General features: G+C 40.5%; 1 long non-coding RNA gene and 1 pseudogene across 1 annotated transcript; one reads left to right on the top strand and one right to left on the bottom strand.

Moving 5' to 3' along the window:
- Nucleotides 1-41,115: 41,115 nt before the first annotated feature.
- LOC134219189 (uncharacterized) lies at nt 41,116-41,960 on the bottom strand (annotated as a pseudogene).
- A 6,446-nt stretch (nt 41,961-48,406) lies between these two features.
- LOC134225351 (uncharacterized) lies at nt 48,407-49,337 on the top strand. The gene is made up of 3 exons (XR_009983223.1): nt 48,407-48,541; nt 48,601-48,823; nt 49,008-49,337. It is a non-coding gene; the product is annotated as an uncharacterized LOC134225351 (long non-coding RNA).
- Nucleotides 49,338-72,089: the final 22,752 nt, after the last annotated feature.

Raw genomic sequence — 72,089 nt, 5'->3', positions numbered from 1 at the left:
AATGAGTTATTGACAAACTACTAAATGATCGAACGCGAATTATTAAATGATCGATAACATCCTTGCCCACGTGTTCCATTACTAGCCGAAAAATGTGTAGCATGCCGTCACTTGCTCTTGAATAGTGCGCAGTGTTTAGAACGTTTTGAACACGAACACACGTTATCGTGTTGAGATGCATCTCTGGCTCCATGGTTATAGGCTGCCACAGCAGCCCGCGATTTGGTTCACGGTCAATCGCACCTACCAGAATCTCGTCGATTATGATGAGGAACAGTGACAATATGGTCCAGACAGGATCTTCCGGCACGGAATCTGACCTGCTGCCACCGGAGAGTTGAAACTTGCTAGCTCACGGGAGGGTATTCTACCGGGTCGTTACGCTACTTCTTCAATCACCCTCTACGAAAGGTGAGGAGGGTTCGGTTCTGCGCAGGAGGGAACAAAAACCAGAGCCGTCAAAAAAAGCGCTAATGCAGTAGGATGGGCAAAGCTATTACTCAAAGGGGGGGGGGGGGGTTTATCTCTATATAGTGATCCAAGAAGGACGAGGCTTGATGGTCCCTTTGTAGACCCGGGAAAACGACACAAAAGAAAATGGTGAAAGACCTTTATAATTCAGGGCTGCTCTTTCTACTCAATGGCTACACCTGAGGTTTACAATTTTAACATTTTATTTGTGACGTCACATAAGGGGGTACTTGCGCTTTGTTGGATTCGGTGTTTTCTGGTGATGTGGCCGATCAGGGTTGATCTGGCCGGCTTGATGCTCTTTGCGGAGCCGCTTCAGTCCGGAAATCGTTCCACGGACGGGACGAGTGTTGCCGTGCGAGATTGATGACGTGGATTTTCCGTATCGGTGTTGGAAGATGGCGGCCACACTTCGGCCAGCGATGACGTTGCTTTATCCAAGCCAACGGGCACTCGCCAAATCTTCCCGGAAATCACCACTGTGGCACTCTCGAGACCTTGGAAAAAAGGTACAAAATAAAAAGGTCCCTTTGTCGTGGACCTGGACACACCGGATTAGTACCCTGCGACGTCACTTCCTAACCTCTAATTTTTCATCTGTTCACATTAACATTTACCTTTTTCTATTTGGTTTTTAATTCGTTTGTCACTGTTGTTATTTGTTCGTGTGGAGTCGAATGGGATTTTACTATAATTTTAAAGCATTACATTAATTTAGGCTAAGTTTGACCCATTAACACTACTAACCACACTAATCGATGTTTACTAACACTAATCCGTACTATTTAATTTAAAACAATAAGTATTTTAACGACTAACATTGAACAGATCCTTTTATAACTTAAACACGCGCGCACTACTACTTCTTTCTAGGATCACTATGCAAAAGAGAAAGATCTGTTCATTTTCCGCATCCTTTATACCCTTCATAGCATAAATTATGTTTTATGTTTTTAGTTTGCCCATCCTGTTGCATTGAGCACCCTCTATAGGCAAGCTCAAATGGAACAGGGCTGTGCGTATTTTGCCCGAACTCAAACTGCTCGAACGTCTATCGCATCTGGTCACACTTGGTATGACGTGAAAGTGGAACACGCACTCACTCGTGAGACGATCTTCGACCAGTGAGTGTGACAGTTCCGAGGTGTAATCTTTGGAAAGGTCGTAATGGGAGGGATTGGTGACGGAAATACACTTGTGGTGGAGCCAACAAGTCCATATTGGAACCGAACGGTTACAGAGTCGCATCTATCTTCTCCTGAATGCGGGCTAGGATAACCTTGCATAGAACCTTGAGAACGGTACACAGCAACAGAATGCCTCGCAAGTCAGGTCCCCTTTTTTGGGCACCTTCAGTAAGATACCTTGCATCCAGTCGACCGGGAAAGTTGCGGTGTCCCAGATATTACGAAATAAACGATGCAGTAATTGAGCGGATGCCGTGGGGTTAGCTTTGGGCGATCGATCTCAAAAGCTTTGCTCGATTTCATGATTTGGATGGCAGTTTGAATCTCTAGCAGTGATGGAGCATCGGTATTGACGCGTGTTATACGTCGGATCCTAGGCAGATCATGCCTAGGTGGTGGTGGCCTGGCTGGCACTTGAAAAAGTTGTTCGAAGTGCTCGAACCAGCGTTTTAACTGGCAGTTGGGTCGGTCAATAACTGATCATTCGCGACTCTCACATGCATCGTTGCATTCGTTATCGCCCGCTCGCTTGTCCCATCAACTTGAGAGTTTCACTTCCTACTCCAGAGCCGAGTATCGTTGACGGGCTAAGCCTTTGACTCTTCTGCTTTTTGATCGCTCTATCGCGGCTTTGGCTTCTTTTCGGTCCTCAATCTTTCTCCAGGTCTCATCGGTGATCCATTGTTTTCTCTGGGTGCGCAGTTCGCCCAGATTGTTCTCGCTGGTGGCGATGAAGGCATTCTTGATGGCGGTCCATTGGTCTTCCATGCTGCCACCTTCCGGAATATCTGCAGCACGAGTCTCCAGTTCCTCAGTGAAGGACCGTGGCATCTTCCAGTCGGCGTGTGTTGAACCATCGTCCAACTCTCTCTTCCTACCGACGAATTCGCGTAATGCGCAGGCGTATTTCGACGATGAGGAGGTGATGATCAGACGCGATATCGGCACTACGTTTATTCCGTACATCAATTTGATTTTCTGTAAAGCCGTGTTACGGTTTATTTTATTTTACTCCGAAGTGACAAATGTTTGAATTGTGTTGGTACCATTTCTTAATGTTCTGTGTTTAGGCCTTAAGCACAAATCATTCAGGGTGCTCAAATAGGATCTGAATCCTACACCAAATATAGCTATGTATACTTGGCTGTTGTAGACAAAATGCAAAACGCAATGAAAATACATTTGCGGGATTTAACTGATGAACCAAAAACTTATAGGGAAACCTCGTCATATCTGGCAATGGGTAAACACATTGAACGCTTCTCTCAGGGCACAGCAAGATCGTCAGTTATTTTAATTAGTTGATTGTTGTGTTAACTGTTTATTTTGCATGTAATTTTTTTTGTAATAGCCGTCGCCCAAAAAGATCTTGATATCACCCTTTGGAATTCTATCTACGACAGCATTGAGTTGTCTGTAGAAGTTCTCTTTGTCTTGCAGATCGGCAGCTTCGGTGGACGCATAACATTGGATTATAGTAAGGTTTCGGACCCGTGTTCTTTGTTCTTCAAAGTTTGGTCAACGAACTTCAGTCCTCAGTCCCAGGACCTCAAGCTTCATACAGGGTACCTCATTGACAAGTTGTGCCAATTTACCCTGCTGAGATAGGGTTAAAACGTTCCATGTTCCTAATCGTGTCTGTTGTTTCGCACTAAGAGTCGTTTTCGTAAAATCAGTCCGTATTCTTTCATTAAAGGATTCTCGAACAAATTGATGTTTCTATAACAGTAGGTAGTTGGCCCAAGGTTCCCTATCCGCCGGGAAGGGAATTCACTTAAAGTCCCAACCAACACTAGGCTAGTGCGCTTTGAGAGACACACGGTTGCTTTGATAGGGCCTGCTTGGGGACACATGCAACTTTTTATAGATGCTCAATAGAGCCCACAGTCAAACTCCATCACATCCTAGGCAGACCCCACAGGACGCACCCTCTCACTCTAGCTGATGTCAGAAGGACAACACTGCCCAAGCTTCACTACCAGCTAAGTACGCAACATTTAGCTGGCGGTCAATTGTCATCGGAAGACCCGTGAAAGCGGGAATGCTCCATCAGGTAATTAAAAATTTGAATGGTAAATTATAATTTATACAACCATCAGGTAATTGAAATATTGTAGGAGGGATTCCAAATATTGTGAAACAAAAACAGCAAAGACTCTTCACTGATTTTCAACGATTTACCTTCATCTTCAGACAAAGATCAACACAGAATATCAATGAACTGTGAAATTCAACCCACAAAATTCGTTTCCAAATTCCGAGAAAAACTTAGAGCCCCCCGTTGGACCAGTTGTTGCAGTCGGGATCGTGAAAAATGAAACTGGGCTGCCTTTTTCTATTGCCGACACTTCTTAGTATAGAGCATGATAAAATTTACTACCTTGGAGGTGTTTTCATGCACATAAAACATCGTAAACGTGCATCAAGGTACGGTGCGGAACATATATAAAAAAATCTTTTGTTAGATCCGCCATCCGCCAGTGACTGCGACCGAGTCTGGCCCGGCGTAAAGGCAATCGGGGCGTGAGGAGCAGTCTCATGGCGCGGTAGTGCATCGCTTCGAGATTCGGTGTTTCGGTTCGGATGGGATTTGAACGTTGAGCACGATGAACTTTAGCGCCACCAGGTAGGTACCTGCGGAAGATCCAGCCGAAGCACGCTGCACGGTGTTGGCATGTGTTGTCGAAATGGAACCGTTGCTGTTAGTTGCGGCCCGTTGGGCTTGGTTTTGGGCATTTTACCTCTTCATCAGCACAGGGCGCACCGACAAGAGAGTAAGAGAGACAGCTGATTTAATGCAGCTTTAGAAATTAAGACACCAGCCACTGTCTGTTCTTCAACACGGTCCAAAGAACATAATGGGTTTATATCTTTTATGAGGTTTACCAAAATTACAATATGGATCAATTAGCAGAGCAATTATCTTGTTAGCTCTATCTGGAGCTGTGAAACGCGTAAAAGCAGTTATGAACCCATAAAAAGGACCAATAATGGCATCATATTTATCTTATGTCATTGAGATTGAGGCTATTCACAAAAATAAGAACAATATTGTGGTGTGTTGTGTTTAGCATATTGCACACTCAGTAAAATTTGGATCTTTTTTTAGACTCACTCATCAGAGCGTTTTTAATAATTTATCTGCAAATAAATTGCCTTCTTCTTCTTCTTCTACTTCTTCTTTGTCTATGGCTCTACATTCTAACTGAAACTTGGCCGGGTTTTCAACTTATTATTCTATTAGCGTTTCCTCAGTTATTAATTAAAAGCTTTTCTATGCCATTGCATGAGTATGTGTATTGTGTGACAAGTACAATGGATACACTATGCACAAGAAGTCGGAAATGTTTCCCACCCGAAAACTTCCTATACCGAACCTAGAATCGAATTCGCCATCTCCGGATTGGCAATCCTACGCCTTTGCTCGCAAGGCCAACTTGAGACTCCAAAAAATTGCCTATGCCTGACGTATTATGGCGCTTCATAATCCTCAGAAAATGTGCAGGTATAGGATCAAAGGTCGGTTCTTCAACCTTAGCATAATCAACGTCTATAGCCCACATTCCGAAAGCACTGATGATGATAAGGGCGCATTATATACGCAGCTGGAACGTGAGTACGACAGCAGCCCAAGCCACGACGTAAACATCATCATAGGAGATTTGAACGCTCAGGTTGGCCAAGAGGAGGAGTAGACCGACTATTGGAAAGTTCAGCGCTCGACGGCTGACGAACGAAAACGGCCTACGACTAATTGATTTCGCCACTTCCAAAAATATGGCCATTCGTAGCACCTGCTTCCAACGCAGCCTTCCGTATTGGTACACCTGTAGATCACCAGTGCAGACAAAGTTACAAATCGACCACGTTCTGGTTGATGGACGGCGCTTCTCCGACATTATCGACGTCAGGCCAGATCGTGGCGCCAACATGGACTCTGACCACTATCTGGTGATGATTACACTGCGCCCAAAACCAACCGTCATCTACGGCAACCACGGTACGACTAGGAGCGACTAAAGGAACCTGATGTCGCCACTGCATACTCGTGCCGTTACCGTAAGAGGCGAGCTCGATGGGGCCCCTCTTCAAGACTGCTGGAGCACTGTTTAAGTAGACGACACATTAGATTAACGACACAGTGGAGTGCAACATCGGGTATGTGGGACGAAGTAAACGGAACCTTTGGTTCGATAGATTCTGGAATAGAAGGAGGCAGCGTTGGAAAACATAAGGGACTCGACAGAACATAGAAGGCTGTACACGGAAAAGGAGACCGCGGACCCGTCTCTTTTAGAAGAAGAAACGACGCCTGGAAAAAGCGGAGTGCAAGGAGATGGAACAGCTGTGCCGTTCTCAAGAAAAACGCAAGTTCTATCAGAAGCTCAACGTATCTTACAAATCATTCGTGTCACGGGCCGAAATGTGCAGGGATAAGGATGAGAGCATCTTGACTGACAAACGTCGCAACGCACCATCTGTATATCGTATTCAACGCGGCAACGAGTAATGGACTGCGTTGAGCTATAGAAAATTATGGTCGAGCACAGCTTCTCGGGAAACTTGCGAGAAAATTATTGATCTATATTAAGTGGAATGTCTTCACCTATCATAAGACGAGATATTTGAATAGTTAAATGATTTTAAAAAAATCGAAATTTCTTGGCGCAAGTACAAGTCAGACTCATTCATTTCATCTACGAATCGGAAGGAGAACAGAAGTTTACGTTCAGTTTTCGAAATTAGTGAGTGAGATGGTGGTTATAAGTGGTTATTAAGTTAAATGTTCTGTGATTTTCTTACTGTGATTAGTGTGAACGGCCTTGAGATCCTTCATCACTCCTCATATCAGATCACGGGATATATCGTAGGAATCTTTAAACCAAACATAGAAGAAAGCGTAAAACTTTGAGACAGACTCAGCTGACCCATTTACTTGCGATCAGCTGATCCAAAACAAATTAAAATAAACGATCGTGCATACGGAATAATATACATACAAGAGGGCAAAAACATTGCCACTGGTGAGGGACCAACGCCCGGCGATTCACATAGGGAGCATCATATTTCAATTTTATTAGTGGCAATTATTGTACGCAGGGAAAACGTTCATTACCTTTCCCAACGTAATGGAACGACAAGTACGTTATTAAGGGTCAATGTGGCATAAAATCACTATTGACAATAGAATTCATGTTACTTTTGACCGTTTGACCGATATATTTACTCGGATTTTCCGGCGCAAACAATTGAGCATAATCTACTATATATGCTCAACTCGATGGGATGGAAGGATATGCACAGCCTTATGTGCCGACACCTTCCTAAAACAATTTTAAATACTGATGGCAGTGAGATATTGTAAAAATAAGGCGGAATATATTCAATTACTCAACGCAAAATAATTTAGGCAATCAACATAAATTTAAAATGTTGCATGTAGGAATTTTTGGGTTAATTTACTTTTCATCAATTTAAAAGTTATGTGAAATATCGCATACCCTTATCACGGTTTGGCGAAACCGGCGAAAACAGCTTAGTCAGATTTACTTAACTGGAGCGCGGTGGATTGACATGTTCAAACGTGCTCACATATTGGACAGTGTGCGATATAGCGGTACATAGCCGCGATCGTCATTGATGATGATGCATTGGCGCAATGTATAGGACACTAAGGAAAGAATTTGTTTGGGTGAGGAGCGCGGAATAATAACTTAGCCAAAATGATAGAGACAATAAGAGTCTTCATTGAATCTACATACACGTATACAGGTGTATTGATCTAAAGGGGTTTGTTGCCCAGTGTGAAAAACAGAGAGAACATGATTTTGTTCTTACCAATATAAACTTGAAAGGAAATATTGATATTGGGGTCTGAGTGTTTCGGAAAAGGAAGAGCCGACCCGAAGGGGTAATGATTCTTTAGGGAAAGGGGATTTCAAAGCCCAGTTGAAAGAAAGAGAAAACAATTGATTGATTGATTTTTAAGAGTATACTTAAAATCAAAGAGTAATACAAGCGGTAGCTGTTAATAGCTCGGCGGTATGGTGCGCTGTTTTACAAAGAACCCATGCTGGGTTCGAATACAGATTTTTAAGTGAAGGTTTTCACAACTCCGTTGGTTTAGTAGTATCATGCATTATGAAACATTTGGGACTTGTTGAACATTACTCTGTGAGACAGCAATGGTCAAGTTTAGGTGTAAAGAAAGGGGTAGGACTTAGAGATACTCATTTTATACAAAAGATATACGAAATAATACATTAGTAAATTGAAGTAGCCACTTGAATGTGTGCTCGAAATAAGAGAGTTTTAGAGAGTGGAAAGAGAGCAGAATTTTTCCAAGAGAATTTCAGAGGGGACATCCAAAAAAGGGGGCAAAGTTTCGTAAAGTATGGAAGTCCAATATTAAGGCTGAATTAGCTAACTTATGACAAGAAATTAAATAACTATTGTAAAAATTTGGAATCAAAAGGAAGTTGTTTCGGAATTTATGGATTTTCAAATAAGCTGATGAAGCGTTTCGTGCAAAAGAGCTTTAGGGAGCATCCATAAAGATTGCAAAGTTGAGTAATGAATGGTACCTCAAAATCGAGGATATTTACGAAGTTAAAATTAAAACCACATAGTCTGAATAGATAAATGTGGGATGAGGAAAATGGTTACGTTACTTAAGGATTCTTGGACCTTTCGTGGGGTCCAAAGTCCAGTCTGATGCAATTCATGAAATCATTATGAAATTCAGAACTCGGATTGACTATAAATACCGTGCGCTTTTCCAAGCTCGGGGTCAGTCCCAAATATTCAGCAGCACCTTTATTGGAATTCGGCGCTTTCTAGGTTTCCCTAGCCGGCCTACCGAATACTCCAATTGAGTCAGGGTCAGTCCCAAATATTCAGCAGCACCTTTATTGGAATTCGGCGCTTTCTAGGATTCCCTAGCCGGCCTACCGAATACTCCAATTGACTCGGGGTCAGTCCCAAATATTCAGCAGCACCTTTATTGGAATTCGGCGCTTTCTAGGTTTCCCTAGCCGGCCTACCGAATACTCCAATTGAGCTCGGGGTCAGTCCCAAATATTCAGCAGCACCTTTATTGGAATTCGGCGCTTTCTAGGTTTCCCTAGCCGGCCTACCGAACACTCCAATTGAATCAGGGTTGTCCCTTAGACACCTCGACACTCGTGACTAGTGCACGAATCGAGATCTAAGTTTAAATTAATTAACTTCTTGAAAAAGATAAAAGTGAACAGTTAAATGTCCGTCGCGGTAAAATCGAGAATCGGTGTTAGAGTCTCAGAATAAGTATCGATGAACAAAAAGTGTTAGTATCTCTAGGAAAGATATTGTCATACGCGAAATAGTGCAAAAGTTTGTAAAAAGGAAAATATTCGAGTTTATAATTATACGAAAGGTGTTAATTAAAATAATTGTAATAAATAAGTGCTAAAATGTAAAAGAAGTTTATAATTGTACAAACAAGTGATACATAAATAATAAAGTTTTATTCTAACCGTGATTTAGTGTTTGAACTAAAAACCCGAAAAACCAGTGCCGCGCCGTCGGCATAGAACGCTTAACACATCGTGGAAAGGTGATTATTAACATTTGAGCGTGAACGTGACATCGAAAAAAAGAAGTTTCGCAAAGAAGGTCCTTATTTCGTTACAAGTGGACCGAGGTCCAATTGATTGCTTATTCTGCTCAGATATTTTTATTGAAGTGAATTCATACGAAAAAAGGTTATCTAATCTTACTTGTATGAGCGATACATTGATTAATGTGATTTCGTGTGGGACACACAACGCTCTACGCTTTTTTCGTACAGCTGGATTTTCTGTCGTCAATAGACGGAATTTATCGTCCTTTCGAGGCTCCATCCGTGGTATTCTGCCACGAGTTCGTCCATCGAACGCCCGACCCGTGTGTCAAGCGAAGGCCCGCCTCACAAACGAAGGTGAGTGAAGTTGCTAAACGACAGACATCGGGCCACCACCAAGGGCTGTCCAAAACGGGCCGAGTTCCTGGAAATCCGGAAGAGGGCTTCCACCAGGACCCTACCGAAGAAGAACCGTGTTCCTGAAGTCAACAAGGGGAAATTTCCAGCCATCGCGGCTCCCCGTCGAGCGATTCCAATTCTCCCACCGTTGCAACCGCACAAGCGACTCCCAGCAGCAGATACGTCGGTTCAAGCTCCAGGACCGCCGGCTCCATCCTCCAGCGAATGGTCTCCACTCCCTCCTCCTGGATTCTGGCAACAATAAGATGAGCATCCTCTACATCGGGATCAGAGATTTCCTTCATGAGAAGAAGATTGAAGGCCCACCCACCCGAGGTAAGTGAAGCCCAGGGTAAGTATTTACTACAATTCCGGGTTTTAGGCTGGTGAGGTTCGAACAAGCTCAAGAGGGGAGGAGTGGCAATCGCTTTGCGGTGCAACATCGCCTGCCACCTGCTGCTGCACTTCAACCTCAAAATAGTCGAAGCCGTTGGAGTGGAGGTCACCACCTCCATCGGAGTCGTCACGTTCATCGTGGCTTACTGTTCCACACAAGTCAAAGTCGACATCGGCACGTCGCACTAATTACGATGGGATATAGTCGAGCTCACTCGGCGGCAGGGGCAGTTCATCACCGCCGGAGACCTGAACACAAACCACCAATCGTGGGGCAACACCGTCTCAAACCGCAACGGAGTCGTCTGGTCCAACGACACCTCCCTGAGCTCTGACAGCCCTACACGGTTGACACGGTCCGGGCCCATGCAATGCTTGACATCTTCATTACGATGACATGAAAGATAACGTCTTCCAGCCGGTTGTCTTCCAGGAGCTCAACTCGGACTGCTATCCGGTGGTGACTGAAGTTGAAACTTCGGTGAATCGGCACAAGCTAACCCGGAGTTACTATCACCAAGTCGACTGGGGTCGGTTTCAACGATGCGTGACTACCAGCGACATCCGGTGTCATCCGAAGATCTCAACGAGCAGCTGCACGCCATCCAGGAGGTGCTAACCCTAGCCTGCAAGTAGCATGTACCAAAGCCCCGTCAGGTAAGCAATACAATCACCAAAAATTTGGTCTGTCTGCGAAATGTCACTCGCAGGCAGTACCAACATACTGGGCAGCCTGCGCTTAAGGCCCAGTGCAATTGCACGATCAAAATTTTAATAAGATCCGCGTTCTCCCAGACTGTGCTACGCCATTCTGAAAGCTAACCAAAATTCTAAAATCCAGGCATCATCGGCCCATTCCACCTTTGATCCCATCAGATAACAATAACTCTAAGAAGGATCGCTTGATAACTCCTGCAGAGAAGGCAACTGAAATAGGTCGCAATTTCGTCAGCTCACACAATCTTGGACAAAGCATCATCAGTCCACATGAAGCAGCCGCCAGCGATCTTGCAAACAACATCCATCTGACTCCAAACGACTCCATCTGGACATCACAGCTGACGAATTGACGACCTGTATCAAATCATCAAAAAACATAAAGGCCCCAGGTTTCGACAGCATCCTCAAACACATGAGTGCTCCATTCTTTAATCACCTTTCGCTGATCTTCAATCAGTGCCTGCGACTCAGCTCCTTCCCATCGTCCTTGAAGTCTGCGAAAGTCATTCCCATCCGGAACCCTGGAAAGGATCCTTCATCTCCGAAAAGTTATCGCCCCATCAGCCTTCTCTAAGGATTATCCAAACTGTTTAAAAAGGCGATTCACAGCCGGTTACTTGAGTTTGCCGAACACCATAACATCTTGCTCGAGGAACAGTTTGGTTTTCGACGCGGTCGATCAACCGTACACCCTCTGACCCGAGTTACCAACGTCCTTAGACAGAACAAGTTTGTCCGATAACTGCAGAACCGTTGCAGCTATCGCATTGCAGTTTAAAAGCTAAGCAGTTAATTGAGCATAGCATTCAACGATTGTATAATGTAGTTGATGCCTTGTTTGAGCCGGGAATAGAAGCCTTATAAATTACGACTCGTTTTTAGATCACTTCCTAAGAGGCGCTGTCGGGTTCCAAGACGTGGGTAGGACAAAATTTGCCCCCACGAACATCTAAGAAAACGCCAATTTTGAAACGAGGCATTGATAGAGTACGTTTCACACAAAGCTCTGAATGCTGATCGAATTTATCTGTGTTCAGTCAAATATCCTCCATTATCATATAATGATCAGAGTTAACCGACAAAATTCCGTAGAATTTACGAGAAAGTTTCAAAGCGTTTCTCTAGAAAATTTTGAAAAGTTTTCCAAATTAATTACGTAGATTTTCCCGAAGGATTTCTTAAGAGTGTTTCGTGAGAATTCCAACCAGCTCGTAGAGTTTTTCGAGGTAATTTCGAAAGCTTCCCGATGAAATTGTAAAGAGTTTATCCAAATTAAGTACGTAGATTTTTTCGATGACATTCCGAAGAGTTTCTCAAAGTAATTCTAAACATTTTCCCGAGGTACCTTCGAAGTATTTCCCAACGAAATTCCGAGGAGTTACCCGAGGATTTTTAGAAGAACTTCCTGAAAAATTCCGAAAAAAAAAATCCCTTGGGAAGTCCGAAGCGTTTCCTGAAGAAATTACGAAGAGTTTCTTCAGATAATTTGGAAGCATTTCCCGAGGTATTTCGGAAAAAGTTTCCCAAATAAATTCTAAAGAGTTTCTCGAGGAATCTCTGAACGCTTTTCAGAGAAACTTCCGAAAAGTTTGGCAAGGAAATTACACAGAGTTTCTTGAGAAAATCTCTACGAGTTTCCTGAGGACATTTCGTAGAGTTTTTTTAAAGGAAATTCGGAATCGTTTCTCGAGGAAACTCCGAAAAGATTTTCAAAGAAAACTGAATAGTTATCTGATCCAAAGAGTTTCCTGAAGAATTTTCAAACAATTTTCCGTGGGATTTCCACCAATTTCCCGTGGAAATTTTGAAAAGTGTCTCAAATCAATTACATGGGTTTTCCCGAGGAAATTCAAAATATTTTCCGAGGAAAGGAATGGTTTCGCAAAGCAATTCCGTAGAATTTTTCGTAAAAATTTCGAAGTGTTTCCCAAGTAAATTCTTAATTTTAAAATAAATTCTAAGAGCTTCCCGAATAATGTTCGTATGGTTTTCCATGGAACAAATTGCTCACGGTTTACACGACTGTTGTCGTCCTTTTAGAAGACAAGGAACACAACAGTCGTTTAAACCGTGTAACATTTTCCCCTAAGCTCGCAAATAATTATTCAACAAATTTCTACTTGGAATTTGGAAGAGTTTCCCAAGAAAATTTCGAAAAGTTTTCAAAAAAAATGGAAAGGTTTCCCGATAAAGTTTTTATAGAACATTCCGACGAGCACATTTCATAGAGTTCTTTGAGCAAATTTTGAGGAGTTTCCCGAAAACAGTTTGAAGAAACTCACAAAGTAATTCCAAAGTATTTCTCGAGGAAATTTTGAAGAGCTTCCCGATGATTTTTACCGGATGGACTCTTCCCTGGGAATCCGGAAGCGTTTCCAAAGGAAAATTTGGGAAGTTTCTCTGGAGAATTCGGAAGTGATTCCCGAGTGAATTCCGAAAAGTTTCCTAAAGAAATTTCGAATTAAATTCCGGACAATTTTTAGACGAAATTCCAAAGAATCTCCCGAGGAAATTTCGAGTTTCCAAAGAAAATTTTGAAAAAAATCAATGGAAATGCTGAACAAATTTTCGCGAGAATTCTGAATTTGTTTTATAGGAATTTTAAAAATGTTGTGCTGGAAGCTCGGAAAAAACCTCTTCATGGTAGTTTAAAACAATTTCCTAAGCACACCAGGCCAGCTCATTGGGCCATGAGTTTGGCCAAAAGTCGCTAACATGTTCTTCATGACAGATGATTGGTAAGATATACATAAACTGTAATAAGTAACGTTTAATCGCCCTTAATCTAAAATTTTCTCAGGGAAGATCAAGAGAATAAACTATTTCGAATTGCTTTGAAATAAATGATGACCATACGTTAGAAAGCCAGTATACAGAAAAAAATCCTTAAAATGGGAAGCAGCTATTAATGTAGCACATAGCGCAGATTGTTTTATTTATTGTTTGTTATCTCTTTAGAATCATGGGTAGGACAATGCTCAGGTTGTCCTACCCATGATTTTTCGTGCGTAGGACATGTCCTACCTGTCCCACCCACTCCCGGCGCCACTGCTTCCTTTGAATGTGACGATCATTTAAAAAATCAGAAAATCCTGGCGAAATACGTAACGAAGGGCGGGGTTACAAAATTGACATTTTTGCGTAATGGAACGTACACACGGTCAAGCAGTTTGACCAACATTGACTCCACCTCTCGTTTATTCAAACATCCATCAAGTTTTACCAACAGCGGCACGAACAATCAATTTATTCGACCAACAATATCACACACGACCGAAGCACCAACTCGAGCACCAACCATCAAAAAATATACGGGGGTTTGTGCAACTTCACTACAAATGCTCAAACATGTTCGGCGAACCTTGACTCCACCCCCGACAACTCAAACCAAAATCAAACCGTTTTGATTTTTTCCAACCGAGCCGCCAACTGTCAAATGGTTGTTCGAACAACTTCACACACGTTCAAACAAAGCAGCAACCGAAGCGTTTTCTTGGGGGCGGAGTCAATGTTCGTCAAACTGCTTGACTGGTGTGTACGTTGCATAATGCATTTCCTTATTTTTCTGTATTCTTCTACCCTTCTCCCCTATCCCAAGCTACTCATCGAGCTTTTATTACTAATCATCTAACAATGTTCAAAGGCAAATAGTATTGTATTATCGAAGGGCCCCCCTAAAATCGTGACGCACTTTAGATAGATGGATAGACCATAAAAGTAATAATAACATACGTTGAACCCATAGATCTACCCACTCACTGAACTACACACCACGGAACAAGCACCAGGATCGTGATCCGCATTCAGAACGTCAACATTTCAGGGCTACTAACGAGCCGTTTGAATTTCCATACAACCTCGAATGGGAAGAATCACATCCCTTGCGGCGATTTCTCGTTTCCAGGGCCAATGCCAGCCGAGTCCGCTTTTCATATTGGAATATATTTGCGAAGCAGAAAGAGCAACAACAAACAAATTCTCCCGAATTCCAACTACACATCAAGGTACAACCAGTCAAAGACCATAAACAGAGAATGGAAAAGTCGGTGGCGACAAGCGACGAATAGCGAGAAGAACGGGTAATGACGAGCAACAAAATGAATTCAGTAAAGCGGATTAGGTGCAGTGCTGCGAGCAAGGAAGGAAAGGAAAAGGGAAGGAGCCAGCAATCAGCAAAAAGGGAGAGAAGTGAGCAAGAAAAATGTTGAACCCACCAAAAGAAAGGAGTGAAAAGGTATAGCGTCTTCCAAGGCTGATCGCTACACATTCCTTTCTCGAAAAATTCCCAGGCATTCCTTCGGCATAGCCATTTTCAAGCGTGTCTTCGCCGCCGCACAGCTTCCAAGTATGCTAAAAACGAGATGAAGATAAAAGTTGAAAGAAAAAAAAAATAGCCAGGCAACATTTCATTCGTTATACGAACGACCAACGTGCTTTTTCTTGAGTTAAAGGCCGCATCGTGGAAAAAGCACAGCATGATGAGGTGTGGAGTGAAGACGGAGAAAATTTACAAGTTAAAAATCAAAAACCTACCTCCACGCAGTCCAAACCGTGGGTCTGGACATGCTTGAAAAGGGTTGAAAAGCACTCCGCGGTTGGCGATCTTTGTGTCTCTCATATGATCGTCCCCGACAGATGATGTATCATATTATTAGCGGGGTAACTTTTGGACATTGGTTTCACTATTTGCAAACTAACGGAACGGAAATTGGTGTTTATAATTTTTTAATATTATATTTAAAACATTAGCTTCTTCTCAACTAAAATTGATTAATTACAATTCAAGTCTTCTTCTTCTTCTTCAATGGCTCTACATTCCAACTGGAACTTGGCTGGTTTTTCAATTTTGTATTCTATTAGCATTTCCTCAGTTATTAATTGGAAGCTTTTCTACGCCCGTCATTGCATGAGTATGTATCTTGTGTGGCAAGTACAATAGACTAACACAAAATGAACTCCCCCAAGAAATTATGACGTTTGAGCGGGTCGCATAATGAACGCAAAATGAATTTTTGTTCGAGAAGACGATCCGCTCAAATGTCAAAATCCATCGGGTGAGTGAATTTCATGAACTCCTGCACAGGTCAATGGACTATGCCCAATGTGTCGAGAAAGTTTTCAACTCGAAAACATCCTAGACCAGACCGAGAATCGAACTCGCCATCTCCGGATTGGCAATCCTACGCCTTTGCTCGCAAGGCTACTAGAGATCCCAAGTCATCTAGACTTAATAATTAAATTCCTCATAATTATTTTATTCAACTTATTTTCTTAAATTTATCATTAAACTTCTTGTAATAAATATTGAAGTGATCATATATAGGGTTATCAACTTGATGTAGACCGCTACACATTTTGGATCCTTTCCTTAAATATGTCACAGGAACATTATTCCCAGAAAAGATAGATAATAGAAATATCTTTCTGCAGAAAAAATTTCATTAATTTCTGAGATGAGGTTTTTTTGTAATATCGATTTTAATTTTTAAAACTTTTTTTTTGATATTTTTCCAAAAAACTTTAGGGAATTTCACGATAGTCCGCCATACAACACTTTTTTGTAGGTCTTGTCATTTTAGAGATACATCGATTTTCAAAAAATCAATGAAAAAAAATTAAGCCGTCATCTAATGTTACTCTTGACAATTTTTGAAAAACTAAGTATGCAGAGTGACTTAGGAATACCATATATCTAAGCCCACCAAGTTTGAGATGGTGCAGCCAGCCCCATAGAAGGGTTGGCGCGAAATTCGTCAATACTTAGTGCGAAGAAGTGAGAAGCATGAAAGCAATTCGCTTTGACGCCGGGGGTCTGATGTTTTAGTTATGTTTCCGTAGTGTAGATGCAGTCTCGTTTCTTCTGCTTATCGTTTATGAAACTGTCAGTGTGGAACGCACCTATCTCTTTCTTCCCCATGATTCTCCTCCTACGAAACGAACTGTGGTGAAGTTATACAATTTTACAATTTAGTTACAAAATTTTACCAACACTGGTAGAGAGAAATAAGACATAAGATGTGAGAAGTAAAATGAGACGCAGCAAGTGATAAATGAGATGTGAGAAGTGAGTCAGAGATAAGAATAAATAAGTAAAGAAATAATCCGAAATATCTTTTTTTTTTCTGCTCTTCGAGTTCTCCGATTCAGAGGTGCAAATTTCCAGTCTCATTGAATGAGATTTGTATGGCAAATGCTGGGTAATGCGTACCTGAAGGAATAAAATAGACCCCAATTCGCGGTCCTTGTTCTCTTAGCCAGCAACTCCTATCCCTAACTCCTCGTGGCGCTGGCCGGGATACGAGCAACCTTAGGGTAGATCGGGTAACGAACTCCGGTGGGAACTATGGTTGTATGCTGGGAAGGGGAGGATTTGCTCCTCTCCGGAGGTGCAAATCCGATCGAGCGTCTGTTCCCATGTTAGGAGCTGCTCATCCTCGTCCGAGTGCCAGCGAGGGACTCTAAACAAAACTGTGCCCATCATGCTGCATCGTGTTAGCATCGAGAAGGCAGCCCCTTCAACGCGATATAGGTAGCGCAACCTGATAAGGTACCGAAGATTCTACAGTTATCAAGAAAGGCAAAAGTAGAGCAAACGGATTGATTCAACGGCAACAGACCCGGCAACGAATAAAGGACAACGATTGGAAAGTCGGATCTTGGAACGTAAGAACCTTTAATTGTAGAAGTTCAGCGTGAGTGTGGCAGCAATCCAGGAAATACGGTGGCCCAGAACTGAAGAACGTGAATTTTGAGCGGTGGATCCCATAGAGAACACATTTCGTTCAATTACTACATCTACTATAGCGGCGGTGACAGAACGAGGATTTGGCTGCATGGTGATCGGGAAGCCTATATGCTACCGCTTTTGCGTGTTGAGAATGAAGGGCAAATTCTTCAACTATAGCCTGATCAGCATCTATTCCCCAATGAACGATAAACCTGATGTCGTGAAGGATGAGTTCTATGAGAGCCTAGATAAAGCCTACAGAAAGTGCCCAAACACACGATGTAAAGATTGTCATCGGGGATGCAAATGCGCAGATCGGAAGAGAAAGTTTTTTTCACCCTGTAATTGGTACGGAAAGCCTTTATTCCGGTACCAACGATAAAGGCCTGCGACTTGTAACCTTTGCTGCTGCTAGAGGGATGGTAATCAGCAGTACCTACTTCGCATGTAAGAATATCCGCAAACACACCTGGTAACATCCGAGTGGAGACACTTGCACACAGATAGACCACGTGCTGATCGACGGACGACATTTCTCGGATGTTATAGATGTAAGGTCCTTCAGATGTCCGAACATTGACTCGAATCACTACCTTGTAGTTGCGAAAATTCGGACGCAACTTTCTAGCGTCACGAATTCACGAAACAACAGAACGTTGTGTTTCAATATCCAACGCTTGTCAGTTGCTCTCAGCAACTCCTTGAAGAAGCTAGACGAGCAGATAGGAGATGTCACTGGATCTGGCGACGTCAACAGATTGTGGGAGCATATCCACGAAGCTGTGACTACAACAGCTCAGGAAGTGTTAGGCACTGCACAGCGACACCAACGAAATTGTTGGTTTGATGAGGAGTGCCTGCGAGTGACGTACGAGAAAAATGTGGCTAAGAGTCGAATGCTAGTGGCTCGTACTCGTTCCAACAGAGAGCGGTACAGTGTAGCAATGACAGAAGAGAAACGAATCCACCACAGAAAAAAGGCAACACGAAGAGAGTGTGATAGCTGAAGCGCAGGTGAACATGGATGGAAACAATATGCGGAGGTTTTACACAATTGTCAATGTCACGCGGCATAAGACTGTGCCAGTGCCCGCCATGTGCATTGTGCAATGACCGAGAGGGTAATTTGCAGACAGTCAAGACTATGGTGACAGACAGGTGGAAGGAGCACTTCGAAGATTTGTTGAATGGAGAAAATGAAGGTGTATTAAGGAGCAGGATGGATATAGTCGGTGACGGTCAAACTGTGGAACCACCAACGCTGGACGAGATAAAGAAGGCTTTAAACGAGCTGAAAAACAGTTAAGCTGCTGGGAATAATGAAATCCCGGTCGAGCTTCTGAAACACGGAAGTGAGCAAATGTATTAATATATCCACCACATTATCCAGAAAATATGGGAGGATGTCTATCGACTGGTTGGATGGCCTCATATACCCAATCTATAAGAAAGGGCACAGACTAGAGTGTGCCAATTACAGAGGGATCACCCTTCTGAACTCGGCATAAATACAAGATTCTGTCGCGTATCCTGTTTAACAGACTGACACCGCTTGAGGAGTCCTTCGTCGGCGCATACCAGGCAGGTTTTCGTGAGGGCCGATCAACGACGGATCAGATGTTTAGCCTACGGATGATCGTTGATTAACCATCTGTCGAAACCCATCTGGCCGAAAGTCATTTGGCCGAACAAGTCATTGCCCGAAAGGGTCGTTTGGTCGAAAGGGTAATTAGATTGAAAGGGTCATTTGGCCGAAAGGGTCGTTTAGCCGAAAGGGTCAAATGGTCATTGGGTGAGACGTCTAATTTTTCACTTCTCACTGTAACGACAATGAGAAGCGCGAAGTGAGTAGTAAGACGTCTCACTATTCACTTCGCGCTTCTCACTTTGTACAGTTTGAACAGAAAAATGAAGTAAGAGAAGTGAAACGTCTGAGTAGTCACTTCTTATTTCACACTGCTCACTGTAAAAAGTGAGAAGCGCGAAGTGAGTAGTGAGACGTCTAACTACCCACTTCATACTACTCACTTTCCACAGTGAAGAGAGTAGTGAGACGTCTCACTATTCACTATTCATTTTTATCTTCTCACTGTAGAAAGTGAGATGTCTCACTACCCACTTCGCGCTTCTCATTTTTTATAGTGGGATGACCTATGACCTATTCAGCCAAATGTCTTATTTGGCCAAATGACCCTTTCGGCCAAACGACCCCTTTCAGCTTAATTACCCTTTTCGGCCAAATGACCCTTTCGGCTAAATGACCCTTTCGGCCTAATGACCCTTTCGGCTCAATGACCCTGTCGGCCTAATGCAGGGCTGCCCAACGTACGGCCCGCGGGCCGGATGCGGCCCTCGGCTCCATTTTTTGTGGCCCGCGCACCGTGGTAGAATATACTTCATAATAGTCCCACAAGCTTAGCTATGTGGCTCGAGGAGCTGCTTTTTTTAATAATTTACTAGCAGACCCGACGAACTTCGTTTCGCCTAAAATTGATTTCTCCTTCGATTAGTTCTCGCGTTATGCTGAAATTTCTGTTTCATTTGTATGGGAGCTCCCCTATCCAAAAGAGGGAGGGGTCTCAAACCATCTTAAGAACCTTCCCCGGTCCCAAAAACCTCTGCATACAAATTTTCACGCTGATCGGTTCAGTACCCGAGCAGGAGCGATGACCTCGATAACAGAAATTGGTATGATTTAGCCTTGCATAAGAGGTAAAATACCTAAAAATAAAACCACAAAAAATTATATGCAGAATTGCAGAATACTTGAGGCATACCATACTTAGGTATTTCAATACCAAACGAATAATAATTGGTTATGCATTTGGTATTGAAATTCAATTTAATAACTGAGTTTGTTATGGCTTAAGTATTGTGCATATTAGTTTTTGGTATTATTCCTTTGGTATTTTACCTCTTATCCAGGGCTAGTTCATAACAGAGTATGGTATCAATAACAGAATTAAGTATTATTGAGCCAATTTCTGCTGCTCGGGTAGTTTCGGAGTCTATAAGGTTCAGACAGACAGAAATTCATTTTTATGTATATAGATATATAGATAAGAAGAAGAAAATTAATACATACTTAGGATATTACTGGGTTAAAAAAATAAGTCTGGTAATCGAGCCCTTCACTTTATGTGATACAATAGTTTCTTTTCTTCGTATTTGAAACAAAATTTCACGTTGAAAGCCGGTTTACTGAATGAAGCCAGGAAAATGCAATACGGGTCAGTTTTGCTGTTAGTGAAATTCTGGCAAAGCGAATAAAACTATTCTAGGACGGAGAACTTGTTAAGGAATGCGCATCGGCATCGTGTGCTCTAAGGAAAATATTTCCATCAGTAGCATTAGTTTGCAAATAATTTGAAAACTACGTTACGTGGAAAAGCCACCTGCTTCAAATTCTACTCTCTCGCAATCGATGTCAATACTGATGTTGAAAACATATTTCATAAAGGGAGTGGATGATCATCTTTAAATTACAGAGAAATCCTGACCTGAGACCAGAGAGGAGCTGTTCAAACCTGTATGAAGGGGCTTGTATACTCCACTAAATACCTACAAGTGGCCTTACATCTGACGGGCCGGCACTGGCAATGACGGAAAAGAACAATGGCATTGCGACACTTCTAAGAAAGAAAAAACAATCAAACCATACCATTATACTTCTCCGCACATTGCATTACTCACCATGAGAGTCTAAGAGTGAAAACGATTAATATTCCTGAAGTACTGACGTTTGTCATTAAGTTTATAAACTTTATCAACGCGAGGGATTCACAACCACCAGCTCTAAATGATGTTGTCGGAAATGGAACCAGAATACGGAGATTTGCTGTATTATTGCGAATTTCTTTGACCATAGAAGATTTTATTCTTTTCGAAACGAAGTCGCATTATTTCTACAAGATGAAGAAAACCCAATGTTCGAACTGCATGGCCGAGTAGATATTAGCAATCATTTCAATGATTTGAACATAGAGCGGCAAGGCACGGATCAACACGTTGAACTTTTATTATCCAACAATAAAGATTTTGAAACGAAATTGGCGCGAAACATTTGGCACAGTTTGTTTCTGATAACCGATACATTTCCCTCATCTTGTTGATTTTAAAGAACACAGTTACAAATTGTCAATTTTCTAAACACCGTTTTATGATGTGAATTATAAAATGCATCCGAAATGTTTCAAATAGATTTTATCTTAAGAAAATTATTTTGAGCTTTTTAGTGGAATGTCTTCACTTGTCATTGTACAAACTCGTCTTATGACAAGATATTATCTACTCATATCTCGATATTATCTACTCATATGTCATCCCAATCTCATCAAGAATTGAAGCAGTAAAAAAAGGAATTTTTGAATGCAATTCAATCATGTTAAGTTTTTCTCTGAAGTTTTATACGCTTTTGGAAAAATAATGTTTGAAAATTTTAAAAAAAAATTTAAAAAATTTGCCGAATTTTTGGCCCGCCAGCAGATGTTAATTCTGAAAATTGGCCCGTGACTTGAAAAGGTTGGGCAGGCCTGGCCTAATGACTCTTTCGGCCTAATGACCCTTTCGGCCAAACGACCATTCCGGCCAAATGACCCTTTCGGCCAAACTCATTCGCCCAAATGACCCATTCGGTCACACGACCCTTTCGGTCAAACGAACTTTTCGGTAAAACGACTCTTTCCGCCAAATGACTTTTAGCCTAATGGTCTGTTCGGCCATATGGTATTTCGGCCAAGCAACTTTCGGCCTAGTGGCATCCGACCAAATGGCATTCGGCCGAACGGTTTTCGGCCAAACGGCCCTTCCCCACTATCACTATCACATTCAACGGAAGTTTTTTCGTATTGCCTTACGTAATTTACCTTAGCGTGATGCGCGAAATCTTCCACCATACGAGAATTGATGCATGCTGCTCGGAATCGACACGCTAGAAAAGCGGAGAACAGTGATGCAAGCGATTTTTGTTGCAAAAGTCCTTATAAATGAAATAGATCCCCTATCCTCGCGACCAAAAGATGTTCCGGACAGCGACGACAGCGACAATGCTTATCTTGTAACTAAAATATATTTTGCATTTTCTCAAACAAATGATTCAATTATTGAGATGAGTGGTACTTCTACGTGAAGTTATACGAATTGTACAATGATATGGGAATGATAATATCATCTTTCAACAAACGTACATTGCCATGATAGAATTGGAAGGAGAAATTACAGATTTGATAGTTCCGTTAAGATATGGTCGTATTATTCCATTCTAGCTCTTGGCAACGAACGATTTTCACTCCACCAAATTCTAGAAGTACTTTGAAAACGCAATCGAAAGACGCCAAACAGTATGGTGATTAAAAATTGGAGCATCAATCCTCCATTTCCTGTTGACTCTTCCCCTAATCAGTGAAAGGTTACTCGTCATCGTGTCATGTTATCATTTCTGGAACTTCATTTTCGGGGCATTGACCTCATTCGACACTTCATTCGGATTGGAATAACGAGTGAATGATAAGAACAACTCTTTTCATTCATGAATCTTTGACCATGTGTTTTGGAACTTTTAGGTATGACCCAGATAGTCGTTGATTAAAAATTGTCTGACTTCTCGGTATGCGTATGAGTTTCGAGTTATAATTGTTACCACCGGTGTAGGGATGAAACGATACCACTAAGGTATCGATACTTTTACTTTCAAGTAGTATCGAATAAAAGTATCGATACCACTAAAGTATCGAATTAAAAGTATCGATACCTACTTGTATCATATGAGTACTCATCAATTCGAAGTACACTGGATTTTGTTTTTACACGATTTATATTTTCTCAATTTTCCACTCATCCTAAATGTTTATCGCATATCAATTATCATGTGATTTTTCTTTGATTTATCTTGGATTTTTTGAAACATGTTGCGAAGAGTTTGGCGTTAAATTAAAGTCACACGATAAAAAACACGAGCGAAAAAAAATCGTGTAAAAATAAAATCCTGTGTAAATTTATTTAGTCATTCACAAATACTCATTCCTCATTCCATTCCTTTGTTGGACGAAACACTGAATAGTGGAAGGTTTAAGCACTTTAAATTACTATTGGTCCATCGATTTTATAATTTTGTAATTTATAATTTATCTCGATAGTGTTTGAATAGCGAATAGATTTTAAATGTAAACCAACTGTTACTTTAAATCATTTTATTTAAAGACAACGTAAATTTCTGAATTATTAGAAAACAGCTGCAAATATTAGTGCAAATCCAATATTACTCTAGATATTTGTGTAATTTATTATTTGTTATTGTACCTTTGACAGATTTCGATCTCAACAGTAAGGCAGTCTTCAGTGTCTCATACCTGACTCAACTTAGTACGAGATACTGACGACGGCCTTACTGTTGAGGTCGAAATGCGTATCTGTCAAAGGTACAATAAAGTAGTAGAATCAAATGGAATAGTACAAACTCGTCTTAGGAGAAGTAAATACATACAGCTCAAAACAATTTTCGTAGCAAAAAATAAATACTTATATAAATATAAAAAAATATTTATCGATTTAAATAGGGGGAATGACGGCTTTGGCAGGTTTTGTTCTTTTATTGGCAGGGGGTTTTTTATGACTGATTTTGCTCAAATTTGGTCTGAACATTCTTTGCATATCAAAGAATATTGTGGCCAAATTTCATAAAATTTGGTCGACAAAAACCCCCCTGCCAATAATAGAACAAAACCTGCCAAAGCCGTCTGTTCCCCTACTAAAAGTTAAAAGATTCTTACGAAAAAATACGAGTGTTCCTATTTAAGTTTATAATGTTTAATAGATTTTGAATTGAGTACTCAATTGATTCAACTACTTCGATTCGATACTTACTTGGTATCGGTATCAAAGTATCGATTCCAAAAGTACTTGGTATCGAATCAAAAGTATCGAGTATTTACTCGTATTTACTTGTATCGATTCATCCCTACACCGGTGTAACTTATATGGGTCTTCTCAACTAAGCTGGTCTTAACAGGTTATAGCGAATGGATCGAAGCTGCATCATGACATTAAATGACATTTGTATAATTCATAGACTGTCAATACCTCAGTACAGCCCTTATGATTTTTGCAAACCTACATCATCTCCGAAGCGATTACACTCCCATCCACGCAAAGTAAAAATAAAATTCATACAGCGAAAACTAGAATCGGAACTGCCACAAGACAGGAAGCCGACAAAGAACGGTTTCATAGTCCGCCTGATAATTATATTTAAGCTGCGGAAATCTCTTGGCACCGTTTCAGCGTGCTGCTTGCTATTTTACCATTATTATTCAATTTGCCTGTTTTTCCAGTCATTCCCGTAATAGTAAAGGGCTTTTGATACTCGCAGCTATCCACCAGTTCAGTTTCAGAAGCTGGCTGGTTAGTGGTGCGAGATTACAGAGGTTCTCAAGTATTCACGGATTCGAAGCGATGGACGGATTCGAAGCGATGGAACAAGTTGCTTGACTTGAACACGAAGTGAGCGTCTAAACACCTTCATTCAAAGACGGGTCGTATACCACGTCGGCGCGCTCAAGGTGCACTCAAGATGTGGCCATCGTATCGGGTTGGATTCTACCGGGTAGCGAGGTTTACTTGATGCCGGAAACGGGCTGGTTTTGACGGTACGCCAACGATGGCAGAGCATGGTTCTTGAGATGGTCGTCGAACGGGATTCGGGCTTGACCTGATGTTGGTGATGGCTGGTACCGACGCGACGCGACGCCTACAAAGGCCGCGGCAAGCGGGATGCTTGTCAGGCTGCGAGCCACCACCGAGGACTGGTACTTGGTGTTGGCCACGTGTCAGTGCAAGCATATGTCAGAAATGGTGGTTAGCGTGCGACATCGTCGCAGATCGACGGATGGGAGGTGAGCTTGATTTGAAGCCGATAACGGAATTGAGCCGACGGTTCTTCCAACCGTGTCCTTTTCAATTCGATGATAACTTTATTGTTTCGAATAACTTTTGGATTCGTCCATACACCTTAAGGGTCTATCAACTTATTTTCTCTCGTCCTTCTTTTTTTGCTTTTCTCGTATACAAAGTATACGTAACGGCTATATGTTCGCTTCAAAAACGAACATTTTATAGGAGGTCCGCAGACCCATAAAGACCCATAGGTTGGTATATATACCGACTCAGCTCGACGAATTGGAGTGATGGCTGTGTGTGTAGTGTATGTGTGTGCGCAAACTAATCTCACTCATTTTTAAGGCACTTATTCTTAACCTCGCGAAGCTCGCAACATGTTGCATTCGACGCAGAATCCTGTCCCATTGTTTCGAATTGAAAATTGGCTGAATCGGACTATGGGATTCGGAGTTAAATACATTTTCTTACAAGAAATATTCTCACTCCTTTTTTAGGCACTTACTCTTAGCCGATTTGCCCGCAAGTTTCATTCGACGCAGAAACTTGTTCCATTGTTTCCTATTAAAAATTGGCCATATCGGACCATGGCTCAAAAGTTATCTCTAAAATACTTTTTTTATAACATACGAGAAAGGCTCCATTACCGCTAGGTGGATTAATCTGGGTTTCCAATTTTGGTCTCGGGGTTGGGGTTACTCGAGACAAATTCGTTCAACCTCGAAAAATATAGGAAAAAGTTTTTGGTGTCAAAAATATTTACACTCAGGTGTTCGGGGAATAAATTCCTTGATTTGGCTTGGCAATTTTTTTTAGGAACGACCACACATACAATCTGTTATCTACAGTGGATGGATCGACATTTTGCCACTTTTATGTGGACAAAAATAGTGTAATAAGCGCGGAACAACAATTATATTATGTACTATTTTTCCATGTTAACGTGCTAAAACTGCAGATCAAGTTCCAGTTGGAATGTAGAGCCTTTGAAGAAGAAGAAGATGGCACCGAACCGGTTCTACGCCATGTCTTGTTATCCTTGTACTTTATATAATAATAATATATTTCTAAAACTTGTGTATTTTAGTTTTGCTAAATTAAGAAACACTGACTTAGTCATTGCAAGATTGATATTCATCTTAACCAAAAGAGAACACCGCCATGCGTCCCACTCTGGCTCTCTGGCCGACTGGTAGACTATCGGATAATTATGATTGACGTTTTGCCTCCTCCGGCCAACGGATCTCGGTATGGAGTGTCGCCAATGGAGGCGACGACCAACTTTGCACATAATTACGGTCAGCGGGTTGGTGGGACGTGGTTCTTGACTTCCGAGCCTCTTTGCCATCTGTATACATGATGAAGCTTCTCGCACCAAAACAAGTACAGGTATCTGTATTTCAAGCAAAAAAAAAATATCCAAGCATGAACTTTCTAGTTTCTACATACACATTACACGCAGTTTGAATCCGCCGTCATCATAGCAGACAAAAAAGAACTACTTCCTCTTCTGGTGAGTTTTTGCTATCCATTCAAAGTAAAGTTTATTGCACCCATGTGTCCCAAAAATAAAAAGCGCCTGTATTGGAAAATATCACACGGACTCATCGAAGAAGATTCGCAGTTGGGTCGTCAGACGTTCACAGGGCACAGGAAATTTAGGTAGAGAATCCACGATTAAATCACCTAGAGATAAAAGAGCTTGAATTATTTTTCCCACCTAGAGATGATTTATCTCTTAAATGTGGGATACAAACTTTTGAAATTCAATGATAAACCGACTAGAACAGGTTTCATTTATAGATATTTAGTAGAATCTATAGATGAGCGAAAGCATGGTTGGGTTCGTTTTTTTTTACCGTGTACCGTGAATCTTTGTTTACAAAAACAGATACGCTCTCTACCCACCATTGTGAATCATGTAAGGCTCCCAGTAACAAAGAAAATACCATAGGAAATTGAAGAAAACAAATTTTGGCATTAAATTGAAACTAATTAGTATTATAAGGCATCTACTTTGGGTTCAAGCACATTTAATGTAATAACAAATTTTTGCAAAGCTTTTCTATGCCCGCCATTGCATGAGTAGTAGGGTGTCCCAAAATTGGACAAAGTCTGGGATTTTGGGGGCTCAACCTTCAAATGAAAGCTTAGGGTAAAACAAAAGAAAAATTGTTCTACGACAACTCTGGGAAATGACGTTTAGGGGTGGCCCCGACGCGTTTTATGAAAAAAGTGCATTTTTTATAGGTAACATCGAAAATACCGGTATATCGAAAAGAAATTCGATGAAACCCATCCATTTTATATTTTTTACATTTAACTTAGGGTCTATACTTTATGGTAAAACGTTGATACCGCATGTTTTAGGTCTATATATTTTTCACTGATGCTTTAAATGCCCAAAAATGATGAATTTTTCTTAATATTTTTTTATTAATGCATCCAAAACGGGTATCCATTATAATGCTTTCGAAACTAGATATACATAGAAAGATGGGGAATTTTATAACGAATATTTTGCTAAAAATAGCAACCTTCTATCTCTATCCGTTTAAAAGTTATTCACGATTTACTGCAGCTTGGAAAAAGACTTTTTGAAATTTCGGATCATAATACCTGGATCATGTTTAAGGTCACTCCTGGCGGAATCCAAGTTTAAGAGTGCTCGCGTTTTCGGGAGCACATCACTCGATTCAGAGGCGGCGCACAACTGTCATTTTTGTTGATTTAGCTTTGCTGCGTCGCAGCATGCGTGCAATAATAAAAATGACAGCTGTGCGTTGCTTCCGAATCGAATGGTGTGCCCCCGAAAACGCGAGCACTTCGAAACTTGGATTCCGTCAGGAGTGACCTTAAGTAAAAAAAACGCCTACTTTTCCATACCAACCAAATGAGCGCTTTAATAACCAATAGGGTTATGCGCTAATTCGTCCATGGCGCTAGCATTCGTCATATCAAATTCTAAATCACTAAATACTCGCGAATCGTAAACTAAAATAATGAACTAATCATCTGGCGAGATAGAAAAAAGTGTACACTACGATCTGCATTCATTTAAATTACATTCCGGTGTTACTTACTTGAAATACAGTTAAATTTAACTTTGCGGCAGTGACTTTTTCACAATTTCCTGCGTTATCCGTGCGACGAAGGAAAATCCAGTTCGTTCACTGCTGTAGAAGACGCGCAACACCGTCACCAAAATCAACGTAATTCACTGATTTTCACCGCACTTTTTCACATAAATTTCTCACTGCGCACTAAATAAAAGCAATGTTTATTGCTCAAGTGAAAAATAATTGAAGAATAACTACCGGAAGGCGTTCAAATGATCTGTTTTTTCAAACTTTAGAGCGTTTGAAATTTATTTTCTTCGTCGCCTTGTTTATAGTCGAAAAACGCGTTGCCAAACTGGCGGATTGAACTGAAATAATATTATGTAACACATCTGATAATACATCATGCAGTCAATAAAAGTGGGTTTTTCAATTATTTTCCGCTAGTGTAATAAAAGAAAAGTCTTCCAAATAAATATTTTTCATACACACTCGTCATTCACACTAAAATTTTCCACTATTCCAAAAGTTTGAAACAGGAGAAATAATTTCATAACAGAAATCTGTTGGCAGCACTACCCACGTACATGTTAAGCATGTGTGTTAGTTGTTTGACAGACTGAGGCATTTAACTGAATGGCAGCACAATCGAAACCATTTTTATGCGGTCGAAATGGGATTGCAATAGGAAATTTTTGTTAACTGGAACCGAAAATAAACTTTTAAGTTTGACTTTCAAAATTGACCGAAATGATAGTTATTCTGCATTAAGTTACATATAAGTCGTCCAGTTATCCAAGAAATGGCTTGAGCTTAGGAACAAAGATTTGCAGTCCTGTTTTAAGTATGGTACATGCTCCTTGTGGTACAGAGAAAGAATACGTAGATGATCAATTTTCCGGTTTCAAATATGGTACATGCTCTCTGTAGTACAAAGAACAGAATGCGTTCACATCATATGTTCTTGGTCAACCAAGAAATCCCTGGAGTAAGGCCTTTCGATCTACACGCGTAACTAAAAATCAATTTTCCGGTTTCAAATATGGAACATGCTCTCTGTAGTACAAAGAACAGAATGCATTCACAGCATATGTTCTTGGTCATCCAAGAAATCCCTGGAGTAAGGCCTTTCGATCTAAACGCGTAACTGAAGATCAATTCTCCGGTCCGGTTTCAAATATGGTACATGCTCTCTGTAGTACAAAGAACAGAATGCGTTCACTGCATATGTTCTTGGTCATCCAAGAAATCCCTGGAGTAAGGCCTTTCGATCTACACGCGTAACTGAAGATCAATTTTTCGGTTTCAAATATGGTACATGCTCTCTGTAGTACAAAGAACAGAATGCGTTCACATCATATGTTCTTGGTCAACCAAGAAATCCCTGGAGTAAGGCCTTTCGATCTACACGCGTAACTAAAAATCAATTTTCCGGTTTCAAATATGGAACATGCTCTCTGTAGTACAAAAAACAGAATGCATTCACAGCATATGTTCTTGGTCATCCAAGAAATCCCTGGAGTAAGGCCTTTCGATATACACGCGTAACTGAAGATCAATTTTCCGGTTTCAAATATGGTATATGCTCTCTGTAGTACAAAGAACAAAATGCGTTCACTGCATATGTTCTTGGTCATCCAAGAAATCCCTGGAGTAAGGCCTTTCGATCTACACGTGTAACTGAAGATAACTTTTCCAGTTTCAAATATGGTACATGCTCTCTGTAGTACAAAGAACAGAATGCGTTCACTGCATATGTTCTTGGTCATCCAAGACAACCCCTGAGTAAGGCCTTTCGATCTACACGCATAACTGAAGATCAATTTTCCGGTTTCAAATATGGTACATGCTCTCTGTAGTACAAAGAACTGAATGCGTTCACAGCATATGTTCTTGGTCATCCAAGAAATCCCTGGAGTAAGGCCTTTCGATCTACACGCGTAACTGAAGATCAATTTTCCGGTTTCAAATATGGTACATGCTCTCTGTAGTACAAAGAACAGAATGCATTCACAGCATATGTTCTTGGTCATCCAAGAAATCCCTGGAGTAAGGCCTTTCGATCTACACGCGTAACTGAAGATCAATTTTCCGGTTTCAAATATGGTACATGCTCTCTTTAGTACAAAGAACAGAATGCGTTCACATAATATGTTCTTGGTCAACCAAGAAATCCCTGGAGTAAGGCCTTTCGATCTACACGCGTAACTAAAAATCAATTTTCCGGTTTCAAATATGGTACATGCTCTCTGTAGTACAAAGACCAGTATGCGTTCACTGCATATGTTCTTGGTCATCCAAGAAATCCCTGGAGTAAGGCCTTTCGATCTACATGCGTAACTGAAGATCAATTTTCCGGTTTCAAATATGGTACATGCTCTCTGTAGTACAAAGAACAGAATGCGTTCACAGCATATGTTCTTGGTCATCCAAGAAATCCCTGGAGTAAGGCCTTTCGATCTACACGCGTAACTGAAGATCAATTTTCCGGTTTCAAATATGATACATGCTCTACGTAGTACAAAGAACAGAATGCGTTCACAGCATATGTTCTTGGTCATCCAAGAAATCCCTGACGTAAGGCCTTTCGATCTACACGCGTAACTGAAGATCAATTTTCCGGTTTCAAATGTGGTACATGCTCTCTGAAGTACAAAGAACAGAATGCGTTCACTGCATATGTTCTTGGTCATCCAAGAAATCCCTGGAGTAAGGCCTTTCGATCTACACGCGTAACTGAAGATCAATTTTCCGGTTTCAAATGTGGTACATGCTCTCTGAAGTACAAAGAACAGAATGCGTTCACTGCATATGTTCTTGGTCAACCAAGAAATCCCTGGAGTAAGGCCTTTCGATCTACACGCGTAACTGAAGATCAATTTTCCGGTTTCAAATATGGTATATGCTCTCTGTAGTACAAAGAACAAAATGCGTTCACTGCATATGTTCTTGGTCATCCAAGAAATCCCTGGAGTAAGGCCTTTCGATCTACACGTGTAACTGAAGATCACTTTTCCAGTTTCAAATATGGTACATGCTCTCTGTAGTACAAAGAACAGAATGCGTTCACTGCATATGTTCTTGGTCATCCAAGAAATCCCTGGAGTAAGGCCTTTCGATCTACACGCATAACTGAAGATCAATTTTCCGGTTTCAAATATGGTACATGCTCTCTGTAGTACAAAGAACTGAATGCGTTCACAGCATATGTTCTTGGTCATCCAAGAAATCCCTGGAGTAAGGCCTTTCGATCTACACGCGTAACTGAAGATCAATTTTCCGGTTTCAAATATGGTACATGCTCTCTGTAGTACAAAGAACAGAATGCATTCACATCATATGTTCTTGGTCAACCAAGAAATCCCTGGAGTAAGGCCTTTCGATCTACACGCGTAACTAAAAATCAATTTTCCGGTTTCAAATATGGTACATGCTCTCTGTAGTACAAAGACCAGTATGCGTTCACTGCATATGTTCTTGGTCATTCAAGAAATCCCTGGAGTAAGGCCTTTCGATCTACATGCGTAACTGAAGATCAATTTTCCGGTTTCAAATATGGTACATGCTCTCTGTAGTACAAAGAACAGAATGCGTTCACAGCATATGTTCTTGGTCATCCAAGAAATCCCTGGAGTAAGGCCTTTCGATCTACACGCGTAACTGAAGATCAATTTTCCGGTTTCAAATATGGTACATGCTCTCTATAGTACAAAGAACAGAATGCGTTCACAGCATATGTTCTTGGTCATCCAAGAAATCCCTGACGTAAGGCCTTTCGATCTACACGCGTAACTGAAGATCAATTTTCCGGTTTCAAATGTGGTACATGCTCTCTGAAGTACAAAGAACAGAATGCGTTCACTGCATATGTTCTTGGTCATCCAAGAAATCCCTGGAGTAAGGCCTTTCGATCTACACGCGTACCTGAAGATCAATTTTCCGGTTTCAAATGTGGTACATGCTCTCTGAAGTACAAAGAACAGAATGCGTTCACTGCATATGTTCTTGGTCAACCAAGAAATCCCTGGAGTAAGGCCTTTCGATCTACACGCGTAACTGAAGATCAATTTTCCGGTTTCAAATATGGTATATGCTCTCTGTAGTACAAAGAACAAAATGCGTTCACTGCATATGTTCTTGGTCATCCAAGAAATCCCTGGAGTAAGGCCTTTCGATCTACACGTGTAACTGAAGATCACTTTTCCAGTTTCAAATATGGTACATGCTCTCTGTAGTACAAAGAACAGAATGCGTTCACTGCATATGTTCTTGGTCATCCAAGAAATCCCTGGAGTAAGGCCTTTCGATCTACACGCATAACTGAAGATCAATTTTCCGGTTTCAAATATGGTACATGCTCTCTGTAGTACAAAGAACTGAATGCGTTCACAGCATATGTTCTTGGTCATCCAAGAAATCCCTGGAGTAAGGCCTTTCGATCTACACGCGTAACTGAAGATCAATTTTCCGGTTTCAAATATGGTACATGCTCTCTGTAGTACAAAGAACAGAATGCATTCACAGCATATGTTCTTGGTCATCCAAGAAATCCCTGGAGTAAGGCCTTTCGATCTACACGCGTAACTGAAGATCAATTTTCCGGTTTCAAATATGGTACATGCTCTCTTTAGTACAAAGAACAGAATGCGTTCACATCATATGTTCTTGGTCAACCAAGAAATCCCTGGAGTAAGGCCTTTCGATCTACACGCGTAACTAAAAATCAATTTTCCGGTTTCAAATATGGTACATGCTCTCTGTAGTACAAAGACCAGTATGCGTTCACTGCATATGTTCTTGGTCATCCAAGAAATCCCTGGAGTAAGGCCTTTCGATCTACATGCGTAACTGAAGATCAATTTTCCGGTTTCAAATATGGTACATGCTCTCTGTAGTACAAAGAACAGAATGCGTTCACAGCATATGTTCTTGGTCATCCAAGAAATCCGTGGAGTAAGGCCTTTCGATCTACACGCGTAACTGAAGATCAATTTTCCGGTTTCAAATATGGTACATGCTCTCTATAGTACAAAGAACAGAATGCGTTCACAGCATATGTTCTTGGTCATCCAAGAAATCCCTGACGTAAGGCCTTTCGATCTACACGCGTAACTGAAGATCAATTTTCCGGTTTCAAATGTGGTACATGCTCTCTGAAGTACAAAGAACAGAATGCGTTCACTGCATATGTTCTTGGTCATCCAAGAAATCCCTGGAGTAAGGCCTTTCGATCTACACGCGTAACTGAAGATCAATTTTCCGGTTTCAAATATGGTACATGCTATCTGTAGTACAAAGAACAGAATGCGTTCACAGCATATGTTCTTGGTCATCCAAGAAATCCCTGGAGTAAGGCCTTTCGATCTACACGCGTAGCTGATGATCAATTTTCCGGTTTCAAATATGGTACATGTTCTCTGTAGTACGAATAACAGAATGCCCTCACAGCATATGTTCTTGGTCATTCAAGAAATCCCTGGAGTAAGGCAATTTGATCTACACGCGTAGCTGAAGATCAATGTTCCGATTTCAAATATGGTTCATGCTCTCTTCATATTGAATACATTTGTGTTGAACTTGATGTTAAACTTAAAAACCCGATTTAATCCACCTACAGTGAACGCAACCCTTCTTACACTTTTGAATGGTTGTGTGTGCCCAGTTCATATTACAATTTCTATGCATATGACCTTCAATTGAATATAAAATAACTGATATTATCATGCTTTTATCGATTTCAAAATAAAAAAAGGGATATTTCTGGAAATTGGCCAATTTTTAAAAAATACAAAAAGACTGCAGGACTGCAGACTCAGGATAAAAAGTCGGTTTTTCAAGCGATCTTTATACCCTTCTTAGGGTGTAAGAAGGGTAAAAAGGGATATTTCTGAAAATTTAACAATTTTTAAAAAATACAAAAAGGCTGCAGATTTGATTTGCCGCCTTAAATGGCAATATTACAGCTTCTGTTTAAGCCCGAAAGAGTTCAAATCGGGTCATAGACGGCTGAGATATTGGTGTGACAATTTTTCATTAGTAGTCTGAAAATATGTCTCATATTCGTATTTCACAGATATCTCTGAAACCGAATTTCCGATTGCAGAAAAAAATTAATGGGTCCAATGACATGAAAATAGCTTTCGTTTAAAGATAAAATCGCACAAATCGGTCCAAGGACGACTGAGATTTTGATGGGACATATTTTACCAATGTGTGAAGTTGATACGTCTAATGCTTTATGTTCATATTTCAGAGATATCTCCGGAACCCAATGTCTAATTGCAAAAACAAAATACAATGGGTTCAATGGCAAAGTCATAGCTTTTGTTTAAAGATAAAATCATGCTAATTGGTTTACAGACGGCTGAGATATTCATGTGACATTATTATGTTAGTTTTCTGAAAATGCACTTCATGTTCGTATTTCTCACATATCTCTGGAACTAAATGTCCGATTGCAAAAAAAATTGAACTCGTACAATGACAAAGTCATAGCATTCGTTTAGTGTTAAAATCGTGCAAATCGGTCCACGGACGGCTGAGATCTTGATGTGAGATTTTTGTAACGCACACACATACGCACACACGCACACACGCACACACACACACATACATACATGTGCTCAGTTCGTCGAGCTGAGTTGATTGGTATATACGACTTGGGTCTCCGAGCCTCGGATAAAAAGTCGGTTTTTCAAGCGATCTTTATACCCTTCTTAGGGTGTAAGAAGGGTAAAAACACACAAATAAAGGGATGATTCAAATATGACGTCCACTATTTTTTGAGATTTCTAGACCCCCCCCTTCCTCTTCTGTCACGTTTTCTGTATACCTTGTATATGCAGTGTCACAAAATCCTAGAAAACCCCTCCCCCCCTAAAACCTGTGACATCATTGTTGAACCTCAAAGAAAAAAAAACCAACTTAGTTCACCGAATAGTGATACTGCCTTTCTCGAATTTAGTCAAGACACCAACCTTATATGTCGCTTATATGGCTCGGTTCAATGTACCATTTTCGTAATAACTTTCAAACGCGATCAACTAGGCTTTGCCTTCTATCGAATAAAACCTGTTGCGAGAAAATCGGCTAAGGATTACTATAAGAAAAGTTGTCTAATGTTTTTCTTAGCTTTTGTGCAGACACATACACACACATACACACATGCATACAGTTCGTTGAGCTGAGTTGATTCGTATATAACACTATGGGTCTCCGGGCCTTCTATAAAAAGTTCGTTCTTGGAGTGAAATGATAGCCTTTCGGTACAACTTTGTTGTACGAGAAAGGCAAAAATAATGGGTACATTATATCTCGCTTAACTTTTCAAAAGGACCTAAGTAACATTTTTTTCATGAATTAATTTGAATAGCGCAATCAACAGAATAACATGAAAGATTTTGATTGCAGTACTCAAATTAATTCATGAAAAAAATGTTACTTAGGTCCTTTTGAAAAGTTAAGCGAGATATATTCAAAACAGGCCTTAAGATCGTTGGTTACGCGTGTCGATCTGAAATGATCCACTTCAGGTATTTCTTGGATATCCGCGAACGGCTTTCATACGCAGATTCTGTTACTGTGAAACCTCCATGAGTCGATATTAAAGGGACCTTACATTTACAAAACCATCTTGTAGATCATTGGTTATGCATGTAGATCTCAAGGCCTCCACTTCAGGTATTTCTTGGATAACCGCGAACGTCTTCCATACGCAGATTCTGTTATATGTACTACAATGGGTACATAACATTTTAAAAACAAGCCTTTAGATCATTGGTTACGCGTGTAGACCTGAAGGCATTCACTTCAGGTATTTTGTGGATAACCGTAAAGATCTTACATACGCAGATTTTATCATATGTACCACAATGGGTATATTGCATTTACAAAACAGGCCTGTAGATCATTGGTTACGCGTGTAGATCTAAAGGCCTTCACTTCCGGTATTTCTTGGATAATCGCGAACGTCTTCCATACGCAGATTTTGTCATATATACTACAATGAGTACATTACATTTACAAAGCAGGCCTGTAGATCATTGGTTACGCGTGTAAACCTAAAGGCCTTCACTTCAGGGATTTCTTGGATAACCGTGAAGATCTTCCATACGCAGATTCTATCATATGTACCACAATGGATATATTACATTTACAAAACAGGCCTGTAGATCATTGGTTACGCGTGTAGATCTGAAGGCCTCCACTTCAGGTATTTCTTGGACCGCGAAAGTCTTCCATACTGAAGATCACTTTTCCGGTTTCAAATATGGTACATGCTCTCTGTAGTACAAAGACCAGAATGCGTTCACTGCATATGTTCTTGGTCGTACCCATTGTGGTACATTCGGTTGAATGTACCACAATGGGTACATGACATTAACAAAACAGGCCTGTAGATCATTGGTTACGCGTGTAGACCTGAAGGCCTTCACTTCAGGGATTTTTTGGATAACCGTGAAGATCTTCCATATGCAGATTCTATCATATGTACCACAATGGGTATATTACGTTTACAAAAAAAGCCTGCAGTTCATTGGTTACGTGTGTAGATCTGAAGGACTCCACTTCCGGTATTTCTTGGATAACCGCGAACGTCTTCCATACGCAGATTCTGTTATATGTACTACAATGGGTACATTACATTTACAAAACAGGCCTGTAGATCATTGGTTACGCGTGTAGACCTGAAGGCCTTCATTTCAGGGATTTCTTGGATAACCGTGAAGATCTTCCATACGCAGATTCTGTTATATGTACCACAATGGGTATAATATTTTTACAAAACAGGCCTGTAGATCATTGGATACGCGTGTAGATCTGAGGACCTCCACTTCAGGTATTTCTTGGATAACCGCGATCGTCTTCGATACGCAGATTCTGTTATATGTACCACAATGGGTACATTACATTAACAAAATAGGCCTGTAGATCATTGGTTACGCGTGTAGATCTGAAGGCCTGCACTTCCGGTATTTCTTGGATAACCGCGAACGTCTTCCATACGCAGATTCTGTAATATGTACTACAATAGGTATATTACATTTACAAAACAGGCCTGTAGATCATTGGTTACGCGTGTAGACATGAAGGCCTTCACTTCAGGGATTTCTTGGATAACCGTGAAGATCTTCCATACGCAGATTCTATCATATGTACCACAATGGGTATATTACATTTACAAAACAGGCCTGTAGATCATTGGTTACGCGTGTAGACCTGAAGGCCTTCACTTCAGGGATTTCTTGGATAACCGTGAAGATCTTCCATACGCAGATTCTGTTATATGTACCACAATGGGTATATTACATTTACAAAACAGGCCTGTAGATCATTGGATACGCGTGTAGATCTGAAGACCTCCACTTCAGGTATTTCTTGGATAACCGCGAACGTCTTCGATACGCAGATTCTGTTATATGTACCACAATGGGTACATTACATTCACAAAATAGGCCTGTAGATCATTGGCTACGCGTGTAGATCTGAAGGCTTTCACTTCCGGTATTTCTTGGATAACCGCGAACGTCTTCCATACGCAGATTCTGTTATATGTACCACAATGGGTATATTACATTTACAAAACAGGCCTGTGGATCATTGGATACGCGTGTAGATCTGAAGACCTCCACTTCAGGTATTTCTTGGATAACCGCGAACGTCTTCCATACGCAGATTCTGTTATATGTACTACAATGGGTACATTACATTTACAAAACAGGCCTGTAGATCATTGGATACGCGTGTAGATCTGAAGACCTCCACTTCAGGTATTTCTTGGATAGCCGCGAACATCCTCCGTACACATATTCTATTCAATGTTTCACAATGTACACATATCATATTCAGAACAGGCCAATATTAATTGAATTTAAGTTATTTTTATTTATCACGGTATGATACCGCATAAAAAACTAATTTGGTGTACTTGTAGAAATCGCACACCAATACCAACAGATTTATTTGACAGCAATCCATCGAGTTTTAGACTGGACGAATGAAAATTCTGATGGACGTAAACAGATTTTCATAAGACAAATTTGAAAAATTTGAAGGGTATTTTTGATTGCCGATTCTCAATAAACTATGATTTGTTCAATGCGCTAATAGTACACAATGAAAACTAGGAACTCTAAAATACGTGTTACATACAACTTAGTTAGAGTAAGTAGTTGGGCTGGCGTATAAATTAGATTTGAAAACCAAGCACTACCTACTACGACGGGAATTAGCTCACTACCCTATAGTATTCATATGAGTTGCATAAAATTGATTTTAATACTTATTTGAGTGTTACAATGGAAACCCAACGATGGACCAGCAGTAACATGACTGACTACAAATTGTTCAGTTAGTCTGGGTGAGTGCTCAAATAGATTGATGAATATGGTTTCAAAACTACCCATAGGTAGGTTCAGTTTTCGTGTCATGGTTTGTCGAGCTGTGCAATGTTTCTCGATAACATGGAAATTTGTTGTTTTGTGACCATCTTGATTTTTTGCAAGAACGATCATGTGAAGTTTGTTATGAAATTCCCCATCTTTCTATGTATATCTAGTTTCAAAAGCATTATGATGGATACCCGTTTTGGATGCATTAATAAAAAAATATTAAGAAAAATTCATCATTTTTGGGCATTTAAAGCATCAGTAAAAAATATATAGAGCTAAAACATGCGGTATCAAAGTTTTACCATAAAGTATAGACCCTAAGTTAAATGTAAAAAATATAAAATGGATGGGTTTCGTCGAATTTCTTTCCGATATACCGGTATTTTTGATGTTACCTATAAAAAATGCACTTTTTTCATAAAACGCGTCGGGGCCACCCCTAAACGTCATTTCCCAGAGTTGTCGTAGAACAATTTTTCTTTTGTTATACCCTAAGCTTTCATTTGAAGGTTGAGCCCCCAAAATCCCAGACTTGGTCCAATTTTGGGACACCCTATTGAGTAGGTATATTGTGTGGCAAGTACAATGGATACACTATGGCACACAAACATCGTTGACCGTTACGAGAATCGAACTCGCCATTTTCGGGTTGGCAATCCAACGCCTTTGCTCGAAAGGCTACTGGTGACTCCGTTATCTAGTTTTCGACTTCTTCAATGGATATGGGGAGGCGAAGTTTGAAGGAACAGATGGGAAAATATTTGGAGGGCCTTATGTTTGTAATACTTTGAATTAAAATCGCTTTTATTGATTTTTTTTTAACCCATGTAAACATAGCTTATTATTATTCACTTACTTTTGAAAACAGGATCAATAAGTTTTCCGACTCTGGTCAGAAGAAATTTAATCAATTCAGTGGATTTCAATTTTTGCTAGAGTATTTTTCTTCTCCTTATCAGTTGACCTTAGTTTGCAATAATATTTATCACGCTTACGATGTAGTTGTTGCTCCAATCTAGCCTTTTTTGCATTCTCTTTTTCTGCATTCTTTGATTTTCTCATTTCATCACTCTTCCACTTTTTCTCAATCTTTTCTCTTGTCTGCTCTTCCTTTTGTTGTTTGATCAACTTACGGTTTTCAATTCGTGCTTTCTTAGCATCTTCCTCCTGCTTCTTTTTAGAATTCTTTTTATTATATCACTGCAGTCATCTAGCGCTCGTAGAAACTGAGGGCACGTGTTCTTGTTTATTCCCTTCGATGTTTTCGTTGACCTTAGGCCACACCAAAACATCTTTGAATGGATCATCAATATCTTGATCGGCTAAGGAAGCGTTTGCCTCACTGGAACTAGCACATCTTTCAGAGTCGGATGATCGTGTAGCATTCATCAAGCTGTGGGGAATGGTATCATCAACACGATTATATACACTTCCGCCAGAGCCAGATGGACCCGCCTTTGATAATTCGTCGACACCACGAGTGATTACTGTAAATAACTTTGATAAGCCGGCTGTGGTATGAGATATTTGAAAAATGAACTTACGAGAGTTGCAGTCATCAACAGAAAAATCAACAATATCGACATTCACCTCAGAATTTGTGATTGTGTCAGTGTCTGGGATTTGATTTCCAGATAATGACACTAAAAATAATATTAACATATGTCAAATTTCGCTTATATTACTTACGGGAAATGTTTTCGATTTTCTCAAGTGGCAGAATTTCACAGTCATTTTGATCCACAACGAAGTCCAGTGTTATGCTTTGGAAAGGGTTCAAAGGCTCCGTATACATCAAGCCTTCCGATTTGTCCTTTATGTGCTTCCAAAAGTGCCTCCCAAGAGTGCCAGCTCTTCCAGTGGTCCGTACCACAAATCGTCATCCTATTCGATGTAAATCTGCAGAGTTAATCTTTTTTAAGTCCGATTTCAACCTATTCCAACTGTATCAGACACCTCCGAGAGAACCCCCGGTTCATAGGTGAATAGGGTGTTATTGTTATCAGGTCCTAGAACCTAGGGTTGTCCAGCGTTTGTCGGTAACTGAGTTAAGTCGATTTCATTGACATTCCAAAGAGAAAGGCAAATTATGAAGGCCTTTTGAAGACACTCTCTGGAACTGGTGAAATTTTCCAGGGCTGTTTTAATAAATCTTCCAAACACGGTTTTCGTAACTTTGGCATTGTTGTTGACAAGAAGATGTTGTCTGATGGCTTTGGACCAGATCTTCTTGAATGGTCCGAAAAAAGCCTGTCCAGAGGTTGCAAGATCCGTGCTAATCCTCTTCCGAAACACCTACTGACCATCCTGCTGGAACATTTTCGACCATCTCCTTACTGATTCTTTGCCCTGGGTAGAGAATCATTGGCGGAGCTAGTTCGCCAGCTGTAGTACAACCGAAAAGCACAGTGTATGCTTCTTTGTCCGAGTTGTTGGTAATCAAATAAGCATTTTCAGCATTTTTCCCACAAAGTGCTTTTTTACTTTTTGGACTCTAGTTGGAAACCCGATTCGTCAAAGTTAAGAATTCTCCGAGGTTGGTAGTAAATAGTTATTATTATTATCGATTATCGACATATTTATGTCCTCTTCTATCAGAGTTGCCTCCACTTCTGAGAACCAATTCCGAAGTTGTTGTTCTGTCACTGTGGCACCTGCTCTCGGTAAATTTGTAACATATTTCCTCTTTATGTTCGCATGTCTTCCCAAGAATCGATGGCACCAGTTTTAACCTATAAGAGTTATATGAGATAATGAAATAAACTAACAAAAAAGGAACTATGCTACTTACTGGGAAAGGAATTCGGAATTGGACGAGTCTTCCTGATTTTTTTTGGTATAGTCATCAACTGTATGTGTTAAATTGGTTGCACTGACAGGAAATCCCGTTTTTGCCATGTACAGTGTCCAATTAACTAGACGCGTTTCTTCTTCTGGATTAAGCACTGTTTTAGGACCTGTTTTTCTAAGCTGTTTATTTTTGATCCGGCGTAGCAATATTGAATTGGGCACATTAAATGCCTTTGCTGCGCTACGCACGCTTTTTATTTCTATTGCCATATCAACGGCACGCTCAAGAACTTCCGGATCATATTGTTTATGAACACTTTTTGATTTCATCTTTTTGTAGAAATTGGAGAAGATATTAGTATTAATGTTCCGTTTTCCATTACTGGTAATATCAAAAGCAACTCGATTCAAAAACTGTGGCGGAAATGTTCTCTTCCCACATTTTATGAATCGATTATTTTGATCGAAAACCAGCATCTGATTTTTGATTTCTCGCAGTTTTTCTGTTGAAATATGTTTATGTACAAATTTTGAGGCGCAAACTTTTAAATTCGATAACCAAACTAATCGCTTTCGAACTCGCATCTTGTATAAGGGTAAAAATCCGTTCCCCGAAATGAGGAAATGATTCATGATTTCAGGAATCCGCAGTGTTTTCATGTTATGAAAATACACCATGAATTATATTCATGATTCTTTCCTTCGTAACGCTGTCTATGTATGCGTTATGTTTTGTCTCTTGACATTGGACATAAACAAGATTCATGAAATCATGAATTATGTGACCTAAAATCATGAATAAGATTCATGAAACTGGGAAACATATTCATGGAATTAGTACGCATAGTTCATGATATCAGACGTTTTCTCCCTAGACCATGAATCATAATACATGAAACCATGAACTTGTTTCATGATCCTGCGATATTTTCCATGAATGCAGTAATAAAATATTGTATATATGCATGCGCTTCTAAATTTCTTGTTGGATTTATTGACTACGTCATGAAGAATATTCTTGATCCTCACTTTCCGTACATTATTTTAACAATATCTATAATAATTGGTAATATTCACAAATGTACCTTTAAAAAATCGCTGAATTATACCAACAAATAAGCATAAGCCATGCGTAGATCGTAGAATGCATCGTCGAACTTCAATATTCCTGTTATTTTACCGTAAATCTACCTTATACACCTAGTTTTCTTTCGCGGTAGGAAATTGTTAAATTCTGGGTCAACATTATGAAAAAAAAATCAAACCCCATCTGAAAATCCTTTGATTTTCTGTGGATTCTTTGATAGGGACAAAATAGAAATTAACACTTTTGGTAGGGTCATAAAAGAACACTTTATTATGGTCTCATAGATAGGAAAACGGGATTTAATAAAGCATGGCGCCAGCAAGTGCAAAATAAATAAATGATAGTTTGTTTGCTACATGTGATGTGCGTAGTTCGAGTCTCAGTGACGTTCTCTAGACGATTGATACTCTAAACTGACCATCTACAAAACGGCTTCGAATAAAAAGTGCTACGTACAAACGCGAATGGAGAAGATGTAGGCCAAAATAAAAAAAACGATACTGGCTTTTAATACAGTGTTATTTATAAAAAAACAAATTTAAATCATTTCTCTCTCTTCTTATATAAATGATGAATAACTTGAAATCACGTGTGAATTATGGAGTCGTAAAATACTAAAGATACGGTTCGTGTTAGTACATGCCGGGTCAGCTAGTTGTCAATAGATTTTAGCATATCTCGTGTACTTTTAGGGAGCTCCAATATTGAAGCTTGAATTTTAAATAAGTACACTTGAACGAACAACCATACCGGTTTGCAATCCGGCGTGTACTCTAGGTTAAGTACATACGTTATGTGCATACATATACAGATAGCGTGGAGAATATCGTTCGCTTTGTACTCTGCGCCTCCCAGGATGACGAGAATGCCAGACCTTTCAGGCCCGACGGCGACGATCTGCGGTTGTAGGTTCTTTTGACCGAAAGTCTCTTTTAAAAATTCCAAACGATTTTCGATCCTACGTTCGATATCTCCAGCGGTCTATATATAAAAGAAAAACAAATATAAATGTACAAGTTACAATTGCTGTGGTACTGAAAGAGTAATAAGGTAATTAACAATTATGTAATACACAACTTTAAAGCCCAAGACTTTAATAATCATATTTTTTTACAATTTTACAATAATTTACAATGTAAACGTCACAATGCTAATTATAATGTATTTTTCAAACTAAGTAAATTGCAAAAAACCGAATACAACTTCAAATATTATTTAAGTGCACAATGAATTACTTAATGAAATAAGCCTCCTCTCAAATTTTCAGCTAATTCGGATAAAATTTCGAGGTGGCTCAAGTCGATTTAGTGTTTTTGGGCTATTTTCAATTTTGATAAAAATCTAACGAGAGATATAAACGCCGAAAACCATCGCAACAACCTCTATATGGAAGTTTTTGGTGTGCTCTGCAAGTCTTGTGAACATTGCGATTCGTTCCGTTCACGTTTTGGCCATGTTAAAGTGATTTTTAAGCTTTAAAGTGCATAAAAACACTCTTCCCCCTTAAAGTCGTTGTTCTACAAAATTCTTGAATTTATGAGAAATCATTGCTAATTTAAAATATTTATTTTCCACTTTTTTCCCTGGACATTTGAGTAATATAACTTCTAATGTCCGATTTACCGTTAAATTCTCAAAAATCAGAAGCTGAACATTTGTCATAAATTTGCACGCTAGGATTTCCTTAAACTAATTATTCGAACAAAACATAAATAAAATTATATGATATTTGATGCTAACAACAAACGACTTCCAAATTTGGTTTATTTCATCATATGTCTGTATGCTTTTACCATTTAGTGCGTCGCAGTAACAAGTGAAATTAAAGCTTCTTTGTTCGAACAACTTGTTTGACGAAATCCCAACGTACAAATGTATGATAAATGTTCATCTTCTGATTTTTAAGAATTTTACGGTAAAACGGACATTAGCAGTTATATTAATCAAATGTCCAGGAAAAAAAGAAGAAAATAAATATAATAAATTAGCAATGATTTGTCATAAATTCAAGAATTTTGTAGAACAACGACTTTAAGGGGGAAGAGTGTTTTTATGCACTTTAAAGCTTGAAAATCACTTTAACATGGTCAAAACGTGAACGGAACAAATCGCAATGTTCACAAGACTTGTAGAGCACACCAAAAACTTCCATATAGAGGTTGTTGCGATGGTTTTCGGCATTTATATCTCTCGTTAGATTTTTATCAAAATTGAAAATAGCCTAAAACACTAAATCGACTTGAGCCACCTCGAAATTTTATCCGAATTAGCTGAAAATTTGAGAGGAGGCTTATTTTAGCATAAGAATTGTGATTCTGGGCTGACCGGTTGAATTTTTGATACTTTTTCAAAACATGAAGAGGTCTACTATATTATTTTTTATTTATTCAGACTAAGGCCGAAGTGGCCTGTGCGGTATATAAGAGTCTTCTCCATTCGGCTCGGTCCATGGCTACACGTCGCCAACCACGCAGTCTACGGAGGGTCCGCAAGTCATCTTCCACCTGATCGATCCACCTTGCCCGCTGCGCACCTCGCCTTCTTGTGCCCGTCGGATCGTTGTCGAGAACCATTTTCACCGGGTTACTGTCCGACATTCTGGCTACGTGCCCGGCCCATCGCAGTCGTCCGATTTTCGCGGTGTGAACGATGGATGGTTCTCCCAACAGCTGATGCAATTCGTGGTTCATTCGCCTCCTCCACGTACCGTCCGCCATCTGCACCCCACCATAGATGGTACGCAGCACTTTCCTTTCGAAAACTCCAAGTGCGCGTTGGTCCTCCACGAGCATCGTCCAGGTCTCGTGTCCGTAGAGGACTACCGGTCTAATTAGCGTTTTGTAGATTGTCAGTTTGGTACGGCGGCGAACTCTATTCGATCGGAGCGTCTTGCGGAGTCCAAAGTACGTACGATTTCCAGCCACTATGCGTCTCCGAATTTCTCTGCTGGTGTCATTTTCGGCAGTCACCAGTGAGCCCAAGTACACAAATTCTTCTACCACCTCGATTTCGTCACCACCGATGCAAACTCGCGGTGGGTGGCTCACATTGTCTTCTCTTGAACCTCTGCCTATCATGTACTTCGTCTTCGACGTGTTGATGACTAGTCCGATCCGCTTAGCTTCCCTCTTCAGTCTGATGTAGGCTTCCTCCATCTTCTCAAAGTTACGTGCCATAATATCTATGTCGTCGGCGAAACCAAATAGCTGGACGGACTTATTGAAAATTGTACCACTCGTGTTAATCCCTGCTCTTCGTATTACCCCTTCCAAAGCGATGTTGAATAGCAAACACGAAAGACCATCACCTTGCCGTAACCCTCTGCGGGTTTCGAAGGGACTCGAGAATGCCCCTGAGACTCGAACTACGCACATCACCCGATCCATCGTCGCTTTGATCAATCGTGTCAGTTTATCCGGAAAACCGTGTTCGTGCATTAGCTGCCATAGCTGGTCCCGATCGATTGTATCATATGCGGCTTTGAAGTCGATGAATAGATGATGTGTGGGCACGTTGTATTCGCGGCATTTCTGCAGTAGGTCTACTATATATAATATATATTATTGATTGTTATTGATAAGGAAACTCATCCACTAATTTTTATCGTTAAAAATTTGAAATCACCCCACAAATAAAAAAAATTTACCTCACAAGTCGTATTTTACATTACAAAATTAACATCGATGGACCAAATTAAAATAATTTCGTACAATGTTACGAATTTTACGACCATACAACTAGTTTCCAACCCTGTCAGTATCTAGGTGCTATCAAATTTGCGCGAGTTAAGCCCCAGCTACAATAGTGAACGCAGCGGTACGTTTTGACAACGTACGTTAGCGGGATAGTGCTAACTAGAGATGGGCAAAATGGCTCACCTTATTGAGCAATCCGGAATCGTTCCGCTCAATTAAGTGAACTAGCTCATCTGAACGGTTCATCCGCTCACTACATTTTTTAAAGTATATTTAATAAAGCGAAATATAATAGATTTTTTTAGTTCAGTTATCTGGTTATTTACTTTATGGTATTAATTTATGCTACGATTTGACAGGGCAAGTCCATTGAAAATTCAGTTGGATTCAATTGACTTGCCAAAAGTTGAACTTGTTCAACTTTCTTTTCGTTCAAGTGAGTTGAATGAAGGCGTTTAGACGTTCAATTCAAGCGACTGGTTCTTCACTTCACTGCCTTGTCTAAACATAGCATTAGTCTTATATACTCGCACAACACACTCTTGCTACAATCGACGACTTGGAATTGCGCGCATTTCTCTGATTCCCATTCGACTTGGCAGCCCGTTCATTTGTTTCCGTTTCCATCGTTGCCGCTCTCGAACTGTTTGCCGATACGCAACAGAAACGCGCATACACTCACATAAACGCTCAAGCTACCGCTAAGCACCCAACGCGCCGTGGGCCACGCCGATATTCTGGAACCAGCCCCGTGGCAAGAGAAGCTTCTCAGCGTAGCGAACATCTTCATGAATATGTCGAGCATACATTTTGAAAAGTACTTCTCCCGAATCGTGCCTTCACAAGCAACTGGATTTTATCCAAAATATTGTTGGCTACACTTTTTCAATTTGGTCAAAAATAATACCAGTTATTATGGGCATGTAAATATAATCCTAAAACATCTTTCAGCACACCATTTATTTCATTTCGTTTTCACTAATGAATGTTGTTCGATTTGCATCCCCGGACCATTTCAACTGTGATGCTCGTCACAGTATAAACAATAATAATATCTTTTGTTTGATTCGGAGCGGGAGAACAAGATTCTTCTTCTTCTTCTTCTTCTTATTGGCATTACATCCCCACACTGGGACAGAGCCGCCTCGCAGCTTAGTGTTCATTAAGCACTTCCACAGTTGTTAACTGCGAGGATTCTAAGCCAGGTTACCATTTTTGCATTCGTATATCATGAGGCTAACACGATGATACTTTTATGCCCAGGGAAGTCGAGATAATTTCCAATCCGAAAACTGCCTAGACCGGCACCGGGAATCGAACCCAGCCACCCTCAGCATGGTCTTGCTTTGTAGCCGTGCGTCTTACCTCACGGCTAAGGAGGGCCCCGGGAGAACAAGATACAAAATATGATTTCGTGTAGCGTTTGATTTTACCTGTAGATTCCCTCCAATTCGTAAGTTTATTATATTTTATCATCAAATAACATAATTCCCATGGTCAATGATGTAAATCTTGCAAATTATTTTGAAAACAATTTTCAGATTTAACCAAAACAAATAGTAAACAAAACACATGATGTTTATTTTCGTACAATAACAACGGACGGTAATGAGCTACCGTCCGTGGACATGGTGGCTATTGTCAAACCCCTTGTGATAGTATAGGACGCCAGGGGGGTGTCTGGAACACATCGACTGCACGCTCGCACTCCACTCTCTTTTTTCGTGTGAACCTATTTTCGTTGGTTCGTTCGTTCATTCAAAGAACCATTTCTCGCTTAACTTTTCAAAAGGACCTAAGTAACATTTTTTTCATGAATTAATTTGAGTACTGCAATCAACAGCTTTCATGTTTTTCTGTTGATTGCGCTATTGAAATTATTTCATGAAAAAAATGTTACTTAGGTCCTTTTGAAAAGTTAAGCGAGATTTCTTTAGCTCAGTCAGATCTGCACTGGGTAAAAACAGAGACGTTGTTTATAGATAGAGACCCGCGCAGACTGAAGCCGAAAGTACCAATCGAACCGTCAAACGCGGTACCAATCGAACAATGTAAATAAACATGCAAGTTTTGTGATGAAGTGTTTGAGGAGTATTGTAATTATTTCAAACAAGATTTAAAATAAGTTGGTAAGTAAATAAATTTGTATATGAGAGTATAATGTTTAAATAAGTTTACCTACATCTAGCAACCTGTTGTTTTTGCTTGTAAACGTGAACGGAAGGATGCTCAGCTTTATGAAAACAACAAAAGTTTCACTTCATCGCGGAAAAAATACATCGGATCGGACCAGGAAATGAAGCATCTGGAGGATAAGGATCATGCATTTATCGGAAACTTAGTGCTTCGAGCTGTGAAACAACCCATCTATAAATATGGTCACTACATCCCAGTCTCGTTATTTTTAATCAGTAAGTTGGATCGTGCCCTGCTGAAATTGCCGATAGCATCCTGATTGTACCGATCATACATTCAGATGTTGTGGTTTCTGTGTGGACATTTGTCCCGCCGGAACACCAGGACTTAAAACATTCTGTGCTAAATGAATTGTAGTATAATTTACATTTGAGTTTATTTACCATTAACGTTTTGTAGGTTTATGTTAATCAATGTTTTCCGGGTGATTGTGTGTTATATACGCGAATAATAAATGAAGCGGAGTTGCACGAGGCCAACTCGTATCCAGCCTACCCCGTTATCGCAGCCTACCCCAAAAAAATGGATTGTGCTTTGCAAGAAATAAACTTGAAGGTAAATACCCTATACCAAACCATCAATAAGTTCAATGGATTTCGACGTTTTAAATCACTGTTCTGCTTTCCGGGTATTTGTGTATCGCCGTAATTAATAGCACCACTCCCGACGTAAAATATTTTCAAAGCTGTACCTGAAAAATAAATGTAGCACAAGTAAAATAAATAATAAAACTTTCAACTATTATACATTTTTATTCATATCAGTTAACATTATTCGCTTTACATTATATTTACATTCGACATTAGATATAAAAAAGCTATAACGCCATAGATCGACTATCGAACCTCTGCTCTCTAGATTTGTATGGCTTATAGATACGAAGCCTAAACGTTATAAATCTCTCAATGACCTTTCTTCGAATATCGTGACATTCTTCGAAAATTTGAATTTTTAGCGACATCATTAGTGTTGCTAGATGAGCAGGAATATTATTATTGGTGATGAGGAGTCTTGCTATATTTTCACGAAATATTCGCTCAAGGGCGACGAAGAACAAATACACCGACTCAGTTATGTAAATTAAAGAAGTCCCTGTATAATCTTTCAGGATTGTGAATTTCGTAAAAGACTTCATAAAGGGAGTTTCACTCACACAAGGTAGAAAGCAAGAATCACACACCGTGAAATTCTTTGCAACGCTATTCAAAATATATCCTTCTATGTGATATATTTGGTTTCGCTCAGAATTATCAAAATTACATCTTCAAACACATTGTTTGAATATTCGATTTCCATCATATCATCCACATTACGCAAATCACAGGATGGCTCGATCATTGAATCCGCTGAATTGAGATTTCGAACACATCCACTGAAATTCGCCAACCATTGTCGTTCTTCGTGTTCATATGACGCACCTGGAATATCTGACATAAATTGGGAAACAGATAAAAGTTTCAAATTATCTTTAAACTGTAGCGCCGTGGGGCGCTTTTGCTTAAATCGAAGTAAAGAAAAAATGTTCTCCACGCAGTCCTGGGTAAATCTGGCCGTGTACAAAACCTTATATCGTTCGCCATACAAGAAAAGTATTGTAGTCGTAAAATAGAATTAGTGCACAAGATTGATGCAGCTTGCCATGGTTTCCACCGCTTTTTTATTCCAACCCGACAGTTGAAAATAAATGTGCGGTATGAACGAAGAAATGATATAGTTTGCTTGTAGACATCCGGTTTTTGCAAACTGAGAGCTAGTTCAAACTGTCTTGAGGTCATCAATTTGAACCAACGCCAAACAGTCTCAATCCACAAAGCAGTAGCTAGGAGCTCTTTTCTGTCAGTTTCTGCACTCATAAAACGCAATGCGGCGGCAACATCGTGATTGACTAGCTTATAGGAATTTGCTACTTTCATAGCATCTAATTTGTTTCCACTAAGGAAATCCACTTCCTTATATGTCAAACGTGATGCCATTTTCAAACCTTTTCCCTTCTCGTAGTCGACTAGGTCCTTAAGATGAAAAACGTCAGCTACATTTGTGGTCAGATTATTTTCATCGACTACGTCCTGGGGTAGAAAAACAAACCGATTTTTTACCCACCCTTGTACGCAACTTTTGAACACGTGAGTTGCATCTGGTAGGATTTCGAAATTATCGTCACTTCTGACAGGATGTTTCGGTGCGTTGCTCTCAATACATTATTTCTCGAGTGTTTTAAACCAAAGTCATTCCACATTCTGATGTTGTTCGGTCCACAATCAGAAGTGGTGAAATGTACTTGAGTCCAAGATTTTCAGCCTTCTGAACAATATCACATATGACCGTTTTGAGGAATCCGTCGGAATTGAATTTCCTGTGAAGTAGTAAGCCACTACTTGCTTCCATCTGCTATGGATTCCTACCAACATGAAGATCAACCCATGTGTAGCTCTTCCGGTCTGTCCCGTAACTGTCACGTCGCCGAAGTATTTTTTATTGTTACAACAAAATGAGAGACTTTGGTCGATCGCCATTTCGTCCAGCACAAGTCCACAATCCTTCGAAGCGGTAGACATACATTCAACCTTTTTCTTCAAAAGCGCAAAAACTTCATGGAGGATTCCGGTGTCGAAATGTATGTTTTGTAAATGCTCCTGTTGAGTGCGAATTGAAGGAAGTGGGAACTTTGTCTTGTTTCTTAGGTAATTATATCCTTTGGTGCCGCAACCGACCCGCCTTTCTAAGCTTTCCGTGATTGTTTGTTCGGACCAATTCGACCCTCGATTTCTGTTGCCTTCTAATAACATCACTTGCTCCGGATTGACAAGTTTAGATACCGCGGTCATCGATTGACACTTAAAGCATTTGTCGGTGCGTCGCAAGTTTTGTCGAAGTTTTTAGTTGTTTATCTTTCAGTACACTTTTGTATCGAAGCTTCTGGCTGGTTCGGATTAGTCTGAGAAATTAAGAGATGAAGAAAAGATGATTTTATAGCTTAGAAAGCAGCTCCGTCATGCAATATATTCATACCTGGGTTTTTACATTTTCGAGTCTCTCTGGTAATATGGACGACTCCAGCTGTTCGTTAGAATATGCTGTAATGGTCGTTCCAATAGTTTCATTGGAGCAGCTTGGCGGCAATAGTTGCTGATTGCAGATTGTCATATACGGAACTTCTTCAGTATTCTAGGAAAAAACGTGTAAATATAAATAACACTATACAAAAGATCATTGAATAAATATAATCTATTTTAAATATTTACCTCGACATTTGTTACTTCTTCGTTCCGGTTCAGAGCCGGAACAGCATCATAAGATGGTACCGCACCCGGAGCAGTTAGCAACTTTCCACCAGCCGTGGCTATGTATAAATCTCGTTCGTAATGAAAATGGAGCTGCAGTTTGATGGTCATGCAATAATTACTATCAATTCGAACACAATTTCTTAGATAACTTACGCTGCATAACCGGGAATTTACCGTCACGTTTTGATTAGGAGGTAGTCGACAGAATTCAACCCACTTTTTCCGTAACAAGCCGTCTTTGGGAAATCGGAAAAAGCTGACGTTCTTCAATGAACTATCCTGTTTGTTTTCACAAAAAGATGCCGAACACTTTAATGGCATTTTTATTTAGAACCAATAAACGAATTTAAAAAAATCTTCTTTTAGATTCCAACGAAATGCCGTTCACCTGTTTGAATAAGTCACTCGAAGAACACTCTAATTTCCGCGTTGCCAAAATCATAACAATTATTTAGGTAGTTGACCGGGTAGCCAGATATACTTCTAATTCCTCCGCGTGTCTCTATATTTATCATCGTCTCTGGGTAAAAAGAGCGCTCCCGCTCCACGCTCTTTAGTTTTGGTTCTTTCGTTCGTTCAATAAACCCTTTCCCCAGCTCAGCCAGGCGCTCCCGCTCCACGCCCATTCATTCTATCGTTGGCGCAATGAATAAACTACCAGCAGTAAGCAGTTTCAAGCGTTTGTGTGGAAAGAGCGAAAAAACTACCGTTCGTTAAAAAGGAGCGAGCGCTTTCTCAGTCGCGTAGAAGAACTAGTTCTTTTGAACTGTTCACGAGCGGGCTGCCCACCTCTAGTGCTAACCACTTGATTTTGTAACTTTACAAATCCGTATTTTGACATCAACAGTAAGACCATGTTCAGTGTCTTTGAAGATTTTACAAAATCAAATGGTGGAATTAAAGGAGGTAGTACTAACTCGTTTTGTGACAAGTGATTTACGGCGGGTTTTCGCAAAAGTTGGAACCTCTATCGAAAAAAATGGGTGCTGGTTATGTAGGAAGTTATACGCTACTACGCCTACCAAATGTTTTTCGATGAAGATCTTCAATTTAGATAAATCTGACTATACATGCTTTTCGCTTTACTGATTTAACAAAGTTAACCTCTAGAGATCCGCTATATGTATCGTAGATTTTCGAGCAAGCACACAGTTCGGCAATAAATTGCTGTTATCCTGGGATTTCTAACCCGACGGGAATACCATTCGTAACCCTACCCTTTTCGAATCTGATGCCTTCATATTTTTTTAAATTTTTTTTTATCAAACTACAATCATTATCGTCGGTACCACCAGAGGCCGATAGCAACTGAAATTTTTTTACTATTTTATCACACTTTAAAAACCTTTTTTTCACTAATTGAACGCGCAGATAAAAAAAACATTTTTTTCCCAAAATGGATGCCACAAATAGACAAATTGAGTTTGACAGCTCGCGTAATGCTTGTAGCAATACCACGAATCAAGTTCATGAAAATGGGTTTTGTGATTCATGAATTTCGGTAATAAATTCTCGGAATCATGAATCCGTTTCATGATTTCATGGATTAGTTCGATTCATGGAATCGTGATTTTACATTCATGAATACAGAAACGAATTTGTTTCCGTGTATGAACTGCGGAAAACAACAAGGTTGACAACAAAACGCATGGACTTACGTATTTTATAGGATATATTTTTATGACAAATCTATGACAAAAGGTCGAAAGATAAAAGGTAAAAAAAAAACAAAAATTTGAAGTGAAAAAGGTCGAAGGAACAAAATCTTGTTAAGAAAATTATGTTGAGCTTCCTAGTGGAATGTCTCCACTTGTCATAAGACGAGTTTCTACCATCCAATTTAATTCCACCACTTGATTGTACCTTGACAGATACGTATTTTGACCTTAACAGTAAGGTCGTCTTCAGTGTCTCGTAAGTCGAGTCAAGTACGAGACACTGACGATGACCTTACTGTTGAGGTCGAAATACGTATCTGTCAAGAGACAATCAAGTGGTGGAATTAAATGGGATGGTAGAAACTCGTCTTATGATAAGTGAACAAATCAATATTTTTTCTTGGCAGGTTTAAAATTGGATCGTACTTGCAGGGCTGTTACAAACTAGTCGAATTCCAATCCGCGAAATCCGCGACTGGCAAATTGAAATCCGCGACTGTAGAAACAAATCCGCGACAAACAAAAATATAGTTTCTTACTTTAAAACACGTTTTATAAATGCGAAATTTCAATATTTTTGTTTCTAATCTATTGGCATATTTGTCGATAGAAAAGAAAATGAAAGAACATTCGCTAATTTATGTAATACCCAAAACTGCATAGTTAACGCTTCAACCATATCACGAGCCACAGAAAATATATGTGCAGTGTTGAACTATGCCCGAAAGAAATTCAATTTTTAATGTTTTCGGGAAACCCTCCATTCTAATCGATGTTGTATAGATGCATTTAGTTATAAGTTGGTTCGGCAGATGGCAGTCTGTTGCCATAGGTAAATACCAGTTAGATCATGGGTTATATTTGAATTATACTTTTTAGTACGCTATAAAGTTTTTTTTCTAATCTCTACCATCGTTTTACAAGGGCATGGGTCATCAATAATCCGTCAGGCTATTTATTGATCATTCATTGGATTTTGTACATCAATCCGCCAGTTAGGAAATAATAAGACCAATTTCTTCAATAGCAAGCGACATAGCTCTGCAGAGGCCCGAACAAAGCTTGACGAATCTGATTTAGAAGCACTAAGACTTACGAATTTTAAAAAACTTGGATAATGTTCACGATTTGAAAAAATGATGTCATTACCACTACGTATGAGATAATGGATGGGAATTGCTAAGCTTATATAACACGGCAGACTCAACACGTTGTTCATTTGCCGGAAGAGCATCAAGCGAAGATAACATGCACTAGAGGTACCAAAAGAGACCGTAGGCTTCATGGTAGGTCGCGTACACGATGGTGTTTTGCAATTGAAGTAGACCTGAGAGTACTAAGCTTCAGTGCGCCTTATAGCAATTGGCCCAGGATTGACTGAGTACGTAAGAGTTAATGAATCTATATCGCAGTGGAGCTGGGTAAACGGAAATAGTTAGATTCTGCCACCACATGTGCAAACTAGTTCGTAAGTGAGTGTTTGAGCGTGGAGCCCGTAAATGCCAGCCACCGGAGGTTTTTCTTCCCGCTATGCGCTAATAGCGGCGCACCAGATCACGGGTCGTGAAATTCACCACTAAAATCACCTTGCAGGTCTGTGTCTCAGTAAAACAGACTACCACGGTATCACAGCTCGATTGTGATGTATCACAATTCACGACACTATTGTCCCGATACAACCGTGTATTGTGATCACGGATTATCACGCACGCACTCACGAAAGGACTTAAGCTGCCACCGTTGGCCACAACCGCAGAGACTTCGGATCGGGATAGGAATTTGGTTTTTTGATTGCACTGAACTAATTGCCTTTATTGGCGCGATCGAACGAACAAGATGAAATACACACGTTTGCTACCGTCCACTTTGGGGTTCTATTTCTTACTGTTGAGTATGGGATGTGTTGTACAATTTCTGTGTTTGGTAAAGGGGTTTTTGTTTTAACTTTAAGGTGTACAGTGTGTTGCATATTTGTGGTGACGGGTTATAATACAGTTCATTTAGATATTAAGTTTGCGTCGATTTCAGGTGTTTTTAAATCTAACTATTTACAATTTTAATTATTTACAAAAATATACATTTCGATCAGGGTATTGATCATTCCGGCCACCTTGAAATAGCCATGCTGTTTCAATCCTCTCTTTGTGGTGATACTCTCTCACGACTCTCTCCTGCTCGGTTAACTTCGGGTGGTGAACACGATGACCATCGATGTCCATCCATTCATTGGATCGATGCTGCCTGAATGGGCCCATTCAGCAGCCGGCGTACAGAAGACGAACAAGAGCGGTGAGTTGATCGCGTTGTCGAGAGTTGGTAGAGAACGGTGTTCTGTGAAAAAAGATCCGGTAGAACGAACAGGGGCTAGTAGAGAAGTTGGAAAGCTAATCACCTGTTAGCAATCCAAGTATGCGTTGAGACAGTTTCGGACTGCTCTACCGATCTTTGTAGGGTCTGCTTACGATGTGGTTTGGTAGTCATCTGGTGTTATAGGTAGAAGGGCCACCTTGGCGGCTGGTCGCACGACGTTCTCTGCTGCTGCTGTCTTCATGCTGACAACACGGACGATTCCGTCTTTACCTGGATGCAGCTTCGTAATTCGTCCCAGCGGCGGTGGAAGATTTTCGTCTTTGATGACCACGATCCGCCCTAACTTCAGATTGACTGGAGACTTGCAACCCTTGTTGGCTCTGGTTTGAAGTTGGGCAAGATACTCCGGATACTACCTTGTCCAAATACGCTGCAACTGCTTTTCGGTTCGTTGCCAGTGCTCCAGACGGTTGTTCGGTATTTCGGTAACATTGGCTGACGGAACTGCTTGGAGATTCGAGCCAACAAGAAAATGGCCAGGGGTAAGTACTTGGAGGTCGGCGGGATCTGTTGGAAGCGGAGTTAGTGGTCGTGAGTTCAAGCACATTTCGATTTGTGCCAGCAACGTTGTCATATCTTCCCAGCTGATCGATGTTTGGCCTATTTCTCGTAGGAGATGGTGCTTGCACGATTTCACCGCCGCTTCCCACAATCCTCCGAAATGTGGGGCGCGTGGCGGTATAAACTTCCACTGGATTTCCTGCTCAGCACACCAGTTGGTGATGGATTCGCGGTCACTGTCGTTGAGCTTCAGCATTTCGTAGATTCGATGCAAGACATTTGCAGCTCCCTTAAAGGCGGTCCCGTTATCGGAGTGGAGCTCACAAATTCGCCCGCGGCGTGCAACAAAGCGACGTAGAGCTGAGAGGAAGGCTGGAGTGGAAAGGTCCGAAACCAGCTCTATGTGTACTGCTCTGGTCGAGAAGCATACGAAGATGGCTATATAAGCCTTTGTCGGAGATCTATTCCGCACTGGAGACTTGAGAAATACCGGGCCGCAGTAATCCACACCAGAGATGGAAAACGGCCGTGCTGGCGTGACACAGACAAGACAAATCATGCGGAAAAGCGGAAATCGAGCGGCTACCTTCTACCAAAGCTGTGGCACCATCGAGGAGGAAACGGGAACAGGCTTCAAAGTGCTGGACAAGATGCACCAACGCGTGATTGAGTGGCAGCTAATTAGCGTAAGCATGTGCAAACTTTGGGTAAAAGGATGTTTCTTCAACTACGGTATCATCAACGTGCACTTCCCAGCTGAATCAGACATACGATTGATGCTCACAGCGGGACGTCAAGGTCGTCATCGGTGACATGAACAGGAAGGGAGGACATGTGTAGACCGGTCATCGGATCGGATCGAATGATAACGGCAAACGATGCATAAACTTTGCAGCTTCCCACGGAATGGTGGTACGAAACACTTTCTTCCCCCGCAAACCTGTCGACAAGGCCAGATGTAGATCATCTAACCAAAGAACAGTAAACCAAATCGACCACTTCCTAATCGGCGGTAAGTTCTTCTCCGACATCACGAACGTCCGCACTACCACAGCGCGAATATTGAATCCGACCACTACCTCGTTGCAATATGCCTGCACTGAAAACTCTTGACGGTGTACAACACGCGGCGACCTAACATTCGGCGGCCACAAGCCAATAGACTAGCCCTAGAATACTCGCAGCAGCTGGAAGGCTTTTCCAACGGAACGGCAGCAAGGTGCAGTTACTTTTCAAGATTTCGAGAGGGACATTTGACCTGCCATTATTGGTAGCACCGCAATCGCTGCACTTGGCACGGTGCTCCCGGATCAGAGAATCGACTAGAATAATGACAATCCAGCCTAGACGAAATTGCGAGGCTGAACGAGGCAGATGAAAATGGGCGCGGAAGAGACAAAACTTGATTTTTTGGAGAAAAAGCACCAGAATAAAGATCGACAGGGTGAAGAAACGGAGAAACAGTACCGCACTAATAACGCACAAAAGTTCTATGCGGTTATAGTTCTCAGCACGATGGATCGGGAAATGTGCGTAGTTCGAGTTCCAGGGGCATTCTCTGGTCCCTTCGAAACGCGCAGAAGGTGACGGCAAGGTAATGGTCTTCGTGCCTGCTATTCAACAAGGCTTTTGAGGGCGCAATTCGAAGGCCAGGGATTGATACGAGTGGTATGATTTCCACGTTCAGCTATTTGGTTATTATATTTGATATGATTTGATACCTATTATGTAATTTTTCCCGAGTATCACAAGTCAGACAAAAATGATTGCAACAACAATAGAAATATTGTGTTTATTATGTACTACTATATACTAGTAGAAGTAAAGTCCAACCCCGTACTGCTTATTATTTTTTAATTAAATTGCTTTAAGACGATTAGCGGGCTCTACTTTACCAGCTAAGTACACAACCCTGAACTGGCATTCAAGTGTCATCGGTAGACCCGTGGAAGCATATGAGAACCAGAGTCCCTTCCCAGATGTTAACTGACCATTTCGCACCTCCCGGTAATGTTTATAATGTAAAAAATACAAGATTTTGATCAGTCGCGAAGAAATCCAATACTACCGTCATATGCATATTTGTCCCATGTTTAATGAGATTTCTATGATCATGTGACAGTTAGGCGAATAACGGCAGTATACGACCGCAGCAAAGTAGATTTCGAGCAGGGTGCAGTAATTTTTGTGCTCAATATTTTGGAAACTTGATATGCAAACATTAGGGCTTTCCCATTGTAAGTCAACAAGCATACACGTTTTATATGGCTTGAATTTGCCCAATTTCCTTTTTGGATTTTTGACAAAACCGATTTTGGAATGAACATATAGCTCTTCAACGTAACTCCATGTACGAAGAAAGGCATCAAAGCCGTGGAAATAAAATAAATAGAAATCCTACGTCTGTGAGCTCTGTTGTCGCCTCCGCCAGTCGGCGGCGATTTGGTCGTAGACACCTAGGAAAATGTTTACCCAGACGATCTCGCACGCCGCGTACCCGCCGATATGTATGGATGTCGGCGGTAGGCGATGGGTTCAGATGATTTAAATATAACCAACCACCGAATATCTGTGCGTGGTAACGTGCGTTGGATTATTCTAAGCTGACCCACCAACACCACCACCGAAACGGACGATCATGATGTTTCGAGCGACTCAATTTGGGGAATGGCATACGGATTATATTTCGTTGAACATAAACAGCTTACACGTGCTGCAAATTTTATGTCTTGTCATTCATGTGAGCTTCTGTTATAAAGTTCGACTTGCCAAGGGAACAATGACACATATTGATTATTACATGACATGTTACTAAACTAAATATGTTTATCATGTCATACAAAATTGACGGAGAATTCGAGATAAATATTTTTGAAGTAAAAAGAAGTTCTAAAATTACCTCATGTCAGAATTTCAAAGTGTAGAAATTCACGAAAATGTGAATACCAATTATGAAGAGATATTCTTATCAATATAGCGTTGAGCGTATGTGATAAGAATGATCAGTGTGTAGAGGATTGAAAAACAAAAATATCGTACGAGACTGAATTAGGTCATGGCAGATAATAGGCCGCATTGCGTGAGAATTTTGGGGTTATCAACCCAGCTTAACTGAGTCTGTTGTCGACCAAATGACATACTTTGTCATTCTTGCTTGCATCAAGGTGTTCCGAAAGGCTATGAGTTTATTGTGTATATTGTTTTCAGCATCATAATAACATTGCGCATTTACAACTTCAAAAGGGACACTTAAGTGCAATCAAATGAATCTGAGTATCTAACATCTTTATTTGATAAAAAAAATACGTTTAATTACTTGGAAACTACAATCCATCAATTTCGAATGGCACAACCCACAGCATCAGTGAAGTTACAGCAAGTCGTAAAACTAAGTTCATGTTGAATTCAGAGCTGGTACCGCCCATCAAGTGTGCGCCTTAGCGAAAAAACATCTGCGAAGCGAGGACATACAAGTTACCAGTTTTGTCCCCACATTGTGACATAAGCCCAGCATCGAGACGCAAACTCGCCGTAAGCTTTAAGGAAGTCTCTATTCAACTCTCCGCAGCCGTGCCTATCCTGCTAACGATCTTCAACCGTTCCGGTCCTGCGTGTGAGTTGGGGGACAGAGTTTTTTTTTAATTTCTTCCAAATGCTTATTCGAGCATTCCTGTCCCTGATTATACATCGCTTCTTCCATAATCGAACGAGCTGCCTTCTATTCTCATGATTTGCACATCTACTGTAGGTAGTCCTCAAAAAAATCCTATCCTCTTAAGCACCATCGAGTATCTCCACCAGGCGTCCATTAGCCATCACAGTTCTGCGAGATAACATTTTCGCGTCTCCTTCGAGCTGAAACCAGGGATCACGTCTGCGGCTAGCCCAAAAGATGCCGTCATATTTATTCCCAGTTTAACATCAAGAATGCAGGAGGACCGTTTCTAAAGGACGCCGCACAATGAATACGTTTGAGTATACGTTTCGACAGTTTTTCCATTGGAAAACTGTTTAAACGTTCGCTAACGTATCCATTCTCCGGCTCTTATGCAGCTTATGGAACGTACACACTATCAAGCAGTTTGACCAACATTGACTCCACCTCTCGTTTGTTCAAACAACCATCAAGTTTTACCAACAGCGGCACGAACAATCATTTTATTCGACCAACAATATCACACATGAACGACCGAAGCGCCAACTTGAGCACCAACCATCGAAAAATATATGGGGGTTTGTGCAACTTCAATACAAATGCTCAAACATGTTCGGCGAACCTTGACTCCACCCCCGACAACTCAAACCAAAACCAAACCGTTTTAATTTTTTCCAACCGAGCCGCCAACTGTCAAATGGTTGTTCGAACAACTTCACACACGTTCAAACAAAGCAGCAACCGAAGCGTTTTCTTGGGGGTGGAGTCAATGTTCGTCAAACTGCTTGACTGGTGTGTACGTTGCATTCACACGGTCAAGCAGTTTGACCAACATTAACTCCACTCTTTGTTTAGTCAAACATCCATCATGCTTCATCAACGACGGCACAAACACTCAATTGATTCGACCAACAATATCAAACACGAGCAATCGAAACGCCAACTTGAACACCGACCATCAAAAAATATATGGGGGTTTGTGCGTCTTCACTATGCGACGTACACACCAGTCAAGCAGTTTGACGAACATTGACTCCGCCCCCAAGAAAACGCTTCGGTTGCTGCTTTGTTTGAACGTGTGTGAAGTTGTTCGAACAACCATTTGACAGTTGGCGACTCAGTTGGAAAAAATTAAAACGGTTTGATTTTGGTTTGAGTTGTCGGGGATGGAGTCAAGGTTCTTCTTATTGGCATTACATCCCCACACTGGGACAGAGTCGCCTCGCAGCTTAGTGTTCATTAAGCACTTCCACAGTTATTAACTGCGAGGTTTCTAAGCCAGGTTACCATTTTTGCATTCGTATATCATGAGGCTAACACGATGATACTTTTATGCCCAGGGAAGTCGAGACAATTTCCAATCCGAAAATTGCCTAGACCGGCACCGGGAATCGAACCCAGTCACCCTCAGCATGGTCTTGCTTTGTAGCCGCGCGTCTTACTGCACGGCTAAGGAGTCAAGGTTCGCCGAACATGTTTGAGCATTTGGGTAGTTCGTGTGTGATATTGTTGGTCGAATAAATTGATTGTTCGTGTCGTTGTTGGTAAAACTTGATGGATGTTTGAATAAACAAGAGGTGGACTCAATGTTAGTCAAACTGCATGACCGTGTGTACGTTCCACTACAAACGAACTTTGACTCCGCCCCCCCATAAGTCAAACTAAAATCAAACCGGTTTGATTTTTTTCAACCGAGCCGCCAACTGTCAAATTGTTGTTTGAACAACTTCACATACGGACAAACAAAGCAGCAACGGTAGCATTTTCTTGGGGGCGGAGTCAATGTTGGTCCAACGTGTTTGAGCGTGTGTGTGCTACATTAGGCTGTTTGAGCTGATCGACGATCGATCGACGACTACTAACCTGACGTGTTTCACTTCCTTTTGTGGGGGGTTTGAGTAAAATGCCTTTACCGTGTGTTCATAGATACACACCTCAGCGTGTCAATCGGCGAGCCGCAAGCCATGACTTTGCCTCTTCCAGCCAGATCTCGGGGACGTGCACACATTATGGCGAATCTGGCAGGCTACTTTTTGGATCTTGCCGCTGATTCTATAAGGTGAATTGCACTCGAGTGGGAAGTCGATAGACGGGGATACCTTCGAGGTGGTCGAGGAATTCGTCTACCTCGAATCCTTGCTAAAACGGCTGATAATAACGTTAGTCGTGAAATACGAAGGCGCATCATCTGTGTAAGTCGGGCCTACTACGGGCTCCAGAAGAAACTGCGGTCAAAAAAGATTCGCCACCGCAACCAAATGTGTCATGTACAAGACGCTAATAAGACCGGTTAACCTCTACGGACATGAAACATGGACAATGCTCGAGGAGGACTTGCAAGCACTCGGAGTATTCGAGAGACGCGTGCTTAGGACCATCTTTGGCGGTGTGCAAGAAGACAGTGTGTGGCGGTGAAGAATGAATCACGAGCTCGCCCAACTCTACGGCGCTACGGCGCCCAACTTCCTGCGCTGTTGTAGTCACAGCTTCGTGGATATGTTCCCACAATCCAGACCGATTTGGTTGCTGCAACTCAAATGTGACTAAATTCGGTTGCATATGTGTTACTGAAGCATTTGTACAACATGTGTGCTGCTCGGGATCTGTTGTCGTCGCCAGATCCGGTGGCATCTCCTATCCGCTCGTCTACTGTTCAGCAACACCTTCAACTGACAAGCGTTGGATATTGAAACGCATCGTTCTGTTGTTTCGTGAATTCATGACGCTGGAGAGTCACGCCCGAATTTTTGCAACTACAAGGTAGTGATCCGAGTCGATGTTCGGACGTCTGAAGGATCTTACATCTATAACATCCGAGAAATGTCGTCCGTCGACCAGCACGTGGTCTATCTGTGAGCACGTGTCTCCCCTCGGATGTTGCCAGGTGTGTTTGCGGATATTCTTACGTTCGAAGTAGGTACTGCTTATTGCCATCCCTCTAGCAGCACCAAAGGTTACAAGTCGCATAACATTATCGTTGGTAGCGGAATGAAGGCTTTCCGTACCAATGACAGGGCGAAAGAATCGATATGCGCATTTACATCCCCGATGACAATCTTTACATCATGTGTTGGGCACTCTCATAGAACTCATCCTTCACATCATCAGGCTTACCGTTCGTTGGGGCATAGATGCTGATCAGGCTATAGTTGAAGAATTTGCCCTTCACTCTCAACACGCAAATGCGGTCGCTTATCAGCTTCCACCGGATAACAAGCTTCATCTGCTTCCCGATCACCATGAAGCCAACTCCTCGTTCTGCTCGTCATCGCCGTTATAGTAGATGTGGTACTTGAATGAAGTGTTCGCAATGGGATCCACCGCCCGGAATTCACGTTCTCCAATTCTAGGCCACCGCATTTCCTGGATTGCTGCCACAATCACGCCGACCTTCTGCAGCTCACGAGCCAGGAGCCCAACACGTGCGGGTGCATTCAAAGTTCTCACGTTCCAAGATCCGACTTTTCAATCGTTGTCCTTTATTCGTTGCCGGGTCTGTTGCCGTTGAATCAATCCGTTTGCTCTACTTCTGCCTTTCTTGGAACTGTAGAATCTTCGGTAGGCTTCCTTACCAGGGTTGCGCTACCTACACACTCAGTTTTTATTTCTGCAGCTCGGCAAAAATCCGCACAGCCGTGCGCCAGCAAAATAAAAAACTGATATTTCAGCAAAAATGGCGTTTGTTAGCTGAATTTCGGCAAAATATTTGCTGATGCTCAGCAATTTTGACAGAAATCTCGGCAAAAAACATGTTTGCTGGGGCACGGCTGTGCGAATCTCGGTAAAAGTTCAACATTTTGCTGAGATCCCGGTAAAAAAAATTAAGTGTGTACATTGCGTTAAAGGGACTGCCTTCTCGATGCTGACACGATGCAACATGGTGTGCACAGTTTAGAGTCCCTCGTTGGCACTCGGACGATGATCAGCCGCCCCTAACATGGAGAACAGTCTCTGTTGTGAGCTGCTCCTGACATGGAGAACAGACGCTCAGTAAGATTTGCACCTCCGATTTGCACACCCCCCCTTCCCTGTCAGCATACGACCATAGTTCCCACCGGGGTTGCTTACTCGATCTTCCCTAAGGGTGCTAAGTGCTTTCTGAACTTTTTTTTTTTTCAATTCGAGAGGGTTCGAAAAAAAAATTTCTTTTAAAAATTTTGTCTCTGGGGGGGGGGAGTTATGTCCAAAACCACCCCAGTGGCTACGCCAATGAGTCGATGTTCTATGACTCCATATCGACTCATGGAAGCAAATTATGTCATATTAAAAAAAATGTGTTCCGGGTTACTGTGATGGTCGCTTTAAACAGCTTTAGAAAGACTTCTTATTCCACATCATAATTCCACGGGTCCACGGGTCCACGGTCCATGAGTCCACGGTCCCTTCAATATCGACCCATGGAGGTTTGACTGTAATTGTTTGTTCAACCGTTTTCCAAATCTTGGGGTATTCTAGAGTGGTCTGGCCTTCGTATCACCAAGACGAAGTTCAGATCGTCAAAACTAGCCAGGAGAATTTTGTAGAGAAAGAGGCCGCATTACGGTACTTCATGTGAATTTTTTTCGGAATTGTAGAGGAATTTCTTTGGATTTTCATTAGAAAATCTTCAGATAAACAAAACAGGGGCGATAATCATTCGGCTAAGAGCCATTTGGCCGAATAACATGCTAAGCCGTAAGTCATTTAGCCGAGTTACATTATACCGAAATGAACGTTTGGTCGATTTGCATTTAACCGAAGCGACATTCGGTCGAATTGGTAATTGGCCTAACAGATCGTTTGGCCAAAATGGTCTTTCGATAGAAAAGGATGAATTACTGAACAAGGTATATGGTCAATACTGAACGGGTCATATGGTCGAACAAATGTCCTTTTCAACCAAACGACTTTATCGGCCAAATGACGGCCGAATGTACATTTCGACTAGGAGACGAGCCAGCCTCGGGCTGAAAGTCTCCTTAATAAAGACAAAAAAAAAACATTTCGACTAACTGACATTTTCGGCCTAATCCTTCGTTCGGCCTAATGGCATATGCGGCCAAACACCTTTCGGCTTTGTGGCATTCTCCGTCGTTCGGTCAAAATTCTTTCAGCGAAAAGCCATTTGTTTGAATGTCATTTGGCCGAATAACACGGTAAATCGAAAGTCATCTAGCCAAACTCCATTTGGTCAAATTGAACGTTTGTCTGCAATGGTTATTAGTTCGAAAATGGTTTGACCAAGTGTGTCATTTGGCCGAAGGCAACGTACAATCGAAAGAGACATTCGGCCGAGCTGATATTGCAAATTTTGCGCCGTGTTCGACTCCCATGCAAAGAATATTGTCCCACCAAAATATGTTCCCACCAGTTTCTCCATACAAATATGGATGACGTCTTCACTGCAAGAAAGAGCTTTTTGGGGTGAGAAAAAATGTGCAAAAATGATGTTTTGGATTGTGCTTTCGCTAATTTTTATACAATTGTACGTGTGAGCATTTGTTTTGGTACTTCGACAAATTTGCAAAGTAGTCTATTCGTCGGTGAGAAAAGCAATAATTTGAACGAAATAAGGGTTACAAATATTAAATTACCCTTTTGTCCTACTGGTCTCCGAAAGGTCAAGGGGGGAGGGGGATAATAAAAAATAAATATTAAAATGAAAAAAATCAGAAAACTCCTCGGATTTGTTAAAAAATGTTTTGAAAATCCTCAAAATTATCCGAATCCGAATGTTGCCCCCTCAAAATATTATTTTTTGGCAAAAAAAATCCGAGGGGGGGGAGACAAAATAGATTTTAAATATTTGTATCGGCCTAATGTTTGCCCTAACATATGGTAGAAATTGTTGTTTGGTAGAAAGAGCTATTTGGCCCGAAAATGTCTCTTCTGCAAAACAACTATTTTGGCCCAACGGGATTTTTTGCCAAATTACCTAACCAGCTAAACGATTTTTTGGCTGAATGATTAATTCAGTCGAGGATAGGGTGACCATATCCCTAGTAACATTTTGGTTTTATGCTGGTTTTATAACACTCTTGAAGAGTAAATTATGGTCTTCAAGAGCGTTATAAAACTTAAAATGATATTTAGGATGGTATCCTAAAGGAGGACATGTCCTCCTTTTTCAACAAAAATTGCTTATCCTCCTGACTAAAATGTCCTCCTTTTTCGATATTTTGAGAACAGTGTGTAAATAAATCCAGTGTGGACATTTTTTCTATTTCACAAAAAAAAGGAAATTAAACTCTTATTTCTAGATTACATTTCCATATCTAACAAGCAACAGACCATTCTTCAGTTTTCGCGTATCAATACTATAAAAATTATGATTCCTGTCCTGTAAATGGTTAATAATATATCAATTATTGATCTCCATACTTTATTTGAAGGTGATGATTCATATCCACAAACTTTTGACGAATGACACAATTCAACACAACTAGTAGGAATGACGGCTTTGGCAGATTTTGTTCTATTATTGTCAGGGGGGGTTTCTATAACTAATTGTGCTCAAATTTGGCTTAAACATTCTTTGCATAAAATTTAGTCAACAAAAACCCTACCAAAGCCGTCATTTCCGCTATTCGAAGTTTGTATTGTAAAGACTCCTAATCAAATTGCACAAGTTAAAGATAATTACTTGAAGAGTAATAACAATATATATATATATATATATATATAATAACAAATCTTACAGCATGTTAAGTTTTTATCGCGAACAAACAGCAATATTTTGTTTGAATTTCTATTAGGCCGACACAAATATAAGATCTATTTTGTCTCCCCCCCCCCCTCGGACTTTTTTTGCCAAAAAATAATATTTTGAGGGGGCAACAAAATAAAATTCGGATAATTTTGAGGATTTTCAAAACATTCTTTAACAAATCCGAGGAGTTTTTTGATTTTTTTAATTTTAATATTTTTTTTATTATCCCCCCCTTGACCTTTCAGAGACTAGTAGGACAAAAAGTTAATTAAATATTTGTAACGGCCTTATGTTGAAAAAAATTAGAAGAGAAGATAACGAAATTCGCATTTTTCCGTATAATGCATTGTCTTAATTTTATGTTGAAGATTTTTTGACCTCTGTTTTGTACTTGAGTCAACTTTTTCCATTTTTTGTAAATTAATTTTGTATTTTATAACATAAATAACAGGATTTTCTCTATATAATTAAAATTGTTCGAAAAACTTTGTTAAACATAAGTGATTTTTAATTTAGTAGCTTGTCCTCCTTTTGCATCAGAATGTCCTCCTTTTTGTTATGATTTTGATAAAATGTCCTCCTTTGTGAAAATTTCATATGGTCATCCTGACGAGGAACACTTTCGGCAGAATGTACATTTCGGTCAAATGACCTTTTTCGCCACAGATCCAATTCCGGCCAACCAATGAGAGGAAATCATTGGTATCTCCAACGGAAAATGCTTGAAATTTGAATCGGCGTGGAAAAATATAGGTCAGCGGCATGCCGTTATAAAAATTTCGACTGCGGCGGCGTGCCTAGAACTTTAGGTGGCGGCGGCATGGCACAGACCTCTAATGATGTACCCATGCAAAAATGTGAATTTGTTTAAAAACCTCGCAATTAAAAACTGTGGAAGTGTCAACGCTAAAGTAACAGAAAGACGAAAGAAGAAGGTCGAAGACGAAGTACATTATAAAACATACTCATGAGAAGACAAATGTTAGCTACCCACTACGAGCTTGTATCGGTGTCGCATTGTTTAACTGTGAACATTGCAAGACCCTATGATCGAATAGCAGTCGCAGTCGTACCAAATTGATCAATTACAAGACACTCGCTACACACCACGGACACAATATCAAGATAATTTTCTCACATGGTCGATATGTACTTGTAGTCTTGGAAAGAAAAGTGCTTCGAACTATTTATAAGAGGGTGTAGATGTAAAACGGTACACGGAGGAGCAAATCAATCACGAATTGCATCAGTTGTAAGAGGAACCACCCATCGTCCATATAGTGAAGATCGGTCGACTGCAGTAGGCAGGGCATATGGCCAGAACGTCGGACAATAACCTCATGAAAATAATTCGCGATACTGATCCCACGTATACAACAAGGCACAGGTGCGCAGCGAGAAAAATGAATCGCTCAGCTAGGAGATGGAGCTCTGAATCGTGCAGTATAAATAGTCGTATTGCAGCTAATTGCACAAACATTTGAGGCCCTCCAAAAACATTTTTTTGTGAGCGTTTCTGTTTTTTTAAATCTTTATTTTCGTGATTTTTATGTATATAATAAGTTCATCACGGAAAAGGGCGTTTCTGTGATATTGATGTTCAGAAAATTAATATTTTCGCACCGTATTTTATTGTTATGGTTAGAATGGTTAGAAACCGGGATGTTGGTTTGGAACACTTATTCCCTAATGAATATAAATTTCCAACACTTAGGTACTTTACATAGCCAAATTCAAAATAGATCATACAGATAGGAGACGCTCCTATCTGAACCGAATATGATGTCTGGTTCATGGGACACATTCATAATTGTCATACTTGCAAACTAATGATTCGAGTTCAAATCACTCATCCAAAAAGGAACTAATAGAATGATTAGATTTTTACATTACTATTAGAATGAGAACTTGAGCCAAAACTCCGGAATTGAAAGTAACCCTAATTTATTTGCACACGAATGACAATCAAGAAGTTAGTGCAAATCGAAAGATAAATTCGTTCCCTGCTAACGAAAAACATAACGAGGAAGTAGAACCATCATCAAAGCCTGGTTCCCACAAACAAAGTCAGCTTAAGCTACGGAAATCACCCAAACTGGCCTAAAAATAGAACATTCATGACTCTTCCTCTTCGGTCGATCGACGTCGTCGTCGTCGTCTACGACTTTGGCCAATGTCTCGCGGGCGTGACCGCCGCAACGGAGATTCTAAATTACGCAAGATTTCGGGCGACGACGACAACGATGTTCTGTGCGATTATTTAGACAAGCTTTTTTTTGTTCATTGGTTGGCGTGAATTTGCACTGCAGAGATGTGATGTAGGGGGGTATCATATGAGGCGATCAAACGTATAAGGCCTGTGAGATGCAAAGTCTACAGGCCGCCACACAGTCCCGCTTTCCTGTGTATGTGAAGATATTTGATTTTCTAATGTAGGTTTCGGGCGACAAATGCGTTGATGATGACGAATGTCGTATAGGCGATGATTAGATCATCCGGAACATTGAGCACATAATTTAGTTTCATGAAATAAAGTTTATGTTGAACTCGAGGTCAACACAAGTACATATTATATTAGTTCATTCCGGATAGCCTTCCTAAATACGCTGCAGTTGTGTTGGCTGTGTTGGCATCCTATCACATAGTTCTATTTAGGTCTGTTATCCGTTTTCATTGCTGTGGGGGTCTGGTTGCCAATCTCCGTGTGTAGTAAAGAGGGTCACTGTTAGTCGCTATCCGGTGATTGTTATCACCAGCGTTCCCCAAAGCGTCGTCCTAACGCTTGAAAGAAAACCTTTGGTGCCGTCCTTACGTCTGTATTGGCTAGTTCGTATCAATCTAATTACTCAGGGTCGGCCACCGACCTCGGGAAGACTGTTAATGCAATTACTTACCTATTTCATCTATAGTTACTTAGAACAAGGCCACATCCACCGATTTTTTTTCTATAAAATGCTAATTTGAGAAGAGAAAGATTTTACTTAACACACTCGATTTTTATTCGAGTTCTTGGTGGGGAAATTTCGTTTCGTTGTAGCGCTGATGACGGTGAAGCTCTTCGGGAGATGATGGAGAGAAGTGGCAGGGATGTATCTTAACTTCATCACGGTGCCCCGGTAGACCGTTATTATAAAAGAAAAATGTCCATCAAACCAAGTACAGGGCTCGATTCCTGTGGTAATTCTGCACCTCTGGACCAATTTTTATAAAAATCCCTAGGAGGAATCTCTAGAAATCTTAATTTGAAGTTTTTAGTTAAGAAATTTCAAAAGAATCCATATAAGAGTCCAAAAATATCACCAAAAACCCTGATTAATCCACCTAGATAGGACATCTATCAATTCTTCTTGAACCTGCCAGTCGGAAGTAACCACCAGCTTTATAGGGTTGCTGTTCAGCATTCTTGAAATATGCCCTGCCCACCGTACCCTCCCAGGTACTGGGTTCGCCGTAGAGCTAGGTGAGCTCTTGTTTCATCCTTCGCCACCACACTCCATTCTTTTGCACAATGCCAAAGATGACCCTAAGTACGCGTTGCCGTTATTAAAACTATAAATATTTACAACTGATTTATCTTACCTGACTTAAGTATGTTTTTGTATGGCTAATTTGCTCGAGTCTAGTATAAGTGTTTCTTTCAATGTTTAATAGAATGAAAGGTAAAAAATAGTTTTAATTTACTGTTTATGTTCATAATGGAGAGAAGTAAGACCAGAGTAGAATAGAAGTTGAAGCTGTTATACTCGATCACAGAACTTATTAACCGATCTTTGCTGCTAAATCTCGTCAAAGTTCTAATCAACGGACTAGAAAAAGCATGTTTGATAAGTAAGCCACAACCTATTCCGGTACCTCCACAGAACTCTGAAACGTGATAATTCAAGATATGGTACTGTGACGTGCATGGAAGCTGCAGCTTTTTGCAGCTGCTAGCAAAGCCATCAATTCCTACCTCAAAACCATGCTCGAGTTTCCAAGAGCTGTATCTTGCGTGAACTTTTTTGAAATCATTCAGATCCTGCTGATTGAAATATTAATTAGAAAATTGTTAATGTTCAAGCAGAGTAATGACGTAATCCGAAAGATCAGGATTCTGTGAACTCTATGCAATTTGTTGATGCCTCCTCTGTACTTGGTTCACTCATAAATTTACTCAACATGGCGCTTCTCGAGCAACTTTAAAATCGTATTAACAATTCCGAACTAGATGTGTAGTGACGGAGATAATCAAAGGTTCATTTTGTTTCTTTATTAAAGTGTATTTAAAAGTTCAAAAATTGGATATTTCTTAGTCGTAACCGAAAACCCAAAAGAATATGCACAAAGCTTGTAAATTTTATTCTTTCTCTTGTGCAATTTTCCTGATGTTTTCCTTGGTTTTCGAGATCTCATTCTATATGCCGAGCTCACTCTTGAAAATCGTAGCTTTTCCTTACCGCCATCTTTGGAGTCATTACCAGTCCGATGATTCTTTTGCGGGGAAATCTCAGAATATGATAAAGCTCCGTCAATTCAATTGTTACAGCATCTGACGAAGATCTAACCTGTTATATAATGCTAAATAACTACACAACTTTAAACAAATCTTCAAGCTGTTGGTTTTTCTCATCATTTTTTTCCATACTCCAATCTTTACCTCTGATGCTCGAATATATTTGTGAATACAATAAAAAAATACAAACGTTAATCTGAATGGCATTCAACAAAGAATCTGCAGCCTTCACGTGAATTCATGAATGGTTCTGAACGAGAGGTAGCATTCTTGAAGATAGACGGTTTCAAGCCATACAAAAACATACCTAAGTCAGTTTGGTGAGCTTAATCAGTTGTAAAAAATTATAATTGTAATAAAGGCAACAAATTCAAACTGGTTGAAAACAACTTGGACCACTTTTTGGACGGCTTTGAAGGTACTTTGGGGATATTATTGAATTAAAATATAGATTCTTTTGAAATTTCTTATTTAAAAACTTCAAATCAAGATTTCTCGAGATTCCTCCTAGGGATTTTTTTTTAAAAATTGGTCCAGAGGTGCAGAATTACCACAGGAAACGAGCTCTGTACTTGGTTTCGATGGACATTTTTATTTTATAATAACGGTCTACCGGGGCACCATGTTCATGCGATGGTGGGATGTTGACAGAGATACGCGCAGCTTGGAGATGGATTCTTGGTCGAGGGATCCACATACAGTGGGTTCGTCGAATCAGGCAACCGAAAATAGGATTTGGACCTGCACGATAGGTCTAGCTTCGACCAAAAGAGCCGCGTGGTGAATACTTCACGATGTGAGATTAGTTGTGGTAGTTGGTAGATTAGTCGTAC

Source organism: Armigeres subalbatus, chromosome 3, assembly GCF_024139115.2.
Source record: "Armigeres subalbatus isolate Guangzhou_Male chromosome 3, GZ_Asu_2, whole genome shotgun sequence".
Taxonomy (NCBI): Eukaryota; Metazoa; Arthropoda; class Insecta; order Diptera; family Culicidae; genus Armigeres; species Armigeres subalbatus.
This window is presented reverse-complemented; position numbering and strand designations above follow the sequence as displayed.